Raw genomic sequence first — 72,089 nt, 5'->3', positions numbered from 1 at the left:
TTAGACTCAACTCGATGTGATATGACACGACATGACTCAATGTACATGACTCGTGTGTGATGTGCGACTCGAAAATGCAAAAAAGAAAAAAAAATTCGTCATTTTTGTGGAGGGTACCGACTTTCTCCTGAAAAAGAATGACGCGAAAAAGAATAGAAGTGTTTGATCGTGCATGTTGAATGAGCTTAGGCAAATATATGCGTTCGATACTGTCCCTCAAGGTGCAAGGAGTAATTCATCCTAAACTATCTCAATTGTTGACTCGATTATGAAAGTATTTGGGTAACTTAGGCACGGAGGCTATGCACTTCATACTTTATGACGCAATGATGATTTGATGAGTGATTTTGACAAGGTATGCATGCTTCAACGTTGTGTTAAGATCTGATGACAAAGGGTTCCTAAGGGAAGTACTATTTGCTCATGTATCTGTGATGTGTGTGAAAGAGACACTAAAGCTAGGCTGTAAAGGCTAAGTGTATGGAAAATACATTGAAAAGAGTCAAGAGATGGTGACTCTTAGGCTAGGTAGGCTAATAATGTAGGGATCAAGCCCTCAAGTCTAGCTCTAAGTAGATAGGGATGAGCATCGATCGGAGATCCCTTGATATGAATGCATTTTTATTATGGCCGCACCTTATTGTGAGGTTGCCTACGTATCCGTTAGGAATCAGGCCAAACGTAGCTCTATCCGAACCTCGCACAAGTGTGTGTATACCTCAAAAAGGTCTTTTTAAGGGTTGTAACGTGGTTAGGCTAAAGGTTAAAGAAGAAGGGGATAAAGGCTCAAGACCCTAGATAAGCCCCTAAGGTGTGCAACCTTGCTTTTGAATCTTTGTATTTTTATGCTTAAGGTTTCTCACTTTTGACCTCTCTTTTGTTACATATTTTTGTTCTCTAATTTTTTGCTTTTTCATTTTAACTTTGAAATTTTTTTTTTTCTGGGCAATCTCGATCATGAAGTCTATCACTCACTTGGCATTCATGTTTCTCAGGCAAGATACCGAGCACTCGATAAGAGACGCAATCTGAGACGTGTTCTTATCAAAGATATTTTCATATCATAGACATTGGAACACTTTCCCTTTTGTACACTTTTATTATTGCTTTTTTTATTTTATTCTTTTGAATCGCTCAAGCTTTTGTATTTTGAAAATTGCATAAGTTGTACACAATCCCATCCTAAGGTTAGATAGATGTGGGTTGAAGAAAGAAAGGTGTAGGCGTCGTTTGAAGAGCGCCTACGTAAAAGCATGTTGTGAATATGCTTGGCACTCATAGGAAGTGGGAATTGACATAACGATTAGGGACACGATTAGGGACAAGGAAAGTAGGGAGCCGCCAACAAGTTTTTAAGGAACTTGTAAACCGTTCACAGATCATTTAAGGCAACCACGATTAAGGGACAACGATAGGCAACAACGATTGACCCGTGAAGGTTACACCCCATTCATAATCCATGAGATTACTAACTCCATATGGTTCGGAACCACGAAAGGAGGATCGGGGATGATGGTACGAAGTGAGTCATGGAGTCACATTCGCCCGTATTGGCCTCTACTCGATCCTTATATTGAAATGTATTCCTGTGATCTCAAAGGCATACAAACAAATATTCATTTTGCTCCAAACTATTATTATGCTAAATTGGTTGAATATTAATGCAACACACAATTCTAAAATATTCGTGATCACTTGATTTAATAACAAGATTAAAGAAACCTAAACCGGTTGTCCAAATTATCTTATTAGTCGTGATTTTCAATTACATATTCCCTTTAAACATGCAATATGGTGATCATAAATAATAGAATAAATAAACATTAGTATTGGAAGCAATTCGACAATAATAGCGTTAGTCAAATCAAATAATAATAATAATCATGATATTAGCAATATAAAATAATAATAAGTAATTAAATTAATTAATTACTCACATTACGCGCGCTCTTTAAAATTTCTACATCATGAATAAATTGTTAGTAACTTCAATAAAAATAAATCAAATTGAAATAATTAAATTAAATAAAAGTAGAGTTGATTTGGTCCAAACCCTCAGTTAATTATACCTTTCACGCCTTGGTTTCAGTATAGAACTTCGGGTATTATATGGACTCCTTAGAGTGCTTAGGGGAATTATTATGGAAGAATAAGAAAGCTAAAAATTAGGTTAAAGAGGGAGAAGAGAATGATTTTAGGTGTAAGGTGAGAGAGAATGATATTTGGTGCCCCAAACTGCAGAAAGGAGGGGGGTATTTATAGGGAAAATGAGCAGAGGGAACACACGGAACCCTAAAAAGATAAAAACCCTAAAAAAGGCTACCGCGACACGGCAGATTCTACCGTGTCACGGGGGAAATTAGCGTGACGCGGGGAAAAAAAAAGTGACGCGGGAACTATTTGACCTACGGGAGTAAAAACGCGTGAAGGGATTACGCGGAAAAGACACGGAGTTGTCCCGTGTCACAGCACTGGCACCGTGACACGGGAGTTCCTACCGTGACACGGCAGTAATCCCCATGTCGCGGCACAGTTTCCCGTGACGCGGGGAAGTTTAAAGCACCGTGACACGTCAGCAACCCACCGTGACACGGCAGAAAACGCCGTGGCGCGGCAAAGTCCACCGTGTCACGGCATATGGCGCCATGTCACGGTACTTATGCCAAGTCACGGGGCACTAAAAAACATGAAAATCCCCTCCAAATTACCGTGTCATGGGAATTTCTCCCGTGCCACGTAAGATCTTGCCGCGTCGCGGCATTTTAGTTGCTGCGCGGTAATTCCAGTTTTTTACGCGTTTTTAAAATCATCATAACTTTTGATCCGTAACTCGGAATAAAGCATAAAATATATCATTGGAAAGCTTATCAAGTCTACTTTCTAAGCAAATTAAAATCAGGTCAAAATAATTTGTATAATTGAAGATATGACCGTTTTAGTAGAAGTTTGTCGGTTTTGGGCCGAGTTTAGTGTTTTGCTCATATCTTTTTCGTTATAGCTCGGAATTGGGCTTATGATATATGGTTGGAAAGATTATTGAAATACCTATCCAACCAAATAATAATTGGATCAAAATTATATAGCCATAAAATCAGTTCAGCTTGGTTTTGTAATGTGGATATGAAAAGTGTAAAGTAAGTTATGGTTTAGGGAAATGAGCTAGGAAATGGATTGGTTTATGAAATGTATTGGATAGAAACATGGATTTAAGAACTCCAAAGATTAAATACTCATCCCGACCAATAACGGCGGTGAAAGGTGTTCATCATCGAGTTTGGTTTTGGGGAGACATTTTTAGGCGTCTACAGAAGCCTGAACTTTGACTGAGTTTGTAGAAACGTCAGTTTCGAAAACGATAGTCAAAGTAGTCGATTGGGACGGAGAATGATTTAAGACGTTTTGCGATCCTAAATCACTCTGTATACGCCGATACCTGCTGAAGAATGTTAATTCCACAGATAAAAGAGTAAATGGATAGAATGCATATCTGACACCGGTGTATCGGTGACGAATGAGTTTGGTAGCTTCCTATGCTTGAAGGAATCCACCGGATGATACTTTCCATGCTTGAGGAACGTCGACAGACGATGTTGGCAGTTTTCTATGCTTGAAGAAACCCACCGGTTGAGATACTTTCCATGCTTGAGGAAAGTCGAGAGATGACAATTTTCCATGCTTGAGGAAAAACTTGTCTGATGATGAAATTGCAAGTCTCTGAGTAACGAGAACCTTGCGCCGTGAATCGCCTTCGCTTGGGAGATGATCACTAAAATGATGATGGTTCGATTGTCCCCGAACGTGGGTTGTAGTTGGTTCGCTTGTCCCCGAACGTGGGGCTGTAATTGGTTCGCTTGTCCCCGAACGTGGGCTGTAGATGATCCGCTTGTCCCCGGACGTGGGCTGTAAATGGTCCGCTTGTCCCCGGACGTGGGCTGTAAATGGTCCGCTTGTCCCCGGGCGTGGGCTGTAAATGGTCCGCTTGTCCCTGGACGTGGGCTGTTAATGGTTCGCTTGTCCCCGGACGTGGGCTGTAAATGGTCCGTTTGTCCCCGGACGTGGGCTTTAGATGAGTCCTGCAAAATAAAATTTGCCAAGGGACTCGTCTAAAAGGGACTCGTATAAGCTATGATTGACTTGACCAATGACTTGACCAAGCATGACATGACATGTGTATGACTTGTGATTTGTGTATATGTGTATTGAGTGAGCGTGTGCACAGACACAAGCAACCGAAAATGCAAAAGAAAAAAAATTTCCGGCATGAGATGAGTGGAGGGTACCGACTTTCTCACGAAAAAGAAAGACGTGAAAAAAAGTTTATTTTCGAACTTCCCGCAAAAAAGAAATTTGAAAAAGTTGTTTTTTTTAACTTCCCCAAAAGAAAAGATATGAAAAATGGAAGAAGTTTTGAACTTCTCGTTCAGCAAGACGAAATGAATCGCATGCATGGATGGAATTGCTTTTCTTGAAGATAATGTATGCATGATACATGTTCTTAGGCCAGGAGGCTAAGGACAATTACATCATGTGATACGATAGATGAATTAACTTAGGTCATGGAGCTAAGCATCATATATGGTGTAAAGAAATGATCTCGAACGTCGCTTAGGTCTGGAAGCTAAGCACGTATATAGATGAAGTGATTATTGCATAATGAACGTTGCTTAGGTCAAGGACCTAACCACGATATGCTTTGTATGATTAAAAATCATTGACATATAAATGTTGCTCAACGCATTATGCGATGTGTGAAACATTGAACATTGCTCAGGTCAGGAAGCTAGGCAAGCAAACAATGTTTCTTCTACAGAATGTTGTCTTGAAAGATGATGACATGCACAGTGTTGAAACAAGATTTCATGATAAAGGGTTCTTAAAGGGAAAGATGATATGGCTATGTATGTGTGAGTGAAGTGTGTGAAAGTGATACTAAGGTTGGTTGCAAAGGTTGTGGTGATGGAAATAGATGTGAGAAGAGTCAAAGATGATGACTCTTGTTGGGCTAGGTAAGCTAAGTGATGTGGGTTCAAGCCCCCAAGTCTAGCTCTAAATGGTAAGGGATAAGCATTGGATATTCTTTGACTCAATCACGTATATATATGAATATGAATGTGGCCGCACCTCAATGTGAGGTTGCCTACGTATCCATTAGGAATCAGGCCGAACGTAGCTCTAACCGAACTTTGCACAAGTGTATGTAAACCTCAAAGAGGTCTTTCAAGGGGTGTAATGTGGTTAAGCTGATGGTTTAAGGAAGAAAGGGATAAAAGGCTCAAGACCCGAGAGAAACCCCCCGAGATGTGCAATTGTGTATTTGAAAACTTTGAATTCGCAAGTTTTATTTTTCAATTTTTTATTTTTATTTTTATTTTTTTTTTTTTTTTTTTTGCTTTGAACTTTTTTTTTCTTTTTTAAATCAATGTAGGCAATCTCAGATCATGCGGTCCATCACTCACTTAGCATTCATGTTTCTCAGGCACGGTACTAAGCACTCGATGAGAGACGCAATTCGAGACGTGTTCATATCAAGGACATTGGAGCACTTGCCTTTAGACAATGCTTTTTATCTACATGTTGTTTTTTTTTTTGCTTTTTTTTTATTTTAACTTGCTTTTTGGATGTTACACAAATTGCACACCTTCCCATCCCAGGGTTAGGTGAATGTGGGTTGAATAAATAAGGTCAATCGTTAGATGAGGCTCAAAGTGGTTGATGAAGAAATGGATGTGATTGAAAATGGTTTAAAGGGAATGATAGGGTTGCAAAGGTGCCTCAAATCATTCATGTACCTTGTGTTTAGTTCGACAATTGATATTTTTTGCAAATGACATGATCGAATGCAAAGGAAAGAAATGCTTATTGATGGAACATGGCATATAGACATAAGGATAAGGAGAACCTATGCTAGACTTATTAGGGAAAAAGGGTTGGAACGAAAGAAGAAAAAAAAACATGAAATCTTGTATGGAAACTCGTCTTATGCTTCGTTTTCATGGATTCTTATGAATTACTTGTTACTGCCAAGAGGGATAACAATTTTGTTATTGTTGATGCTTTGACTGGAAGAAAAGAAGGAAGGAATGACGTTCCCCTTATTCTTCCAACTCTTGCATAGTGATTTTTGAACTCGTGTACTATGGAACAAAATGAGCTCACTTAATGCATTGACTCAATACTCGGATTGGAAAGGAAGAGTGTATCAAAGAATTTTCAAAACCAATGTGAAATACTCCACTCATTCCTATTATATGACGGAAAACGACGCATGCATGGTCCTTGTATACGATCATAAATAATATAGTGCATTACTCGAAGACAAAGTGTGTGCAACGACTCAACATGTGTGATTAGGTGAGTTTATTATGACTCGTGGTAGGAACGCATGGCTAGACATGACAACGTTGTGAAAAACAAAGGACCAAAAGACCAAATAGCACGGAAGACTAAAAGACAAACTAACTTGATTAATTTTTTCCAATTTTAATGTTTATGCTATTTATTAGGTGAAAACGGTCCATTGGCAACCGTTAGTCATAAATAAGATCAACCACAATCAAAGACAAAGAACACATGTTAAGGTTAGCACAAAAAAAACACAAGAAACTAGGAAGAGGACTAGAATTCTAGAAGAGTTAAGACTCATGGGTATAAATAAATAAATAAAAATCTATAATACCATGTTATACGAGTTGACACAGATAAAAGGACTTGGCTAAGACTAGCTTGACACGAAAAAAAAAATTAAAAAGAAAGAAAGTTGACGCTAAAAAGACACCTAAAACTGGACAGACTGTAGTATATCGGTTATAACTTTTGTTTTGTGACTCTGATTGTGGCGAAACCAACTCCAAATAAAAGATAAAACTCGGGGCTACAGATCCATAGGTGGAAAAACACGTAACTCTTTCTAGAACTCCGGCTATGACCAAAACAAGTTGACTCTTATGCATGATACGGGAATAAAAATCCGGGTTGACTCAAAATAAATAAAAAATTCTATGACTCGACTCTAATAAAAAGAAAAAGAAGGTTTGATAAGAGGAAAAAAAAAGAAGAAAAAATAAAATAAAAATATGCACACATAAGCACATTGTCACGAATGATGCAATGAAGTTCGGAACCTAAAGTCAAGATCTATGTTCCACTATAGTCAAGCTTATTTGGGTGTCAACGGGTACCATGTTTAAGAGTTTGGACGCGTTAGCAAGGCAGCCTCCCTTGAGGGTGTATGCCAACGGGTGGCTCCGTGAGTTCGTGATGAAATCGAACTCGACTCCATGGTTTGGGTGGATTTAAAAACTCGGATGAACCCTTATTGCCATGAGCGTTTTTGGGTTGATAGAGCTTAAATCCCCGGGCTAGCCACGTACGTAGAACACATACTATTGTGGAAAAATAGGTAACCTAAGACGCATATGCATATGTGACAATGCCAATTAAATCGCAGGAATACAATTCAAGAATCTTTCAAGTCTCATCCACTCATCTCAATTAAATACCGATCACTCAAATCGATAAATAACCAAGAATCCTCCCCAGTGGAGTCGCCAAATTATAGGCGTCGTTTGAAGAGCGCCTACGTAAAAGCATGTTGTGAATATGCTTGGCACTCATAGGAAGTGGGAATTGACATAACGATTAGGGACACGATTAGGGACAAGGAAAGTAGGGAGCCGCCAACAAGTTTTTAAGGAACTTGTAAACCGTTCACGGATCATTTAAGGCAACCACGATTAAGGGAAAACGATAGGTAACAACGATTGACCCGTGAAGGTTACACCCCATTCATAATCCATGAGATTACTAACTCCATATGGTTCGGAACCACGAAAGGAGGATCGGGGATGATGGTACGAAGTGAGTCATGGAGTCACATTCGCCCGTATTGGCCTCTACTCGATCCTTATATTGAAATGTATTCCTGTGATCTCAAAGGCATACAAACAAATATTCATTTTGCTCCAAACTATTATTATGCTAAATTGGTTGAATATTAATGCAACACACAATTCTAAAATATTCGTGATCACTTGATTTAATAACAAGATTAAAGGAACCTAAACCGGTTGTCCAAATTATCTTATTGGTCGTGATTTTCAATTACATATTCCCTTTAAACATGCAATATAATGATCATAAATAATAGATTAAATAAACATTAATATTGGAAGCAATTCGACAATAATAGCGTTAGTCAAATCAAATAATAATAATAATCATGATATTAGCAATATAAAATAATAATAAGTAATTAAATTAATTAATTACTCACATTACGCGCGCTCTTTAAAATTTCTACATCATGAATAAATTGTTAGTAACTTCAATAAAAATAAATCAAATTGAAATAATTAAATTAAATAAAAGTAGAGTTGATTTGGTCCAAACCCTCAGTTAATTATACCTTTCACGCCTTGGTTTCAATATAGAACTTCGGGTATTATATGGACTCCTTGGAGTGCTTAGGGGAATTATTATGGAAGAATAAGAAGGCTAGAAATTAGGTTAAAGAGGGAGAAGAGAATGATTTTAGGTGTAAGGTGAGAGAGAATGATTTTAGGTGTAAGGTGAGAGAGAATGATATTTGGTGCCCCGAACTGCAGAAAGGAGGAGGGTATTTATAGGGAAAATGAGCAGAGGGAACACACGGAACCCTAAAAAGATAAAAACCCTAAAAAAGGCTACCGCGACACGGCAGATTCTACCGTGTCACGGGGGAAATTAGCGTGACGCGGGGAAAAAAAGAGTGACGCGGGAAATATTTGACCTACGGGAGTAAAAACGCGTGAAGGGATTACGCGGAAAAGACACGGAGTTGTCCCGTGTCACAGCACTAGCACCGTGACACAGGAGTTCCTACCGTGACACGGCAGTAATCCCTGTGTCACGGCACAGTTCCCCGTGATGCGGGGAAGTTTTAAGCACCGTGACACGTCAGCAACCCACCGTGACACGGCAGAAAACGCCGTGACGCGGCAAAGTCCACCGTGTCACGGCATATGGCGCCGTGTCACGGTACTTATGCCAAGTCACGGGGCACTAAAAAACATGAAAATCCCCTCCAAATTATTGTGTCTTGGGAATTTTCCCCGTGCCACGTCAGATCTTGCCGCGTCGCGGCATTTTAGCTGTTTCGCGGTAATTCCAGTTTTTTACGCGTTTTTAAAATCTTCATAACTTTTTATCTGTAACTCGAAATAAAGAATATAATATATCATTGGAAATCTTATCAAGTCTACTTTCTAATCCAATTAAAATCAGGTCAAAATAATTTGTAGAATTTAAGATATGACCGTTTTAGTAGAAGGGTGTCGGTTTTGGGCCGAGTTTAGTGTTTTGCTCATATCTTTTTCGTTATAGCTCGGAATTGGGCTTATGATATATGGTTAGAAATCTCATTGAAATACCTATCCAACCAAATAATAATTGGATCAAAATTATATAGCCATAAAATCAGTTCAGCTCGGTTTTGTAATGTGGATATGGAAAGTGTAAAGTAAGTTATGGTTTAGGGAAATGAGCTAGGAAATGGATTGGTTTATGAAATGGATTGGTTTATGAAATGTATTGGATAGAAACATGGATTTAAGCACTCCAAATATTAAATACTCAACCCGACCAATAACGGCGGTGAAAGGTGTTCATCATCGAGTTTGGTTTTGGGGAGACATTTTTAGGTGTCTACAAAATGTCTATCGTTAGACGAGGCTCAAAGTGTTTTATCAAAAAAGGATTGTATATTTGAAATGTAAAAGGTGAAAGTGATATGATATGGCTACAAGAGGTGCCTCAAATCATTGGTATACCTCGTGCTTAGTTCGGCGTTTTTTTTTCTTTTTTTTTGGCAATGCAATGATCATGTACAAGAAATAAAATGCTCAATTTATTAGAAGGGCAAAATGTAAAAACCTACAAAACAAATATAAGGGAAAATGAAAGGTGCCTATTACTAGACTTATTGGGGAAAGGAATAAAAAAGAAATAGAAAAAGAGCTCACGTAATCTTGTCGTTGAAGCTCGCCTCTTGTCTTGTGCCTTATCATCACTCGGTCCTCTTGCTGACTGGAGGTATAGGAAGCTTGTTATTGTCAATCAGATATTGGATGACCTCTTTCAGCTTCCAACAGTTCTCAGTAGTATGACCCCTACCTTGGTGATACTTGCAATATGCGTTGGGATTATATTCCAGCTAGCCGTCCTCCTTTCGACAGGTGGATCCCCAAACGGTCCAATGGGAGTTATAAGACCTTTTGCATGTAAACGGTCAAATGCGGTGTCATAACTTATACCAATAGGTGTGAATTTTCTCATTTGCCCTCGTTTGTTCATTGCAAGGATCTCATCCAAGTCAAATGTGCTAACGTTGTTTGAGTGGGTAGTTTTGGAAGAAGAAGGATTGTCGTTCTTCTTTCCTTTCCAGCCAACGTTATTATTATTACTATTCTTGGCCTTCCTGTTGCTAAGAGGAATATGAAGGTGATTTGAATCAATGAGGTTTTCCATGGTCCATTTTGCCTGTGGCTTAGGAGCATTGAATTCTTCATTGAATCCTTGGTGAGAATTTTGTTCGATAACCATTATCCGACTTGCTAGTCCTTTTACCACATTCAAGAGCATGGCAATGACATCTTGTAGTTTTCGAACGTCTTCTTTTAGACTTGACAAATTTTCCCCGGTGTTATCTAAGAAAACCCCTTCATCTTCCTCAATCATGGCCACTTCATCAATAGAAGTTATATAAGCTATATCGATCATGGGCTCACCTACAGGTGTGATAAAGAGTGAAGGATCAAAGGATGGTTGATCTTCTGTGATGGCTAGAATCTCGGAAGTTTTATTGTCATCGATCAGGTCTTGAATAGCTTCTTTGAGTTTCCAACACTCCTCGGTGTCGTGACCATTTCCTTGATGATATTTGCAGTGTTTACTAGGATCCCACTTAGGTGGCGTGGCTTCTGGAATTGGGTCTTTGATAGGTCCTATGCGCATGACTAGTCCTTTGTGGTGTAGCTTTTCGAAAGCTGTTTCATAACTCATACCAAGTGGAGTGAACACTCTTTTTGACCTTTGGATTCTCTGCTTAGAGGTGTTCGTAGCATGTACTTCGTTAATGGGAGAGGAAGAAGAAGGACGGTCGTTCTTCTTTCCTCTCGCACTATTATCTTTCAGAAGGTCGTCTTCAATGTCAATGCCTTTATTGTACACAGCTGGAAAGTATTCAAGTTGTGTTAGTATTTTAAGTGCTTTGCATATTTTTCTTGAAGGTTCTTGATGAACATCCTTACAGACTCTTTTTTGGTAGGAATCTTAACCATATCAGCAGAAGTTTCCCTCCATTTGTTGAAGAAAGAAGTGAACCCTTCGTTTTCTTTTTGTTTTAACATCTCAAGTTGTCTGTGGTCTGTTTCGTCTTGAATGTTTCTTTTATATCTATCTACAAAAGCGTTTGTTATTGAATCCCAGGAAGAGATTTTCTCTTTTCCAAGAGAAAAGAACCATTGTTGACAAACGGTTTCTAAAGATAGTGAGAACAAAGAATGAAAACTCTTCCTATCAATCCTCTTAATGTTCATTATAGTTTCAAAGGCCCTTAAGTGAAAATAAGGATTGTCCGTTGGCTTGAACTTAGGGATGTCATTGGCATTGAACTTAAGCGGAAGAAGTACCTTGTCCACTGAGACCCCTTGTGAGTTAATGCCCTGGAATCTATAATCATTAGAGAGTTTGTCTAAGCTTTCTTGCATGAGCTCCATTTGTTGCTGTTTCACGGGGTCATTGACTTGAAGAGTCAATTTTTTCAACATTTCAGCCATGTTAGCCACTTGTCCCTTGAGCTCCTTGACTTCTTCCTGATTTGCCATTATCTTCTTAGCTTTCCTTTTTCGACTGACTGGTTTATCAAAAAGTAAGACTTGAACAAAGGTGTTGTCCTTGATTAATCGCCCCTCTCTCCTGGACCAAGTACTGTGGAAAGGGAAATTAGGGATAAGTTTATATTAATTATTTTGACTCAAGCTCTTTTCAACATGCAATAGGTAGGAAGAAAACATGAAAGGAAATAGGAATGGGATGGACACTAGTGGAAAAATAGCTATCCGTAATGGGAAAAAACAGCCTATCCGTAACGGGCAGCGGGCGTTACGCATACTGCCGTTACGGATAGGATATGTTATTGGTAACGGACAGTTTGACTGCCCGTTACGAATAAGCCGTTATTTATAACGGACAGTTTGACCGCCCGTTACAAATAACCCGTTATTTGTAACGGACAGTTTGACCGCCCGTTACGAATAGCCCGTTATTAGTAACGGACAGTTTGACTGCCCGTTACGAATAAAATTGAACCCAAATTAAAAAAAATGCAGCAGGTTATACCTTCTTGTCTGCTATGATGCCAAAGTTTAATTACTATTATAAATTTTCAATAATAATAAATGTAAAATTTAATTAATACAACTTTCACAAATGTCCAAATTGACTTTACAATAACTCCCTAACATGAGTCAAAAGCTACTACATAAATAATACTCCGTAATACAACGTGAAAATTTAAACAAGTTTTCTATTACATAGTAGACTAAGAACTTGAAAGATCTTATAGATCCTCATACAGCTCTATGGTGTAACCAGTATTGAGTGTGCTGGCTCTTACCCACTAATGCTACCAAGCCAAAGTCACCGATTTTCACCTGCATAAACGAGTAGCAACAACCTGGTCAGTGGAAACACAAACTAACAGGAAGTACATTTAAGATTCATTACATCAAAGGTTACAAAAATTCAAATCAAAGAGACTAAAAAAAAAATCACACAAATTGTTACTGAGGAGGTTAGAACAGTATGAAGAAATTTTTCCAACTCTTCTTCTGTGCAACATGGAATGTTGATTTGCTTAGCATAGGTGAACTTAGAGTGATAGATATAAAGCAATAAGCTTGTAATTTTACAGTTTTACTTCAATTTCATTGTACTATTCCATTCTTCTTCCTTAGTAAGTTATTTGACAAAATGAATAATCCAAACTGACTAAAACCGAGCAATAGTTTCTGCAGTTTTTCAATTTTCTACAGTTTTTCAATTTTCTACTATACATATTCATTAATCAAATTTAATTTGTGATGCATGTATATATATTCAATATAGTTTTTTGTCTTAAACCAATTTTAACATCAATGCCCAAGTTAGAAATCATATAGCAAATTGAGAAAAGGAAAAAAAAAATAGGAAAAGCAATGCAATTAAAGGAGAGTAAGACTAGACCTCAGAAACAAGAATCTGGTTAACATCAAGGGTTTCAATTAATCGGGACCTGAAATGGCAATCAAATCACTTCCCACAAACTTGAAACTTACAAAAGCTCAATTCAATACAATGACACAAAAACACAAGCTAGTTAACTGAATCACCCCAATTTTTCAATCTCAAAAGCAAAAAAAAAAAAAGCAAATACTATCAAAAATCAGTATAATAAAGCAGAAACCTAACAGAGCTAACAAATCATGAACTAAAACAGATTCAATCTACAAAAACACAATCAATTCCAACAAAAACCTAGAATTGAACTTCCACCGAAAAATGCAAACAAAATCTCTACACAAAATCAAAAAACAACAAATCGATCTACATCTCAAAAGAGAATAATAAGACGAGAAAATCAAGAATAAAATAATATTAAGAAGCAAAAAAACGCAAAAAGAATTTACAATTACAAAATAATAGTAGAAAAATTCAAACTAAAATTAATAAAAACAGTACAAAATCCCACAAAATCACACCTAGATTTCATGACGAAATTCATACCCACGAAGCTAGAAACCCACAAATCCCACGAAATCCCCCACAAACCCTCACAAATACCACCCTCACAAACCCAGAAAGTCAGAAACACCACCCTCACAAACCCAGAAAGTCAGAAACACCACCCTCACAAACCCTCACAAATACCACCCTCACAAACCCAGAAAGTCAGAAACACCACCCTCACAAACCCACAAATCCCACGAAATCCCCCACAAAATTTAACTAATTTGAGAGTAAATCAACGAAAATTGAGGAATTTAAATTGAAAAATGAGAAAAGATTACCATGGTGTTATATGTGGAAGGAGTAACAATGACGACGGCGGCGGTTTGACGTTGAGATGATAGAAGGTATTATTATTATTATTTTTTTTTTGGAAAGAACGAGAGAGTGAGGAAAAGAGTGAGAAAGATGAGTGGAAATGAATGAGGAGAGAGGATAAAGAGGAGGAGGACAAGCTTTGACGGCTAAGAGTGAAACCCTAATATAATAACTAATGGGCTATGGGCTTCTCTCATGATCAGTTGGACTAATTTATTTGTAACGGACGCAATATGCCTGTTACGAATAATATAATATTTGTAACGGGCAGTATTTTGCACGTTACGAATATTATATATTTGTAACGGGCAGTATTTTGCCCGTTACGAATATTATATATTTGTAACGGACTCCTATTTTGACCGTTACGGATATATTTAATGTAACGGGCATAGCTTTGCCCGTTACGAATAGCTTGTTACGAATGACAATTTTTCCACTAGTGGGACCCTCAACTCAAATGACGAAAAAACGACTCATGCATGAATCTAAGACGTGATTATGGTGACATTTACAAAGTGTGTGCTAAGACTAGTGAGTTTAAGTGACATGTTTGACTCGTGTCATGACCATGTGGCTAGACTCAAGCAAAGGCTAAATTAAGACCTCATCACGTATATGCATTAAACTGGACCGGCTGTAGTATTTTAGTCATAACTTTTGATTAGTGACTCTGATTGGGACGAAACCAACGCCAAATTAAAGATAACACTCGGGGATACAGATCCATAGGTTGTACGACTCGTAGTTCTTCCTAGAACCCTGGCTATGACCAAAACAAGTTGACGCATGTGCAGTATACGGGAATAAAAATCTGTGTTGACTAAAAGGAATTTGACTCGATTTAAGGCATATTCATTAGTTCAAATTAATTAATTAATTAATTAAACAAATTCGTTTAGTCATTGGTTAGTTTATTAAGACTTATTTACAAACACAAGTTAAACCAAACGGTTAGTTTAGTCACATATAAGCTATGCACAAGTAAGAGATGCACAAGTAGTCAAGTAGTCACAATATGATGCAATGAGTTTGCAACCTAACCATGGCTCTAGTTCCCTAAAGTTCAAGGATATGGGTTAGTCAAAGAGGGTCCATGATTATGAGTTCGGATGCATTGCGCGGAAGCCTTACCTTTGAAAGGGTTGGCGCGTATGGATGGGACCCCGCAAGTTAAAAAACTTGCTTCCACGGTTTCGTGGATTCACAAACTCGGATGTACTCGTCGTTGTCAGGAGCGTTCGATTGGGTAGATGGAGCGTGAACCCCCAAAGGGTTATGTCCATATGTAGAACACATATGAGTTTCAGAAAAGAGAGAAAAACTCAATCAGGAAGTAGAATCGAGCCAACAGGGCTAGAAATGGTCAAAACAAGAAGGCAGAGTTCTGGCTCGGTATTGGAAGAACTTGGCGCCAGACTACAGGGACAGTCGCCGCAAAAGAACCCCTATCGCCGAGCGACAAAACTGACACCAGGCGACAGAAGCACTTAACAGGCGACAAGCCCTGTTTTCTAGACGCTAATTCCTACATGCCTTGGCAGGTATCTGTGTTCTTAGAATTTTCCAGATTTTGCAGTATTATTTCAATTCTAGTTGTGAAAGATATTTCTCAAATTTCGTACGTGTAAAAATCCTATGTTTTTGACTCATTTCGGATGGTCTATCCAATGAGGACCTTTTTAATGCATATGACAATAATGTTAATCAAAATTACGCACATGAAAACTTAGAACTTTTCGAGTCTCATCCGCTCATTCTAAATCATCGCCAAAATAAATTTTAGGTATTAAAATAGAAATCCTCCCCAGTGGAGTCGCCAAAAAACTGTAGGGAATATTTCAAGCATCATAACTCCAAGCTTGAACCCCACTGTGATCATACACTTAAGTATGGTGGCGTCCAATGTAACACCCCGACCCCAAACAAATTAGGGAGGGGCCTATTGTCACGAAATGCGCATCAAGGGTCAACAACTATCCCCACAGACCAACACAAGTCCTTCCGGCGCATTTTGTCCTCACTCATGCGCACTCCGGGAAAACTTCCCAGGAGGTCACCCATCCCAAGACTACTCCCAGCCAAGCACGCTTAACTATGGAGTATTCTTAGCATATGAGCTCCCTAAAAGGAAGATGCATCTTGTTGATATGAGTAGTATCAAACTTCTTTAAAGCAATCATGAGGGGTATTACATACACCCCCACTTGAAAACGGCAACGCCCCTGTTGCGCCTGGAAGCCTGAGGACTCCATTATTACGCCTAACGGCAACTGGGTAGCCAAAGTGTTACATCCAGTCTGGCTACGGCCATATGGCCCCAGAATTCTCCCCCGCTAAGCGACTGACATAGGATTAATTATCCACGATCAGCACGCGGTCGCAGGGTTGCTCTGATACCATTTGTAACACCCCGACCCCAAACAAATTAGGGAGGGGCCTATTGTCACGAAATGCGCATCGAGGGCCAACAACTATCCCCACAGACCAACATAAGTCCTTCCGGCGCATTTTGTCCTTACTCATGCGCACCCCGAGAAAACTTCCCAGGAGGTCACCCATCCCAAAACTACTCCCAGCCAAGCACGCTTAATTATGGAGTATTCTTAGCATATGAGCTCCCTAAAGGAAGACGCATCTTGTTGATATGAGTAGTATCAAACTCCTTTAAAGCAATCATGAGGGGTATTACATCCAATGGGAAAGAAAAGAGAGCAAAAGAGTCGCCAATAAGTTTTAGGAACTTGTAAACCGTTCACGAGGTGAAGGTTAAACCCCTCAACGATCCATGAGATCGTCAACTACAAAAGGTCTTGAACCACATAGGGTTCGGGGATGAGGGTACGAATCCAATCTACAAAAGAAAGGACCCGCCCTATAAAATAGGCCTCTACTTAATTCTACTCGTATTCATGTGCGCTTTCTGACTAACATGCAAACATTATATTAATCCTAAACCTGTTTATTTATGTTCGTTGAATATTAATGCACAAATAAATCTATTATTGGCGATCACTTGAATTAAAATCATATTAGCCTAAACCAACTTATTAATTATCTTATTAAGCGTGATTTCAAGTACAAATTCCCTTTAAACATGCATAAAAGGCATGATCAAGCAATAACAATAATAATAAATATCAATCAATCAAAATAATAATAATAATAATAATAATAATAATAATAACAATAATCATAATAACAATAATCATAATCATGTTAATAATAAAGCTTAAATATAATAGCAAGATCCTAGGCATGATACTAACAAGATTAATAATAAATCCTAGCATGTCACTAAGCATCAAAGATCAAAGCTTTAAACCTAACATGATACTAACATGCTATTAGAAAGAATAAGAGGCAACCTAAACATGATTCTAGAAAGCATTAAATAACATCCTAACATGATACTAGGAATTAATCAAATTTAAACATGCTTTCTATTGAAATTAAATAGGGAGTCAGCCCATTTACTTACTTTGAAGCCTCGTACCTCTTTCTAATAACAAAATACACGTGTTAATAAACTTCAATGAAAGTAATAAATTAAAGAATTAAATTAAATAATTAAAAGAAAGAGTTATAAAGTTTAGACTAGATTTGGGACCAAACCCTCAGAAAAGTATAAACCTTTCACGTTTAGGGCAAAGGCAACTTCGAACTTGGCTAGGTGTTTCTAGATCTTGTGAGTGCGGTATTGTGTTTAGTAAAAGAGTTGGTTTAGAAAGAGAGAGAAAATCAAGGAATCCTTGATGAGAGTTGATTGTATTTTCATAAAAACGGAGGTCCAGGACCCTATTTATAGGAAAATTAGTCCGGAAATAGGTAGAATTTGATAAGGAATAAAACTCCAAGCTGTCGCCAACTGTCGCCACGCGACAAGCCTTGTCGCGTGGCAACAGAAACAATTTTTGTGGATTTTGTTTTTATCATATCTTTTGATCCAGGAGTCCAAATAAGGCATATAATATGTCGTTGGAAAGAATCTTAAAGTCTACTTTCCAAACTAATTAGAATAAGATTAAAATATTTTGTAGATAAAAAGATATGGCCGAAATAGTGGAAGCGTGTCAGTTTTAGATAGAGTTTCGTATTACTTTCATATCTTTTTCGTTATAGCTCGGATTTAATATTATAATATATAATTGGAAAGATAATTTCAAGATCTATCCAACCATATAAAATTTGGATAAAATATATGAGGCAAAAAAATAAAACCAGATTGTCTTTGAACATATTTAAATCCGAATAGAATTAGGACTTTAAAAAAGGAAAGTTTTATTCAAATTCAAACTCTATGATCTTATCTTTTCAAAAAAGGATAATTACGATCTTTTAGAAACTTGTAGAAGATTCTAATAAATCCTAATTCGTTTAGAAATAGGATTAAACCTTTAGACCCTCCTCATGATCATTAGGTTATAGGTAAAATCCAGTTTGGGCCCAGTTTAGTATTTTGGCCATAACTTCCTCATTATTCATCAGAATTGGGCTTATAATATATCGTTGGAAAGGTCTTTTCAAGCCCCATCCAACTACAATATTATTGGACCCTTATTATTGTCCAAACTAAACTAGATTGGACGTTTTCATAAAACAGGGTAGGTTTTCGAAAACAGAAAGAAGGATTTTTAATAAAAAACTAACTGCAACACTAGTCTTTTCACACTTTCACTTCATTCGATTATGGTTCGACGCGAAAGGTATTCATCAATGGGTTTGGTTTTGGGGAGACACAAATGGGTGTCTACAGAAGCCCCCACATTGACTGAGTTTGGAGAAACTTATGTTTCGAAAACAAAAGTCAAAGTAGCGATAGGGACGGCGAATGATTCAGAACGTTCTGTGATCCCAAATCATTCTTGTAATGCCGATACATGCAAACTAGCGTTAGTTAAACAGATAAAGAGAGTTAAGAAACGCGTATCTTGCACCGTCGAGCACACGTCTCTGAAGTAACCGTTTTTTGTTGCTGCATTTTGTTTTAACGACCTTCCACAAGCTAGAGAACGCCATCTTGCAGTTGTTGATGTTCACTCGTCTCTAAACAATGGAGCTTATTTTTTTAGGAATGTTCACTCGTCTTTGAACAATGGAGCTTGATAATATGTCCACGCGTCTCTGAACAAAAGAGCTTTGATAGGATGCCCACGCGTCTCTGAGTAAAAGAGCTTGATGATATGTCCACTCATCTCTAAATAATGGAGCTTCTTTTTTTAGGAATGTTCACTCGTCTTTGAACAATGGAGCTTCTTTTTTGAGGAATGTTCACTCGTCTCTGAACAAAGAGCTTGATAATGAGATGTCCACGCGTCTCTGAACAAAAGAGCTTGATAATATGTCCACGCGTCTCTGAACAATGGAGCTTGATATATGTCCACGCGTCTCTGAACAATGGAGCTTGATAATATGCCCACTCTTCTCTGAGCAAAAGAGCTTGATGATATGTCCACGCGTCTCTAAACAAAAGAGCTTTGATAGGATGCCCACGCGTCTCTGAGGAAAAGGGCTTGGTGATATGTCAACGCGTCTCTAAACAATAGAGCTTGATACTTGAATGTTTGTTGCGATCGTTCGGTTGGCTGCGAACAGGAGCTTTGCTGAATGGTTGTATCCTGTAAAAATCAAAAGATTGCCAAAAGACTTTGCTGGTGTTTTTCTTAGGGTTGACCTAAGGCTTGATGTTTTTTTTAGGGTTGACCTAAGGCTTATTGACTGACTTGAGGTTGACTTAATGTGACTGATTGACTTGAGGTTGACCCAAGGTGTCCGGGTCAACCAAGCTCCAATGTGTATACTGCGACTCGATACCAAGTTCAAGGAAATATGTAACAACAGCTCGACCATCAGCTTCTTCAAGTCTCAACCGATCCCTAAAGTTGTAAATATGTCTACGATTGGGATGATCATCAGGAAACTGATTCCGCAAAGCCGCTAAGATATTTTGTGGCTTCACTTTTGCATCAGTCGGGTCACGAACAAGTTGCTTCGCATCGTAAGCTTGCTCATTTGTCGATTGCGTTCTTCATAGACAATTAGCTCATGGTTGTGTTTGCCATATGCATCGGGACCCAAGACAATCTGCATCCTTCATCATCAGGAACTTTATAACCCTTGATAAAAAAACTCGCAACCGCAATGTTGATGAGTTTTTGTGTTCGATCGTTGCACAACACTAAGATCTCTATTTTTCCCTCTATCTCTTGCACCACGATTGCATCGCAAATACAACCATCTGTTATGGTTGTAAGAAATCACAAGTTGAAACTTGAGTGTTAATGCAATGTCTTTCACCCATCGTGACAATTCTTGGTACGTTGGAAACAATTGATCGGTCTGAAAATTTGGGTAATAATTTACCCCATCACCGCCAAAATCTTCAATAGGATCCTATTAGAAAGAAAAATACAAAGTTAATTTAAATAAAATTTAACTACAAAATTCCATTGAAAACAAAAATAAAATTAATTTTTTTTTTGGCATTCCCGTAAACTAACTAAATTTTTTTAAAGCCATAAATTTGCTAGTATAATTAAGTGTATTTTGTTATTTTTATTAATGATTAAAAATTAATTAACACAAATTAAACGGTTTGCTTAAAAAAAAAACGGTACCCTGTCGCATGTTATATGCGACTATACCACGGTATAGTCGCATGCTATACGCGACTACACCGTGGTATAGTCGCATGCTATACGCGACTACACCATGAGTCGCATGTAACATGCAACTATATCGTGGTATAGTCGCATGTTATACGCGACTACACCATGAGTCTACCGTGGTCTAGTAGCATATAACATGCGACCGGGTACAACGGAAATTGAAAAAAAAAGTCCGACATATACCTGACTTGACAGCATCGACGGTTCTTCGTCCCCACCAAGTGCTTCTGATATGAACACCGACCGCCGTCGACTCATTTTATTGGACAAAAAGTACAATGTTGGTGGTCTATCGTTGTGGAATCGGTCAAGTTTGTTGTTAAGGTGGAGTCATGGTGGTATACGGGTGGTGTAGCTAATGGTCAAGGTAGAGCTAAGGTGGAGCTAAGGGTTGAGTATGGTCATGGTGGTATACGGGTGGTGTAGCTAATGGTCAAGGTAGAGCTAAGGTGGAGCTAAGGGTTGAGTATGGTCAAGGTGGGACAAAGTTAGTAGTTAGTAATGGTTGGATTGTTATGTAATTTTTAAAATTATAATGGGCATGAAAGTCTTTTAATACTATAACTTGAGTAATTTCATTGTGACAAATAACAATTCACTTTTTTAACGGCCAAAAAGGTTAATGATGAACTTATCAAAGTAATGTAGAAAATATGCTGAACTAAACGGTACAAACCTCTTCCAGTCGTCCTTAAAAAAAAAAAAAAAAAAAAAGGAAGTACAAAATTGTTACTACTGGTATTAAAAATTCAACTGTCAGAGCAAGTGGGACCCCATGAAAGTACTCAAACAGCTAATCACTACTCTCCACGTGGTCGGTGAGATTGAATTTAGGTACCAATCTTAAAGACAAAAAAATACACTAATTGAAAAAAAACCCAAGTTTTTGTAAAAAAATAAAATAAAATTGAAAATCTCTTACAGCAGCAAACTCATTCATACACTGTTCAGTTGGATGAGAGAGAAAGAGAAAGAGAAAGAGTGAGTGAGTGAGTGAGTGAGTGAATGAGTGAGAGAGACACAAGGTTTTCTTGTTACCGTCAGCAGAATCAAAGTATCTCTTCATTTCAAGGAGAAGTCACAAAATCTTCAATCATCACTTTCACATTTGTTTTAAGCATCTCATTGCATTATTAAGGTACTTCCCTTTTTATTTATTTCATTTTATTTTAAATATTTTTTTGAACTTTAAAAGTTTTTTTTGAAGACTTATATTCAGATGTCTAAATCTAGAAAATGTATTATTGGAATTTTATTGGTGTTTTTTTTGTGGAAAAATGAGTTAATTTTTGGTGGGTTTGTTGGGGTATTGAATTAATTTTTAGTAGTGTTAGGTTGCTAAATAAATTGGGGTTTGTTGTTTTCAAAGGTATGATCTATGAATTTGTGTACATAACTTGAAATGCTGATGTTTTGACTAATGGGTTTGCTTTTAAGTTCATTATAAATCTTGGGTTTATTTCCTTTTTCTTAAATTTTTTGTTCAATATTTGAGTAATGGATAAATGGTGTATCTCATAGTTTTGTGCATTCGAAAATTTGAGATTGAAGCTATAAAGTTCTTTCATTGGCGGGGATACTTTCTCTTTCGTGTAGGCGGTATGTTCTGTTGCATAGGGTAGTGCTGAATGTGAGTTGACCTCCCTGGACTATTTGCTAGGCAGGAGCTGACTTATTGCTTAATGCGTGCTTAATAGTATGTCCATGGAGGCTATTTTGATCCAGATTTTGTGTTGTTTTTTCATAAAACTGTGACTTGGAGCCATCAGTAGAGTAAGATCGTATATTCGTGCTGCTTCTGTGGGGTTTGTCGATTGGTCATATCGTTCCTGCCTAAAAGTAGAAGACTAATTTGGGGGCAGCTTTAGGCTTTGCACATTAAGGAACTTAAGGGGTGAAGGTTTTACAATTGTCTTGGTAAATGGTTTCTATATAAGTCCCTTCGGGTGAAGGGGATGTAAATTTGTTGGACTTGCAAAGCTCGAAGAGAGCAGCATTAGTTAGGCAGTTGGAAGTATAGTTGGATATGAGTATGCTGATAGGGACATGCTTGAGCCAAGGCAAGCTGATATACCTGCCCTGTTTCTGGTCCTGGTTGTGCTGCCAGTGGTTTTGTACATCTTACTTGGGAAATGGAGTGAGGCTTCAAATGAGAAAGAGAGGGTAAACTTAATTGTTGAAGAGGCAAACGTTGAGTCTTTTAGGTCGGAATCAATGGCAACTGCTAGTGTCATTCCTCCTGTTGCATCTCCTCCAACTACTGCTTTTTGGGAGTGTGCTAGATGCCATTGTGCCATTTGCTAGGAATTAGCTCAGGTCAGAAAGATTAGGGAGAGTTTAAGAACATGATTAAGCAGAATATAAGCTAAGTAACGGATATTTGTATTGAAGATCAATGTAATCTAACAATACAATTACTCTTCATTCGAGAGGAAGAGTAGCTCTCCAAAACTAAGCCAAGCTTAACAATATTTTCCGCATGATTATTAACCCTCCTAATGAGTCCTATTTATAGAAAACTCTCATAACAAACTCTAACTCCTCAAGACACTACTAATAGGCTATGACTAATGTGCCCCTCCCTCCAATACTGATTCCTTGCACATAGCCCGACTACAACACGCTGCTCTAGATGCAAGTCTGTCAGATACTGGTATGTACATATTGCCAGTTGCAAGATAATTCCATTTTTGCTATTCCTAACTAGCTGTTGGAAGACATAATGTGTTTATATTTTCTTGAATAGAGTTTTGTTGTATTGAAGGGATTGTATTTCAATAAGCTGCTGGTATATTTCTCGTCAATAAAGGCCTATTTTGGTTGTTTGGGTGTTCATGATATGAGCAATAAGCATATGAGAACTAGTCTCGCTAATAGCAGATCACAATATAAAAGGAAGCCACATAGGGAATAGATTTGACTAAGGGAGAAGAAAACAAAACACAGAATAAAAGTTACGAGGAGACATGCTCTCCTAGCAACTAAACTCAAACTTAAATGATGAGGGTATCTATAGATAAGCTAGGTATGTATGAAATTCTTGCCTCTACATCGTGATTTTAGCTATAGATTAGTTGCACTTATTTGTAGTATTAAAATATAATAAAATCAGATGAACTTTTCTTGAATTTCCTTATTTGTGCTATAGATTGCTATGCATGTTCGTGTACTGTTGTGTTCTATTGTTGAAAAAAGAGAGAACACTATGCACAGTGATGCTCACCTAAATGGTCTTCTGTGCTTTCAAATGCTTTTTCCTTTTCTCTACTCGTTCAATTTTAGCATGTGGCTACTCTATACAAGCTCAGTCCATGGGTAATTTTACCTTATGTATTGAGTTTAGGGTGATTGTTACCATCAAAGTCAATCCTTGCACTTCATCCAGTTTCAATCAAAATTCAATACGTAAAGTTTTTTCAGAGAAGTATTTGGAGTTCTGTACATGCATTGCAAGCCATGAAATGAGCCTACAGAAAATTGAGGGCAGCAAAATATCACTAGTTAACAACCTTTAGAGCTATTTGGAAGTATTTTTCACTGCTTTTAACCACACCTTGAGAGAGATGCTCCTACGTTACTAAGGAATCATGTTCATGAAAATGCTTCCTTTGGTGGTGTGAAAGTTTCCTTCTTTTGGCTTTGTACCTGGACTTTTGAAATCATCCTTTTGAATGGTATCGCAATAATGAAAAGGTTTTTAGAGCCATTAATATTTGATCGCTTGCCTTGAGGAATCGTGTTAATGTATTTGTACATAAAAAGATTTGTATCTACTGTTGTAACAATGTGCATTTTTTTATATTTATACCTTTCAAGTAGTTTCTCATGATTGAGAACTAATAACTCCATAACAGTTATATAAGCTAATGGTTTCCATGTGAGAATTTTTTTTCTGAATTGTAACAACTTGATGGAGTGGTAGGGTCTCAGGTCTCTAGGCGTTATATAAACTACCTGAAATCTAATTTGCATTCATTTCTAATTTTCTAAGTGGTAGAGAGTGTTGTCAATCTAGCTGTAGGCGTACAAACATGTGCGCATGAATCTGCACTAAAAAGGTTTAAGTGCATATCCAGTTTTTTTTGGAAAAACAAATTTCAAAAATGTCTAAAACTCTAAGCATTAATATCTATATACTTGACATACTACAGTGAGATTTAATGAAATGAAGTCTGTGTTTCTGAGATCCACAAAGGATTGTAGTCATATCCTTAAAAAAACAGTTCTTTTTATTTTCCCGGACTTTTGATGTGCTCTTGAGACATATAGTAATGATAAGTATGTTATTTAGCCTTTTTGACTCAGGAACAAAGGACTTCTGCTTCTTAGTGACAATTTCTTCACTTGGCCATTCCTGAGACCTTGAATTTACATTGTTAATCTGAGTGCAGTTCTGGAAGGTGTCAAATAATTCATTGGAGGCAAGGTCATAAAGAGCAATGCCAGCCACCAGATGATGTCTACGCTTCTTTTAAGCCTTCTTCAATAGAAGAAGACATTGGGAGGGATTCTTGTTACAAAGGTGCATATCATCAGCTCAATGGCTGTCAATCACAGCTCACTGATACCAATTCTTCTAGTGCTTCCCCTGCTGATACTTCAGCCTCTGTGGATGCTTGTCAGATATCAAGACAAGAGAGGACATCCTTAGAAAAGCGAGGTTCACGCAGATCCTCTAAGAAAATGCCGGATAGCAAAGGTAGAGCAGCATCCATCTCCAATGATACGTACTTAAGGAATGATTTAGATCCTTCAAAGGAGGCTTCAACTAGACATAAGGTTGGGTCTTGACATGTTTTTATTCAATTCTCCATGTTTCTTTCTTTAATCACCTAGTTGCAACTTATTTCTGGAAAATCAAACATGTAAACCGCATTTGGTGCAGTTAAAAGCTAGGGAGCCTACGAACTTCGAGGATGGTCTCAAAAGTCAGACACGGAACTTGTCATCTTCTACCGAAAGAGGCATTAATGTGAATAAAGTAACTTCAGGGTACAGTTTACCAATAAGAGAAGCAATGAACTGTACTGAAGAAATTTCAAAGAGGAACACTTTCTCTCAAACGTTCTCAAACAGCGAGAACATCGAGTCAAAAAGTGCAGCAGATTCTAAATATGTCAAATTTGATTCTGGAAAGTCAATGCCTAAAGTAGCAAGAGAACAAGCACACTTGGAAAAAGTGAGGAAGGGACATGGATCTAGTGAATCAGGTATTAACAAACTAGATTTAGTGTCCTCTGATACATAATTATTGTAGTTTATAGATGTTGAATGAAAATTGCTTCATTATTATTTTTTATATTTTATATGTTTCCATATACTAAGACAGTAGTTTAGATCTTTTTATGTTTGCTTCATGCCACTTGTGCATTTGTTTCTGGAGCAATTTCAGACAAGGTTATTTAATAATTTTATATTTTAAACCACCAAAAGTATACTCTCTCTGTTAGCATACTTTTGTGTCTTTAATGTGGGCTTACAGAAAGGTGGATTAGGTAAGAGATATATTGTAAAAGGTGGATGGGTGTAAGAAATACATCGCTAAAGTAAGCTATAGTGAGTGGAAGGTGGAAATATAGTGAGATAAAGGGATAAGATAGTAAATTGTGTTAGCTAAATGTCATAACAAAAAAGAGGGGTCACAAAAACGCCTATTTGATACATCCTCTATCCCCTAAATATTGCAACATTTGCGTTTTTTTTTTATATTATTCACACACTTCTCTTCAACTATATTCTGATTTATATGTAAGGGAAAATATATTCGTTATATCTAACAAAACCACTTATTTGATACTTCCTCCTTTCCCTAAATATTGTACATTTGCATTTTTATACAGTTCACGCACTCCTCTACAACCACATATTATGATTTATTTGTAAGGGAAAATATAGTCATGAGGTCTTGTTAGATTCATCTTGATATATACTATCATAGGCTCATAGTATCAACTTTGTATACTTTTAAATCTTATATAATCAAAGATATTTAAGGTTGAATATGTGCTTTGGAATGCAAAAATCCCTCTAGGATGCAAATTATAGGGAACAAAGGAAGTATTTTGATTAAATAAAAACGTCTTCTCAAGTATCAACTCTTTTACAATAGTGTAGACATCTTATTCACTATGATGGACCAATTAGTTTTAAAAACCATGCATATGGCATTTGTTTTGTTTATTAAGTTAGGGATGATGACCTTGGCTTAATTTTTAAGAATTGATCCATAGTTTTCCTGTATTTGGAGATTTTTTTTTGAATTTCTTAAATGGAACCTCTTGTGCCAAAATAACATTGGTGTAAACATTAAGCTTAGAGTGTTTTCAGACAATTAAATCCTCTTTTCTTAGTTATTTTCCTTTATCCTCTGCTCCTCAATCTCTCCTCCCAAAGCCCCTCCTTAATTCAAACATATCTCCTTTTATTTATATTTAATTTTATTAGTTTCCTATCCCCTTTTATTTGCCTCTTCTATCAAAATGACATAATTCATCTCAATAACAACATATATGTAAAGAGGAGTATGAGGCTAAACGTATAAAATATGGCAGCCGTACTACCTTTACCTTTCTTTCTCTTCAATTTAGGTACCACCCCCAGAGTTTAACCCTCTTAGGAGTTTAGGATTTTCTCCCAACTGCGCATTCTCATTCTTTTTCAGGATGATCTAGTTGTGGCCAATTCCACTATAGATGGAAACCTGGTTGTTATTCTCTTAGGCCTTATCTTGTTTACCTTTAACTTCATAAGGAAAAATAATTTTTGATAAGGATTAATAAAAACAGACAAGATTAGTTGGAAAAATAAGTTCAAATTAGTTTTGATAAGAGTTATTAAGGGCTACCAAGTTCTATTTACAACTAAAATAAGTCTAATAAGTTAAGATAAATTCCATATTCATATAAGTGAAAATTAGGTGAATAGTATGCACTCTTGATTTAGTGGGGCTTTTCTCTATTTTTCTCACTTACATTGGTGATTTATTTATTTATTTATTTATTTTATTTTTTATTTTATTTTTTATTTATTTATTTATTTTTTTTTTTGGGTGGACAATGATTATTATTTTTTTTGTAAAATTAAGTCATTTTCATTTAGTTTTGGTTTACGTTTGGACATAATTAGCTTTTTTAGCAATTTGCCTCAAAGAATGGAGCCAATGATCCTTTACACTACAAAGATTGCTGCCAAAGAATTGGTAGTGGCCAAAATTAGAGGTTCACACTGTAGTAGTGTGGTATATGATGGAGGTAGATGCTAGGGTGCAAGTAGAATGGTGGTGGAAGTAGTAGACTGGTGAGGCTTTCTTGATCTGTAATATGGTTTTATATATTTTAATTTTTTCTGAGGCAAGAGGTTGGGAATAAATGAAGAGCCCTTTGTAGTGATTGTTAATCCTATGTTGCAAAATGTTAATAATCAAAATTCTATAAACCAATGTACCAAACACATAAGAAAAGGAATCTAGTGCCATGCTGTGCTTGCTTTTGTTTAATTGAGTAGTGAAAAGACATAGGAGAGGAGGATGGAGAAGCGAGAGAAAGGGGATGGAATACTTATCATAAGAAAGCTTAATTTTAACTTGATTAGTTAATAATTAACTCTTTCTATAGGTTTCTTTTGAACAATATTATTATTATAAGGTCATTGAAGTTTCAAATAAGTACACATTATGTGAAAGCAAGATTCTCCTCAATATTTTAAGGCCCTTTATAATTTCTATTGAGCAATTACTCCTCCATCCTACTAAGTTTTTATGACTTTCCTTTTTGTGATGTTCTAATATTATGTGCTCTGACTAAAAGTAGTTTAAAAGTGGCTACTATTATTTTACTCTTGCATTTACCTTAGAAAATATGATGTTGGCTCATGTCATGTGATGTGACAAAGTTTTACACTGGCTGATGTATTTAATGTAGGAAACCCACTGCCGGATTAGTTTTTATAACTTAAATGTATTTAATGTAGGCTTGGGACTGGCAGTAGGAAACCCACTGCCGGATTAGTTTTTATAACTTTCCTTTTGGTTCATGTGGCTAACCCCACTTATTGGGATTAAGGCTTTGATTTATTGATAGATTTACCTTAGAAAGTGATTGATCTGACATGATTTAAATAGGATAGAATTTCATATAATGATGGGAATATGGCATGACACATATAAAACGATGAGCAAAACTAATCTTTTATTGAAAATGCAGAAGTTCAAGTGGAATTTTTTTTAGGACAAAGGTAGCATGTTATTTTGCTCTTCTTGTTGCAACAAAAGAATCTTGCAGATTTTAAAATGAGACATGAGGACTGTAGTGAGGAGTGAGGACCACATTGTTTATATAGAGAAAGGTAAATTTGTGAAAACATAAGGTATCTTTATCAGTCCTATTTTAGCGATAGCTGTTGAGGATATACACAATATAACATATCATTGAACATCTCTTTGTAACTTCTTATTTCTATTTTAAGATTAACTGGTTACTATTATAGTTTTTCTCTTATCCTACATACTTGTAATTGATTACCTAGGTTTGAAAGTACCGAAATATGTCCTAAAAAATGCCACTATATATATTGTGCCTAATGTGTATAATGATCTATATATTGGTGAAGTCAGTGTTTCTTCTTTACTGTACTCTGCTGATGTATTTAATGTTTTTTTGTCTGTTTGTTATTTTAATCTTGTCGAAAGCTCCTAAAATGGGCAATTTCACCTCCTCAGATGAAATCAATTGTATCACAAGCATCGGGTCAATAAAATCCGTTGGCCTCAAAAAGTTATCAAAGATGTCCAGAAAAGCTACCTCTGAAATGGAAGTTGGTAGTTGTAAGAGAGTGAAGGTCAGTTGAATTCAAAGTCACTGTGATAACTGTACAAAATGTCTCAGAACAACTTATTGCTATTGTCTCACAGTGTAGTTTTATCAAGCAGATTGTTGTTGATTACTCCGCTTATATATATGTCAGGTGCTGTTCCCTTTCGAAAAGTTCTCAAAGTTCTTTGAAGTTGAGGTGTTTGACTTGATGCCTAGAGGTCTTCTAAATTGCGGAAACAGGTATTTCTTATTAGAATAAAATCTATTTCTTTAATCATTTGGACTTCACACAATATTTTAATGGTGATAATAAGTGTAGTAAACTGTTATAACTATGCTAGCAAAGTAACAAGTAGTGTTGGGCAATTTTTGCAAAGTATTACTTTCTCTGTTTCAAAATTTTTACCCCATATGGTTTAGGCTCTCAGATTAAGGAGTGGGTATAAGGATATGAAGTGAGTAATTAAAATATCCCAAAATGGCAGGATAGAATTCTGAAACAAATGGAGTATATCAGATTTCTGTTTTTCAAATCATCTGTATAAGATGGTAGGCTTTTGAACTTTGATTCTTAAAATTAAACTGTATTTTTGCTTTCACAATTTTGTCGGGGCAATATCATCTTTTGTAAGGAACACTAACAAGTTTTGCATAGACCTTTTTCCCTACAATTCCCTCCCTCAGTCCTTGTCCACTGCAAAAGACCTGTACTCAGAGTTGCTTTTACACAGATTACTGATACAAATGATAAGAGAGACTGGAAATGTTATACTTCCTCCGTTCTTTTATTATTGCACCACTTGCTTTTTTAGGAAGTTTTACAAATATTGCACCATTTCCTCTTTAGGGAAAAAATTATTTGTGTTCACACTATAAATACCTAACATACCCTTGCTTTTTCACACTTACTTTTTAGTTTATCAATCTGTCACATGGGCAATTTTGTATTTTTACCTTTCTCTCTCTTACTTTTTCCCACTATCAAAATATTTGTACCCAACTCCTATGGTGCAATAATAAAAAAAACGGAGCAAGTACAAATTATAAACTGGATCACTACTGTCTCATGTTTCAGAGATAACTGCATGTATTTGTAACCTGTTGAGTTCTTCAAAGTTCTTTTTTGATAATATAAATCACATTTAGTGTTTTTAAAGTTATTGACCTAAATTCTTGTTTATTTTTAACATGCAGTTGCTATGCAAATGCTGTACTGCAGTGTTTAACCTGCACAAAACCTCTTGTTGTCTACCTTCTAAGCCGAGCACATTCAAGAACCTGTAAAAAAAGTCTATTTCTTCTTTAAAAGTGGATTTAACGATGAGAGCTAATTTTTTGGTCTCTAATTATCCAATCTGTTATATCATAATAGGCTCCCTCAATAATTGGTGCTTGATGTGTGAGCTTGAGCAACATGTGCATATGCTAAGAGACGCTGCAGGGCCTTTGTCTCCTAGCAATATTTTGTCGCACATACGGAGTATAAATTGCCAGATGGGTGATGGAAGTCAGGAAGATGCACATGAATTTTTAAGGTTTATTTAATCTGAAATAGTGAAATTGCATTTTCTTTGTCTCGCTAATTATCCTACTTCGTGAAGCAATTTTGTCATTTTGTTTGATGTAACCCTGTAAGAAAAAGAAGGAAGTTACTCCTACATTTAAAGTTTCTGATTTGTGTCCATGCCCTTTTCTTAGGCTTCTAGTTGCATCAATGCAATCAATATGTCTAGAGGAAGCTGGTGGTGAGAATCAGGTTCACCCTATTTTGCAGGAAACAACATTTGTTCAACAGACATTTGGTGGTCGCCTTAAATCAATGGTATAGAATATCTGTGAATTTTGTGGGAATTTTGTAGCAATGTTGGAGAGCATCGATGCTCCCAAACTTCCAGCAATCTGAGAATTTGAAGTTCTGGTTATTGTGTTTGATTTTATGTGATAGCAATACATGTTTTCCATTTTTAACGAACAGGTAGTATGTTTGAGATGTCGCCATGAATCAGAACGATATGAGAACATAATGGATCTGACATTAGAAATATTTGGATGGGTAGAATCACTGGAAGATGCACTGACTCAGTTCACTAACCCTGAAGATTTAGATGGAGAGAACATGTACAGATGTGCAAGGTTTGGCAAATTTTCTTTCAGTAATAGTTAGGATGCTTTAAATCATTTCAGTGGTTTGGATTTAATCAAGTAACACCCATACATTTGCATGAAAAGGTGTGCTTCTTATGTGCGGGCTAGAAAGCAGTTGAGCATTGATGAGGCTCCCAACATTCTTACGATTGTCTTAAAGAGATTTCAGGTGTTGCTCCGCCCTGCATTATTCTTTGTCTATGCTTGTCATATTTTTGATTTGTCCCTTTCGATGTTTCATGTAATAATTTATCATTAATATTTTCATTGAACCTTGAACACACCCAATATGATCCTGCCTAAATGTACTGATTTATTAAAGAAAACTTGTCTCGTCTCATAGCATAGCTCTAATCACATAAAAGACTCAGAGAAGAGTACTACATAGATTGAATAGTTGATTTCACCTAATAGGCTAATAATATCAGCACCTAGGCAATGCTTAATTTTTGGTCGTCTTTTGAGCACCCTATGTTTTATTACTGCTTTGCAATAAGTATTATAGTCAGCATGAAAAGAGGTTGTGCTATGTTATTGTAAGAAGTAATGTGTGTGCTGAACTTCTTAAAAAAAGAGTACTTTACACCTGACCAAAAGGCTTTAAAGATGTTTGCATTATTGATACATACATGCTGGCTATCAGCATCATCACTTATGAAGAAGATTATATAAGGGATAGCAGTTCAGACTAGGCATCTCAAGCTTCTACCTGTGTAATTTTTACCATGCGTGATTTATTTGTCCTTTTTTATGTGGTTTTCACCTAGGTTATTGTTAAATTATTAGACTGTAATGACTTGCTATGCTCTGGGAATTACATAAAAGAAAAATTATGGCTTTTCTTGTGCAGGAAGGAAATTATGGCAAGATAAACAAATGCATTACTTTTCCAGAGATGCTGGACATGGTCCCATTTATGACAGGCTCAAATGACTGCCCTCCGCTTTACATGCTTTATGGCGTGGTTGTGCATGTGGATACGTTAAATGCATCATTTTCTGGACACTATGTATCTTATGTGAAGGATCTGCAGCAAAATTGGTACAGGATAGATGATACAGTGGTAATCCCTTAATGCCAATTCCCTTTTTTGTTTTTCTCTTTTAAATGCCTTTTATTGCTTGTTAATATTCATTCCATGAACAATTGCATGACACTACAATGACAGCCTCTTTGCCAGGGCATCTTTAGATGCAAGTTTATGTCTATTTGGAATCATTAAGGTCAATCCACAGCTCATCGTTGCACTTTTCCTTCTAAGGATTCAAAACAGAGCTAGCAATTAATTTCTCATGAGTAAACACGTTCATTTATCACATTATTTCATACGTGATATTTGGCACTTTGGTCTAAAATGTAGTTTCCATTCCATAGACCACTTTATATCCCTTAACCTTTTTTCCTACCATCCATCCCCAAAATTAGAGAAGAGGAAAGCAGATATTCTAATGTCTTCGATGTACTTAACAAAATGAGACATGCTAGAATAGCAAAGCAGTTTGTTGTTAGGCAAAAAAATGACGTGGCTTACTAAAATAACAAGTTATTAATTTCAAGAGGCCATTGTCAACATTTCTATGTTGTGAATGACTACTACCTTAGTTGTGGATTTAGTGTACCAAGGTGTACGTAGTTTTATCTTTAAACCAGTGAAAGCAATTGTAAACTGATGCTACCAAATTAGATCCTTTTATTATACTATTTTTGTTCTAGTACTCATGGTGATTGTCATCAGGTTCATCCAGTGCCCATGAGCCAGGTGATGTCAGAAGGAGCATATATCTTGTTCTACATGAGGTAACTCGAATTTATTAGCATTTCCTGTTTTTTTTTTTTTTTTGGTTGATTTGTATACAGGGTCTTTTGCAATTTGAATGAACACTTTGATGAAATCTAATAAGTGGTAGAACTACTAGAGAATGGTTTTTTCTTTACCTGATCATGAAAGTCCTTGTTCTTGTGCATTAGGCAACACTTTGTAACTTCAAACTTGCCCCCCTCCCATGGTCAAAAAGAGGGAAGGAATTTGTGCTGTCATTTGTCGAAACACATTTAGGCTTCTTTATAAATGAAAGTTACTCGCTTCACCTCTTTTAGTAATTGCTTTCGAGATGTATCAAAAGTCAACTTCTCTCTTGGTGTTTACTGTTCAATTAAGGCTAATGAGAGGAAACGTTTGAGCATATTTAGATGGCTAGTTCTAAAACCACTAGTTTTCAGACATGGCTTGTTGACACTGCAATATTAAGGTGAATTGAAGCTACTATTGTTTGCAATCTCATTGTAGTATCATTGACAATGTTGCATATGCTTCTGTGGAAAGGTCCAGCAACAACTTAGCATCACTGTTAAAGTCTGTCATCTTTGAGATTTTGAACCGTATGTTGTTTCGATAGGTCTTTTCCTCGACCACCAAGAGCCTATATAAAGAATGCTAGAAAGCAGCAAGTTGTCAAGTCTTCAAAGTCCTGTATCACCAAAACTCATAATTCTTCCAAAGTAGGACTAGATGTTCCCCGGTCCAACAATAGATATAATCAAGCTGTCGAAATGCATGCGGATCATCCCGAATTATTTTCTGATGCTACAACCAGTGATTGGTCCCTTTTCACTAGTTCAGATGAAGCATCTTTCACCAGTGAAAGTACACGAGATTCATTCAGCACCGCTGATTATTCTGATAATGGCAATGTTGATTCATTTTCCTCAATGTTCGGCATCCACTCTTCTCGTGTGCGTCCCACTCAAAGAATGGTTTCTTGTAGCATGTTTTCAGGGAGCAAGCCAGTGACAAGATATGTTTCCGAGCAGACTGGGTATATTTTGGATTCAGACCATGCAATGTATCCTCTTGAAAATATGCAGGGAGGAAACATGAGACAGGTTAGCGGTCCTTTTAGTGAAGCTTTTCTGTCTGACAATGAGTACCAAAATTTTGTAAATTATGAGAGTACGGCCAGTGATAGTTTAATTCAGACTTTTACGAATGTTCAACTCTGACAACGTGATTTTTAATGTAGCAGTTGATAGGGTTTAGCCTCGTAGGAACTATGCTCCGATTTTTGTCCATTTTCAATTTACTTGTTGAATGGGGGCAACTGTTAATATTGTAGTATCGAAGATACTTGGGCTCATTATCGCGATTAATGACAAAAAAATGTCAATTTTTAGCTAATCGCATGCATTGGCATATTCTACAGGTTGATGGTGCTTGATTGCTTGTTCTGTTACTGCTATGTATTGGTTTTATTTACTCTCCAATTTCCATTACCATATTACTTGATATATGAATTCATAACTGCCCAAAATTTATATTCATGACAAGATCGAAAACATGTTTACTGTTACAAAAGCGGCTTATATAAGATCATAAAGGCATAAAAAGGTAATTCTCATATAGTATTTGATTGTTACAAATGCTCAATTTTATTCAAGTACAATGATTATTCTCATTCACTCAGCAGCAACATCGTCCATCTCAAAACTCAACCATATCTCATTCACCCTATTGAAGATTTCGAATGGAGAATTATACTGAGCAACGGTATAACTCGACTTAGGATTATCTGTTTGAGTTTTCTCGATGGCAGCTGCCCATTTTGACCCTGCAAGACTGCTCTGCAATGCTGCGGCTTCCTCACCAACTTCATAGTCAGAGACAAACCCCCCAAACTGTCGGACTGCCACATAAGTCGAGTCCCATCTCTGGATGTGTAGCCCTTCAGCAGGTGGCGGGTCTGCCTGGTTCACCTTCGGAACGTAGAAACTCACCACAAATGAAGATTCACATAAGGGACCATCACTTGGGGAGACTTGGGTGATAACTGGAGCTGTCATCTCTATTGTTACCTTGTATTCGTTTTTCCCTTGAATATAATTGAACAGCCTACCCAAAACAAAACCATAATTGATAAACATAAAACTAAATTTACACTATTCATTCATAATGGTCTTTTATTATTTATACATAGGAAAAAGTATATCATGTTGAATATTTTAAATTCGTCTCAATATATAATTTCTTAACATCGACTTTTTATAATTTTTATAAAAAAAATCTTAATCAGTCAAGCAAGTTAAATAAGGTTTAAACAGGCCCTTACATTGGCCATAGCCGTTGGATAATTGGATTGATTGGTCTTAAGCCTTTCACTTTATTGTTCAAGCTAGATGGGTTAAGTTTTGATGGAGTATGAGCAATTAAGGGTATTAAATGTGCATCGACAAACATGAAATTTCCAACGTTGCAACTAGACTATGTTTTGATCAGGACACGGGTTTTCAATTCTGATGTGTTAGACTAAGCCAAAAACTCACCACTATTATGTTATCTACGTTAATACAACTTGACAAGTAGTGACTAGCAAATATGCATGTAAAAAAAGCTCCAAAACAAGAAAAGAACATATCGACCTTTTTTGGGTAGCAAGTTTTCTTATTTCTTATTCTACAAAGGTTAGGTCACGGTCTTGTGAGAAGACGTTCTTAATCTTAACCTGTATCTTATCTTCAATTACAAAATATAATAAAAAAATGAAAAATAGGGAGTACTGTAAAACTTACTGGAAGAAGGCAGTACGAGTGGCCTGAACAAGAGAGATGTCAACAATTTTGTTGGTGGACACCCAAACAGATGAATTATAGCGACGAATTTCATAGCCATTTCCTTGTTCTATCGTATCGAAACTCGGGCATTCGATTCGATTACAGGTTGGTGGAAATGATGCAGGCTTTCCATTACCAGTAAACAATCCACCCAATTGATTTGGGTTTGAAAACAGGTTGAGTAACAGAGCTAATTCCAGCAGTTTTATTGCAGCCATTTTTTAATGTTCTTGTTTTCAGTTTACTGCAGTTACAAGTCTTACAACCCCAAATGGCATATTACTAAATAAAGGGTGGTGAGCTCTCTTGGTTGATGATAAGGTGTTAAAGTATTTTTGGGGTTTTTTTCTCCTTGGTTGTGGTCAGGAATTTGCCAACAGAAATGACTTTTATGGAAACAAACTAATGTGAATGTTTCCTGAAATATTTGTTTCAAAATATATAAAACTAGTTTAGATTTTGTGCCTATGCACGGTTATTTTAATGTTATTTGTAATCATATGAATATAATATCATATAACTAATATATAAAGCTAAACTTTTAGCCAGGTCACGAGACAACGACATTTAGCGCTTTAGCTTTTCGCTAAGTGTCGTGCCACATAGGCGACATATAAAATTTAGTATGACACCTCTAAAGCTAGATAAGAGAATTTAAGAAAGATTTTTAAGATAAAAAAGTTATTTAGAGTTTTAATTCTGATAAAAAAAAAAAAGTTATTTAGAGTTTTATTTTTGATAGTACTTCTAATTTTCCGTATGAATAAGTAGATTGTAACTTTAAAAATATATCTTATAAATATGTTAAATTAAATTTATATCATAAAATTTAAAAAGTTGTACAAAACAGGGCTTATTTATGATATACTTTAATCAACTAAAACGAAACTTGGCATTTTGGTTTTTCGCCGAGTGTCACGTCATGTAAACAACAAATAAGAATTAATGTGACACACATAAGATAAATAATTATAACTTTTAAATACTTTTAACACAACTTTAACCTGTCTTTATAAGTAGCGAATTAATATAAGGATTTTTAAAACATAAAGATATATATTGCTGAGGGAACCCGGGGTACGTACTAGTATAATATATAAAGCTAAACTTTTAGCAAGCCACGAGGCAGCGATACTTGACATTATAACTTTTCGCCAAGTGTCGCGCCACGTTGGATAGCTTTAGATAGACTTCATAGGATAAAAAAGTTAGTTTGAAAATCTATTTTCAATTAAATTTGGATAGAATTTTAGGATAAATTGTTAGTTTAGAGTTTTAATTTTGATAAAATTCCAATATTTTATATGTACAAATTGAATTATAATTTATTTCAAAAATATTATTAGATTATATATCTCAATAATCATCGTAAAATTTACTTTTTATATCACAATATTTTTGGAGCGAATGAAATAGTTTAAGATGTACAATATCTATTTATAATATATTCTAATCAATTAAAATTGGGTTGGATCACGTCATTTTCAATCGGGTCACTTTAGGTTACGAGTCCAGAAATGTTCAACCTTAGCCCAAAGTTTTGGATTTGGGTCAATCTAACAAGCTTAGAATTTTTTTTATTAATTTATTTTTTTTGCTTATTTTTAGAAATTTAAAATATTTCATGCTTACTTTGCTATTTTTTAATGTATTTAATCGAGCATATTCACCAATAATATTATTAGTCATTACATGCCTACTACATAGTTTAAATTAATTAAATCATAACAAAAGCTCATCAATTCTTAACTAATTTGCAATATATTTTAAAATTTGACATATAAATTAAAAATTTATCTTAAAATTCAATAAAGAACACGGGCAATGCACGGGGCACAAATTAGAATTTTATTTTCAATCAAATTTAAATAGAATTTTAGGATAGAATTGTTAGTTTATGGTTTTATTTTCGATAAAATACCAATATTTTAGATGTACGAATTGAATAATCATTTTATTAAAAAAAATTAGATTATAATTCTCAAAAGATATCATAATTTTTTGGAGGGAAAGAAGTACTTCAAATGCAAAACATTCATTTACAATATATATACTAAACGGTTAAAAATATACTTCACAATTTATTTTATTTTTATTACTAAATAGACCTATCAATCAGGGTCGGGTCATGAGTCATCCGGATCGGGTCACTTCAGGTTACGGGCCAAGAAATGTTCAACCGTGGGTCAACCCAATTTATTATTTTGCTAATTTTTAATTTATTTTTTTTTATGTATTTAATCGAACATTTCACCAATATAATTATTAGTCATTATATGCCTACTAGATAGCAAATCGTCACAAAAGCACATCAATTGCTAACTAATTTTATATCAATGATATATTTTAAAATTTGACATATAGATTAAAAATTTATCTTAAAATTAATAAAAACCCAGGCATCGCACCGGACACAAAACTAGTTAGTTTGAATAAATTTAAACAGCACATACTTCTTGCCGATGCACGAGCATCAACATCTTTTACATTAACAAAAACAAAACAAAACAAAACAAAACAAAACAAAAAATTCATGATAATATACAATGACTAATCCAATAAGACTTACATATTCCCTCTGTGTTTTAATAAGTGTTATACTTACCCAATGCGACCGTATCTAATATGTGTTACACTTACTATTTTTTGGCAAAAATCTACATTTTAATATTACTTCTTTCTCATTTATGGTTTTGTCCAAACCCACTACTACTATTTATATTATATTTTTTCTGTCATATTCATTACTTTTCAATAAACTATTAACTCTACTAATCTTTCTTTTACAATATATTCTCCAACTTACCTACTTACCTTTTGTTTTTATTTAAGTCAATCAAATTGTCTAAAATTATGTGCCGATCAAAGTGTAACACTTATTAAAACACAATAGGAGTTATAAAATCATATTTATATGTTATTATTTTTTTGGAGGGAAGTTTCAACTTATCTACCCCTCATTTTAATGATACTTAGTCTAAGTTTAGTATCATATGATATTGCAAAGTCAAAGTAACACACTTAGGCCCTGTCCATTTCACCTTAAAAAAAACATATCCAGTAACAATAATTTTAGTTTGGGTAAAATAAGTTTAGTTCGGTGAAAATAAGTTTAGTTCAGTAGAATTAATTTTAGTTTAGTAAAATTAATTTCAATTCAGCAAAAATGATTTCATTTCATTCAAAATCATTAGCTTCAAAGAATAAATATAAAAGTAAATCAGTAAAAATAATTTCATTTCAGCAAAAATGATTTCAGTTCAGTAAAATAATTTAAGTTTAGCAACAATAATTTTAGTTCAATAAAATTAATTTCACTTCAGCAAAAATAAGGTGAAATGAACGGGTCATACAAAAAAATAAAAATAAAATGTTTTTCTAAGCTATTCCCTCGTGGTTGTTGATTTTCTAAGGTGTGTACATGCTTTTTCAAAATTACAAGACGTGTCCTCCAACTTAACGTGTTTATTCAATCGTACCCTCTAACGTTAACCTAACATTAGTAGTTGTGTTACATGTTCATTACCCCACTTTGGAAATTTCATGCCCAAGTTAGGTTAGAATTATATAAGAGGATTTATATTAAGCATTTTTTCTACATTTTCTCATCTACTTTTTCTTCATTCTTCTAAAAGCAACCATTGATATGTTAAGTTCTCGGAGATTTTTTTTTTTTTTTTTTGTTTTTCCTCATCAGCTTCTTATTACTTCCAATTTTTTAATGTCGAGTTAACGTCAAAGGGTATGGTTGATTAAAAATATCTTAAATTGGAGGGCACAACTTGTAATCTTGAAAAAGTATGGGCACACCTTACAAACTCAACAACCACAAGAGCATACCTTAGAAAAACCCTAAAAAAGGAATGTTATATTATATTACTCCCTTAGACTCTTCATTATTCTGAGTGCTCCAAAATGTTTGGATTTTGCACTATACATACAACACTTGGATCAATGCTTGTATGTGATATATACATTTATACATAAAATTAAGAGAAGGTATTGGGTCCGCATCAAAGAATTCGTGCGACAAGTATATATGACAGGTAGTATTTGGTGGAAAATATGTATTATTTGATAGAGGATACGTACAACTTATTGGAGGATATGTACTGTGTTATTGATAGAGGATATATCAGTTTGTTGGAGGATATATATATATATATATATATATATATATATATATATATATATATATATATATATATATATATTATTTGTTGGAGGATATGTACAATTTATGAGTATACGTACATTTTGTTAGAGGATATGATGTAATATTTGGTAGAGGATATGTAGTATTTGATAAAGGATATGTACAATTTATGTGGATACATAGAGTTTGTTAGAGAATATGATTTAGTATATGGTGGGGGATTTGTACAATTTGTTAGAGAATATGTAGCATTTGATAGATGATATGTGCTCCCTTCGTTTTCAAATACTTGTTCCATTTCTCCATGCGCGGAGTTTAGGAGAAATTGGAGAAAGTAATAAATTATAGAGATAGTGGGGTTAGTGGAAGGTAAATGGGAGGAAAGATAATCTAAAAGTAATAAAATTAGGTCCCACTAGTTAAGAAAAATGAATTGAATATTATAAAAGATTCCCAAATAAGGAAATGGGGCAAGTAAAGACGGCAACAAAAGAAAAGTGGAGCAAGTATTTAAAAACAGAGGGAGTATAATTTATCTTTAATATATAGAGGATACGTATAGTTTGTTAGAGGATATGATGTAGTATTTGGTGGAGGATATGTGTTATTTGATAGTGGATATTTATAGTTTGTTAGAGGATATGTACAGTTGGCTAATATGTTAATTTTGTTGGCTTCTAAATTACGAAGAGACGACTTCGTAATTGGGAACCTAGAATAAGCTAAAAAGAAGAAAGAAATCTATCCTAACACGTTGCATATAGTCATGTAATCACATAAGCATGCCACAAGTTATAATCCACATATTGCCATTCTAAGGTCGAAAAGGCTTGGGTGTCCAAGGTACCATATCTTAAGAAACGACACACAAATCAATCACTCAACGAGTTGACTCATGACATCGCTCTCCCAACATTTTGTTGGTGATATGAGTGGGATGATTGTTATTGATTTCGGGATAGAAGCCTGGTGTTGGCAACCCCTAGTCAATGAGCCAATCCCCATGGTTTAAGTGTGCTATACTTATGCATGATGCAATGTTGCTTGTTTGACTTTTACTTTTGTGCAAAAGGAAGATATTATGCGTTCAAGTCTCGCTCTCTAACTAGAGATTATCCAAGTTAGCTCTCGTTACAACCCGTAGGTAACCCGATGTTGGATACCTTGGACCATAACTACAAATTAATCATGTAACCTCTAAGTCCCCAGTGGAGTCGTCACTGTAAGAAGGGTGTTCCCGTCGTAGGAGATCCTTCTACTTAGATGCCCATGGCCCTTTAAAGCCTAAGACTTTACACTTGTTAGGGTGTATTAGGATTTGAATTCCTGACTGTTTGGGAGACCTTTGAATTAGAGATGATTCTATCATATACGCTTTTTTGTAAGAAACAAGTAGGAGTCGCCAATGAGTTTTAGGAAAAACCCATAAACCTCGTTCATGCCTTTCTCCCAAGTAGAATTCAAGGGATATTTAGCATGAATCATAAGTTTACCCATGCCCAAATTGGTCTAGAAAACCAGAAATGAGTTCGGGAGCGAGAATACTAAGATAACGTTCCCTTTAGAGGGGAATCGCGATCCTAGCCCTAGTGCGGCCTCTACTAGCTCTTCCTTTGCACAATTTCATTGTCAAACAATATATGCAACGTGATACCTAAAAACTATATTAATTGATTTTATTTACACACATTAATTCACGTAGGAATTACATCGTATAGTCGCTATTCTTATTTAATCAAATTTTCTGAAAAGAATAATAAAATAAACAATATTCGCCTTGACTTAGGTGATCAACCAACAATTGTTTCATTCAATTCTAATCTTGATTAACAAAAGAATACTATGTGAAATGAATTAATTTATTATTTTAAGGTGATCAAACAACACTAATTAATTAATTAAAGTTCTTTTAAACAATAAAAATAATGGTGATTTAACTAAGTGCTCGGGAATTTACCACTTCTCTTTTCTAGATCTCCGTTCAGAACACTTATGGACTCCTTCTTGTTGGGGAACCTCCACCGTAGTAACAAAATATCAAAAAGGGTGAGTGTTTAGGATAAGAGGGTTTAGATGCACAAGTTCACAAGTATTCTGCCAGAGTTTAGGTTAATTTTCTGTGTGTTTAAGCCTTAGATTAGGGTCTTATTTATAGGGAATGATTAGGTTTAGGGTTTAGAGCATTCTGCCGCAGCAAGTGTCGCGCACAATCGAGTAGGTTGCGCGCGGCCGTCGCACGCAAGTGAATAGGTCGCTCGCGGTATACGCGCGTAACTATTTGTCTTGCGCGTATCTCTATGGTAAGATTCGATTTTCCAATATTTTAATATTCTGAATCTTACGCGAGTGCATCTCTGAAAGTTGCGCGTCCTGCCGCGCGCAACTTAGTAGGTTGCGCGCGACTTGGTGAGATGCACGCGATATTTTCCGTGGCAGCTTTTATTTTAAACTAGACGCTCCTAAATCCGTCATTATTGGGTTTTAAGCACGGGCTTAAGCCTAATTATGATCGGGTTTAGTTAATTTGGACCTTGTGTTGGCCTGTTCTTTTATCTGGGCTAGTCTTTTGTGTTTTGTGACTTAACCAGTTATCCATAAGCATTCTTTACTTTGATCCAACACGAAGATGGTTTAATTTATCGTCATTGCACTTCCTGTCGGGACAGGAGGCTAAAAGTAGACGTCTACACCACGTCATTTAATTTTCTGCCGTTACGCTGTAACAATCATCGTGGCATGAGGAACGGAGCCGTGTAACGGCTTCTTTTTTGGCTTTAAATTTGAGCTGCTGCATTACTTTTTCTTTGCCATTTTCATTTCCTCAATCATCTTCTGTTCTTTATTTTCTTTTTGTTTTTTTTATTTTCACCAAATACCACGCCACAGCGTTTCCTCACCGGCGCACGAGCACTCCACCGTTTCGCGGCAGCTGTAATCGCGCCACGACATTTTATAGCGCTGTTTTATTTCAATTTCGCCTCTACTGCTCGTCGCTACTGTCAGGGTGTCGCCGTGACACGGACAGCAATACCGTGTCACGGCCTGTACTACCGTACCGGGATGGTTCAGCTGTTGTGTTCTGTGCTTTTTTGAGCTTTCCGAGCTCAATTCTTCACCAAATTCACTCAAATTTCTTGATATATCTTCCTCATTTTTGAATCTCTACAAGGATCTATGTAAGTTCCTTGTCTTTTGTCTTGAAATGTGCTTCAAATGAGTAGTTTTATGTAAAAACCATTGAAAAATCAATTTGGGGATTTTTTTTTTATTTTGACCCTTTATGTTGAAATTCTTTTCATGAATTAGCTTGTATATGAATGTATGTTTGTTTGTGAGCGATTTGAGGCTAAAATTGCATGATTTGGTGAAGAAATGAGCAAATCACCATTTTTTGGTACTACTTGTGTGAAATGGTGTTCTTGTTGTTTGTGTTATTTCTTTGCACTTAAAATGGTGATATATTGGTTGTAGATCTTGTAAAATGCCATGATATGTCGATCTATTATTTTTGTGCAATTTCAAAACATGCTCTGTTTTGTGTATGTACTATATTGTCATGGAGAATATAGTATCATGCGGCTAGGGGAACTGTAGTATTAATTTGTCATGGAGAAACTAAATACTAGTAATAATTCTATTAGTTTGCTAATTTTTAGTCTTGAGGTAAAAATTTAGCGTATAACAGAAAATGCAACTTGAGGTAGCCGTTACGCTGCTTTTGAATAAATAACTTAGGAAGTGATGCTAAGTATTCAGATTTTTGTTTTTTTTTTGTTTGAACGTAATAGCATGCCTAGACAACGAGATTGAGACATTTCTACTCGTGGCCGGCATTTAGCCTTTCGAGAGGACACTCCCACGGTTCTCGAGGGTATGGATGACGATGTTTTGGAGACTGAGCCTCGCCCTTCAACGAGTAGAGGTAGGTGGACTCCACCTCCGTGGACACCAGACCAATTGGTTTTCTGTCATGAGAACCATATTTCTCACCGTCCACTTAATGGCGTAGTCGATGGGAGATCCTGTCACCAACGCCTTGTGGGATTCTACGGGTTTAGTAAATTTCTATTCAGCGGTTGTGGGATTTCGCAGCTCTCGAGGTTGTGGTTTGACAGTTGTTCGATCGCTGTTGGAGTATTTTTGGGATTACCAATACTTTCCACTTTTCTTGGGGGGAGATGACGGTGACCCCTCTAGATTTCAGCATGATTAGCGGCTTGCACTTCACCACTCGGCCCGTTGAGTAGATGCCTGATCTTACTTGGGATTCGAGTCAGGTGTCAGAGTTGTTGGGTCCTATTGTTCATCATATTAGGACTCAGCCAGTACCCCGGGGTGGATTTCGGAGCAGGCGATCAGAGCTGGCCTTCGTCCTTGCTCGTGCCTTCGACATTGCTAATACGACTCCCGAGAAACGAGTGTAGGTCTTCGTATTGATTCTCATTTCCGGGACTCTTTCTCATGATAGGAGTTCTCGCACGCTCTCTACTACTTTCCATCTTTGGCCAGGATTGGTGAGATTGGGTCCTTTAGTTGGGCCAGTTTGGGGTACGCTGATCTACTTTCGTCGCTGTAGCATGGTAGTCAACAGTTAACCAATCAGTACCCTATTTTTGACTTCGGTCTTTGGAGAGTTGTAGAGGTGATGATTTTCTTCCTTCGTGTTTCTCTCCTATCCCTTTCGCTCATGTACTTATAGATTACTCTTATTGCAGCTTTGGTTCTATGAGTACTTTCCTGGATTGGCCCCTCGACGGCGCCGAGGAGTGGTCCATGACTTTCCCATCGGTGCCAGCTGGCTTGACTGTGGCGAGTCTCGGGTGGAGTCAATACCGAGTCGACGTGGATCACTGCGTCGGGGAACCACTACTGTTGGCGTAAGGATCATCCTTACGGAATATTTTTCTGATTATGACGTTACTTCTTAGTATTCACTGTAACTTTGTTATGGCTTTTAGGTCCTTGTTGAGATCCAGTATCGACCTTGGGCTGGTTTAACTAACCTTCCCGAGGCTATGGAGCTCTCGACATATCGTACTGTCTTCTTTGGTACATTACGGCCTGTTTGGTACCTTGGAGAGCGCGTAGCCCGTCAGCATAACAATGACCATTTTGTAGTACCAGTGCTTCCGCCGGAGTCGATGTTGCATTTGGCTCTGATGGTGTCTCTTGTGGGCAGAGGAGAGCGATATCAGTTTCCTTGGCGAGAGCTCGTGCGCATGGATGCTGATTATTCTGTGGACCTGCTTCCTTACTTAGCCCCTCCACCATGTCTTCCTAAGGTTTGATTTTCTTTGAGAATTTTGTTGCTAGTCTCTATTTAAACCATCGAATAACCTGATTATTCGATCATGTTTTCAGACGATTGCTCGTCGTAGGGGGAAGGTTCAGCTCCTGCCCTAGTCTGTCCGTTACCCGGGGCCGATTGGTACTATTGAGGAGCATATTGCTAATGCACCGGAGGCCTTCAGACAGGCGCATGAGTCTCTGCCCGATGAGTTCGAGTCGGTAAGCTTTTTTTGACATATCTTTCATCCTTTTTAATACTGCCTGTTACTGATCTTTTCTTGTTTTCAGGTCACGCATTCAGACATGATGGGCTTTATAAGGTTGATTGATGCTCTGAAACATTGTGTCATCAAGCTCCGATGTGGTGCGAGTTGCTGGAGTGGTTCTGGTGATGTCCTCGAGGTATATTCACCTGTTTTCCCTTATTTACTATTTGTTTTATCTTGCACTATTGATACTTTGTGTCTTTCAAGAGCAACGGAGGTCTCGCTTGCGCTCGAGGCATAGATGCTCGGACGAGGGGGAGCCTAGTCATCGCAGACGATCTCTTGAGGTTCGTCGGCATTCTCAGACTCAGTGGCAGCCTCAGCCTTCTTGGCCGTTTCAGGAGACTCGACAGCCTCAATCTTCTCAGCCATTCCAGCAATTCCAGGCTCAGGGGCAGCATCCTTCATTTTCCCAGGCATTCCAGCCTTCACAGCCCGAGTTTAGGCTAGTCATTACTCCCGTGGATCAGGGCTTATTTTCAGTTCCATTGTCAGGGACATTGCCTCCTCTGGCGCAGGGCTTGTTTTTAGTTCCATTGTCTGGGACACTGCCTCCTCCAACGCTTCCTACATCTTGGGGTCAGCCTACGTAGTTCACTAGCTGGAGGGGTCCTGCTTTGAGCTTATCTTATACTGGAGCTGTGGGGACCAGCAGGGACACTACTCCTCGTACTCGGATGATGGAGGGACTCTTTGGTTCGCCGTTTCCAAATTCGCAGACTCGCGATGACATTGATCCTAGTTCTGGATCTGAGCAGTTTTGACCGAGGGTTTTTATTGTACTTGGTTGATGACACTTGACACTATCTATGTATTGTGACTTACTTTGTATATTTTATTCACACTTTATGTATTTGACTTTATTTATTCAATTAGCGTGCATGTTAGTGTGTGCTTGAGACTGATTATGTGTGATTGTGTATTTATTAATAACGTGACAAAAATAAAAAAACTACCGTTATTTTTTTGTAAGTGGAGGTTACCGACTTTCTCCCAAAAGAAAAAAGACAAAAAAAGTTTAAAAAGATAAAAATGGGACAAGTTTTACAACTTCCCCAAAAATAAAAATAAAAATAAAAATAAAATAGGACAAGTTTTACAACTCTCCCAAAAATAAAAATAAAATGGGACAAGTTTTACAACTACCCCAAAAATAAAAATAAAATGGGACAAGATTTACAACTTCCCCAAAAATAAAAATAAAATAAAGTAAACTAAAACAAGGAAAATAAAAAACGAGATTGAAGGATAAACGGTGAAGGAAAATGTAACGCCCCGTCCTTATACAAATATTGGCGTTAGCGGAAATACGCCGTGACGGAGGTCACTTTGTCACTATCGGAAGTTAACTTAAGTCTATGTGATCTAATTGGAGCATAGACATTGCATTTTAGTTTATTTAAACCAAAACGGGCTAAAAGTGGCAGTTGAGGCTCTAGAAAGAAGAACTCGACTAAGCGAACAAAAGATAGATAAACTTGAAATTACAAGAAGCCAAGGGCAGAACAACCCTTATCGGCAAATCCCAAACCGTATTCAAGCCAAACTCAGTTAAGAGAATCCACACAAACAATTCAAACAAGCTAAACCAAACCAAAGCATTCAAAAGTCCAACTTAAGGTGGCCTAAAGCCTACTCAAACCCGGCCCAACGGCACATAACCCAACATCACTCTGCATCTGAAACAACCACAAAAATTCCACAATCAGTGGGGAGCAACTAGTAGTTCTCCCTCAAATCAGTAATAATAAAGTTTAGAAATTAAATTACAAGTCAGAAATCACTTACACTCAACCATACAAATCACGAAAATTAACTTTGAAAACAAAATCAAATAAACCAAACTGAAGCAATATTTCATATAACTTCAAAAATATTTATGTATACTTCATATAATTTCATAATCTATTCAAAAATCATTCAAACAGCAGAATTGGCATGGAGGGAACGCTAGTGGACTCGCAATCCACTTCCTAAGGTTTGTCAGGTTGAACCCCCGGTCACCTCGCAGAGACCATGTCTAAGATTGGCCAACTCTCGGTCATGAGTAGATGCCTATAAGGTCTTACACACCCCCGGACGACAACAATTAACCCAGTATGAGCTACCTAAGACTCGCAGTCAAGGTAGTTAACATGTCCATTAACCATCGGGAAGCAACTCGGCCTCACACCCGATTATGGCCCCACACACAATTTAAAATCAATTAAAATAGATAATATAATATATTTCACTCAGAAATCTGTAGAGAAGCCGAAAATGGTCTTACACTCAATTCAAATTGCATAAGAAAATCATCTTTCTTAAATTCAATTGAAACTCCATTCCATTTCAAAACACACTTCAACTTAATAAAACACAAAAGGTATCGTCTGAGTTTGGGAATATAATTAATTATCGAAATCCAATAATTAAGTGCATTCACAACTCTTGGCGAAGTGATGCTAAAGACAGTGTTATCCTTCTCTAAAGCATTACAACGTCGACAATACAATTATTACTCACACATATCCAAACACACATCAAAATATTACTTTAGGAGTTTATAATACCCAAATATTCACTTATCACTTATTCAAAATATAATTTCAGCTCATACATAATAGTTATAATAAGAATTTCATAAATTCATTTCATAAAACCAAAAATCCAAACCACAATTCATAAAACAACCAAAACAGGACAGCAATATATAAGTTCAAAAAAATCATCATAAAGACCCAACCAAACATGCTTCAAATGTGAAATAAAAATTAAGGCACATACATACACTCAATATGCATCATATAAAATCATTTAGTAGTTGAAATTCAAGAGAGAACATGCCCAACTAAAATCATATTTACAGCAGCCCTTACACTAATACACAGCGGTACCAATCCTACCAAATCACCCAAAAAACCACCTTAAACATGAAACTAAGCTTAGCCCATTATAGTACAAACTCTTAAAATATAATAGAACCGAATAAGCTTGAGTTTAAGCATGAAAATTGAGCAAGACATGTACATAACCACCTCTATTAACGTCATACATGAACTGATGAGGCAGCATTGCGTATGTGTAATTATATTACTTTAAAACAAACCAAAGCTCATAATTTAACTTAGCCCATCAATATATAATACCATAAAACATACTAGGACATAATAGGCACAAGTTTGAACATAAAAATTGAGCAATTCACTCCCTAATTTTCCATTTTCGTACAGCTCCTAACCCTGAACATACAACATACCTTAACCTCAATCTAGGGCATGAAATCAAACCAAAACTTGCCCCTAAACATGACTCTATAAATTAGGGATGTTCCAAACATGATACTAACAATAGTAGGGCAGAAATCATGGTAAAACCTTCCATAAACATGTTGTAAACAACTCAAACATGGCAGCACTTATAATTTGACTTTAATGCCTTAAAAATCATATAAAAACCTAATAAAAGCATCATGGTAATATCATACAACAATTAGGCCTTTATATCAAACAAATCCAAACATGAAAAGCAAGATATAAACCCATAAAACTCAATAAAATTCACACATAATTCTACCATAAACCCATGACGAAAATCAGAAAAATAACCCAACCCTAATCATGAATTCAATCATGTAATCAACTCTAAACATTATAATTCCTAATATAAGGGATTACACTAGTTACCTTTGAAGCGTGACTTGATTAAAGACTTAGAAAAAGGAGTAGAAGACCCACGAAAATCCCCTTTGAAACCCACGAAAACCACACACCCAAACAAGCCTTGTTTCTCCTTGATTTCCTTGCTTCAATGGAGATATTCCACCACAATTTTGTTGATAAATTACACAGCAAAAAGACCCTTCATTTACCCTTGATAAAACCTTTGAGGACCACGAAAATTTTGAGGAAGAGAGATGATTTTTGTGCAGCGTGTGAAAGGAATGAAGATCAATGTTTTGTGAAGCCTTTTTGTACGTGAGAAAGGGAAGAGGAAGAGAAAGTGTTAAGGCATCATTAAGGGGGGTGTAATGAGGAGTAAATGGGAGGTTACTTAGTTTAGATAATCAGTCTTTTAATCCCCTTATCATCTGCGTGAGAAGAGAGGAAAATGGGCTCCCTTAAGCCCCTTAAATCAAGTCTCAATAACTAATGTAACATGATCCCTCTTTGGGCTCACTTAGGTGTAGGTTATTAGCTTAGGAAGAAAACTTATTAGGCCCCTAATTATAGCAACCCACTCGCCTATCATAAGGCCCAAGCACACCTATAACCTTCCAGTTTAAACAATAACAATTCGGTTAAAAATGAGGCAAGCGAAAGATTTTGATTGTTTAAGAAATTGAATTCAAATTAGATTAACAATAAAAAAATTTAAATACTGAAATATAAATTATATATAACAAACTTAAGATAATGAAATGATTTATAACAAAATATAGATTAAAGGTAAATAGGAAAGAAAATTTCTGGCACAAAATTTCAGGGCATTGCAGAAAAAAATACAAAAATCAGGAAAAAAAATAGGTCAAGATAAAATTTAGAAAGTGTGTGACCACTGTGACGCGTCAGCTTGTACCGCGTCATGGTATTAACTGCCATGTCACGGCAATAAGTCTCGTGACACGGTGGAAAAACATGTGGCGCGGTAGACAATTAACGCATACAACTGGATAGCTTTTTCGCGTTTCTAAACCCTTTTGGCTACAAATTATGACCAGTTTATCTGTGATATGCATAAATACGAAACATAAAATAATTAGAATTTCATATTTCAATAATAATGTCTCAGACTTTTGATAACATATTGCGCGACTGGTCATATTCTTTGACTAATGCGGACAAAAGAAAGCTAGAATTATTTCATGTGAAAGGTTTATTAGCATTAAGGCACGTAGCAATTGAACATGATTTTCTGAGAGCAGCCTTAGACTATTGGAGTCCAAAAACCCATTGTTTCAAATTTGACTATGATGAACTTTGTCCTCTGTCGGAGGAATTTGGTGCTATCTTTGGCTTTCCTGCTAGGAATCTCATTGCGATGCCTACTCTATGCGAATATTATTACCAAGATTTTGAACGTCATGTGAATCTGACAGATCCAGATTTAAATAGAATTGTGTGAAGTAGATCTAGAAAAGCTTGCAAACTTATATTTTAATCGTCCCATCTTTGAGTCATATCATGTATACCGTAGAAGGGCTTATGTCTTTTGTATGTTTAGCAAGCTTTTATTTGCAAACGGTAGAATAGGACATGCTTGTTTAGCGTCCGTGCTTGAACATGTCGAATATGCAAGATCCCCTATGCCTACTTGCCTTGGAGTAACTTTGCGTGGCCTCGACAAGGCAAAATCTGACCGGAAAGCCATCAGGAAGGGCTCTCTAGTGCTGTTGCAGGTAAAAACATGCTCTGATCAACCCCCGTGACACATAGCAGGCACCATGTCACGGTACTATTTCCCGTGACACGGTGCACTCTACCGTGTCACGGTGCACTCTACCGTGTCACGGTGCAAATATTTTTCTTTTTTTTTACACGGAACTGACCTCTTTTTTTTAAGATTTGGTTGATGGAGCATTTAGAACACTTTGAAGCCCCCGACGATATTGAAAAATATGGTCCCAATGATCTAGTTCGAAGGAAGAAAAATTACTCTGTAAACATGTCGTATGATGATTGGAAGGTGTTCTTCGTAAAGAGAGAATTTTCCATTCGATGGGTGGTGCCTTGGTGGAGGCTTACTAGGATGGTTGGGACGAATGATACACCATATTGACGTGCTCCTAGTATATCAAAATTTACTTTTTATTGCCCTTCCCGACTGATGTGACAATACGGACTTGAACAAGTAGTTCCACGCTATAATGATAGTCCTCGTGAAGTATCATTGCATGAAAGTAATGTTCACAAGTATGAGACTTATTAGATTGGAAGGCCTAGTGGACCCTTTCTGCAAGTAATCAAGCTCCTCCCCCTTATCTAGTGCATACAAGGCATGGTTCAATCCTCGGAGCAGGAAAGAGCGATTTGGATCACGTAAGTTTGATGTGAAGGAACGACTTGGTAGTAAGAAGGAGCCTCCTAAAGATCATCTTGGTACGAGAACACAAGGGATTGAATTTAAGACTCCTATAATGCCTAAGAAGAAGAATTATGTGAAAGGAAAGGATAAAGAAAAGATGATTTATTGGGAGAAACAACCTAAGAACTACAAAAGGGGTGAAAGTTCAACTAGAGGTGTGACGGTTCGGGCTACAAAAGACACACTAATGGTGAAGGCCGACCTAGTGGAAAGAAAGGATGAAGCTTCGAAAAAGAAGAAGGATTACACCAATATTGCTTCACATTTACGATTTAAGTTTTAATTTTTAAATAAGGCGTATGATGCCAATAATTGCAGTCATATTTATTTCAATAATAGCATATTCATTTTTGCCTTAATTAAAACTTACAATGACTTTATTTATTTATTTTATGTTATTTTATTATCCGGGTCAACAAGTCGGACGCAATGGAAGAATAATAATAATTATCGAATAAAATATTCAAAAACAATAAAAATAACACAATTTGCAAAATCCTGTAATGCCGTGCCACGGAGAGCACTGCCGCATCACGCTGTTAAATGTCGTGACGCGGGGATTGCCAGCTGCATTTTGTAGCTGGAAATTTCACCGTGTCACGGTGTAATCTGGCGTGTTGCGGTGAAGTCTGGTGTTGCGCGCCAGAGACTGGTGTTGCGCAGCAGTATTTTTGCCGCAATAATCTGTCATGCCACGGTAGTAGCTTGCGTGTCATGGTGGGGTAATGTCGTGGCGCAGTAACTGCTGATGTGGCACGGTAGCTTTTGCTGTGGAATTTTCTTGGTTTTGCTACCTTGCGTGCTATACTTGATCGACAAAGGAGAGATTTTTATTTTTTAATGTGGCCGGGCCCCCTTGAGGGGTTGTCTACGTATCCTTAAAAAGGAATCAGACCAAACGTAGCTCTATCAAGTCATGAACCTGCAACTTAGGCATAAAATTTCTTGAGTTGATCCAAATTAGTTAAATTGTGGAAACCATTGCCATCCATGTCTATTAATTGTGCCGCTCCACCAGACAAAATGGATTTAACAATCTATGGACCTAACCAGTTTGGTCTAAATTTTCCCCTTAGATCCAACACATTTTTGCAAAGTGCCTTAAGCACGAAGTCACCTTCCTTGATATTCCTAGACTTGACTTTTTTATTGAAATGTCGTGCCATGCACTATTGGTAGGTTTGGACATGATGCAAAGCTGCCAAGCGTTTTTCGTCAAGTATGACTAGTTCATCATATCTTGCTCTAATCCAGCCGACTTCATCTAGTTGGCTTGTTAACGCAATCCGCAGAGAAGGGATTTCGAGCTCTATAGGCTGTATAGCTTCAACTCCATAGACCAAAGAGAAAGGGGTAGCTCCCGTTGATGTACGAACAGAAGTTCGATAGCCCCAAAGGGCGAAATGTAGCTTACTTGGCCAATCCTTGTAATTTTCCGTCATCTTTTCGATGATAGTTTTCACATTTTTGTTGGCTGATTCAACCGCACCATTTGTTGTGGTCTATAGGGTGTTGTGGTCTATAGGGTGATGATCTGTGATGCTTGATATGATATTTCTTTAATAGTTCTGCGCACTCGGCTTGGAAATGCGTTCCAATATCACTAATCATTTCATGAGGTACCCCATAGCGGCATATGATACACATCTCAATGAATTGAGCTACATGTTTTGCCGTGAGCTTAGCATATGAGGCAGCTTCGACCCATTTTATGAAGTAGTTGATTGCTACAAGGATGAACTCATGTCCCCCTTGTCCTGGTGGTGTTATCTTTCCAATGATGTCAACACCCCAAGTAGAGAAAGGCCATGGGGAAGTGTACGTGTAGAGAAGCGAAGGTGGAACGTGCTGTAAATTTGCGTAGAATTGACGCTTCATACATTTCTTGACGTATTCATGACAGTCTCTCTCCATAGTAGTCTAATAATAACCTTATCGTTAAATTTTTTGAACTAACATCTTAGCGTTCATATGCGTTCCATATATTCCGGCATGAAGGTTTTCCATGGTATTATGTGCTTCTTTCTTAGCTATACATAAAAGATTCCTCTCTAGTGCAGTCCTCTTATGGAGTTCTCCCCTGATGAGCACATACTGTGAGGCCAGGAGCCTCAAAGCACGATGTGCACTTTTATCAGTATGAGGAGGGTATTCTCCCTTGGTCACGTAGTTAAGGATATCTGTATACCATGGCTCTCCATCTTCTTCTTGTGATTCTTGTTCGTCATCAAGTGCATGAACATAAGCCGGCTCATATCTTCTCTCTATAGTTAATGGCATCCTGATTGTGTCTGTTGGAATTTGCACCATTGATGCTAACTTAGCCAGTGCGTCGGCAAACTGATTTTCTTCCCTAGGCAAGTACGTATATTCTACTTCATCTAGTTGCTCCGTGAGAGTTTCTTGATGAGCTTGATACATAGCGAGACTTTCACTTCTCACCTTCCATTTCGTGGAAATCTGGTTGATGATTAGTGACGAGTCGCCATAGATTCTGAGCTTCTTAATTCCTAAGGCCACAGCTGTTTCTAACCTCAGGATGCATGCTTCATACTCTGCGGCATTGTTGGTGACATCAAAATCGAGCTTCATAGAAATTGGAATATGCTCTTCATTGGGTGATACGAGCAAGACTCCTACACCACAACCCTTTTGATTCGAGGTTCCATCGAAATAGAGCGTCCAGCTATCATCTTCAGTCATGAGTAGATCTTCATCAGGGAAACCATACTCTTCTTCTTCTTTCTCAACTTCTTCCAGTGGGAAATCTGCTACGAAGTTAGAAACTGCCGAACCTTTGATGGCTTTTGTGGTATGAATTTCAAGTCAAACTGAGCAAGGTTGACTATCCACCTTGATAATCTACCATTGAGTGTTGCTTTTTTGAAGAAGTACTTTAGAGGATACATCTTGGACACAACATGCACTGTATGAATGAGCATGTAATGTCTTAATTTCTGTGCAGCCCACACGAGTGCGAGACACAACTTCTCGAGTGGTGTGTATCGTGTCTCAATCTCTTTGCATTCTCCTTGCTTTCAATCTCTTGTGCTAATATTGCCCCCATCGTTTCTCTTGTGACCGTAACGTAGAGTCGAAGAGGAAAGTCAGGCATTGTTGGCGCTAACACGGGTGGGTTTGCCTGGTACTCTTTGATCTTGTCAAAAGCTTTTTGGAAATCGTCATCCCATGTAACTGGAACGTTCTTCTTGAGCTTCTTGAATATAGGTTCACATATCGCACTGAGTTTGGATATGAACCTACTTATACCGATAAAACCTCGAATCTCCTTCTGAGTCTTGGGTGGTGGCATGGCCATGATTGCCTTGACTTTTGTGGGATCTATTTCAATCCCTCGAGAACTGATCACATAGCCAAGCACTTTGCCTGATGTAACTCCGAATACACAATTTGCTGGATTTAATCTCATGTTGTACTTGCGAAGTCTTTCCAAGAACTTACGAAGTGCAATGATGTGGCCTGGGCAATCCTTTAACTTGGCGATCATGTCATCAACATAGACCTCCACCTCTTTGTGCATCATATCATGCAACAATGCTGTGGCTTCTCTTTGGTAGGTGGCACCCGCATTTTTCAACCTGAATGGCATTACCGTATAGCAATATGTACCCCATTGTGTGATGAATGTGGTTTTTTCCATGTCTTCCTCGGCCATACGTACTTGATTATATCCAGCGTAGCCGTCCATGAAGGATAGGAGTGCATGGTTTGCTATATTGTCGACCGGAATGTCAATGTGAGATAGAGGGAACCCATCTTTTGGGCTTGCTTTGTTGAGATCCCTATAATCAACACACATTATGACCCTTCCATCTTTCTTTGGGACTGGAACCACACTTGCTATCCACTATGGATACTTGGACACTTTAATGAAACCTATAGCCAGTTGCTTTTTGATTTCTTCTTTGATCTTGAGAGCCATATCCAGCTTCATACGACGCAACTTTTGTTTCACGGGCTTCATACTTGGAATGAGTGGTATCGCATGCTGAGCTATATCCCTGTCAATACCTGGCATATCTTGGTATTACCAAGCAAATACATCAATAAATTCACTAAGCAAGTTAATTCTCTTTGCGTTCATCTTGATTTAGTGTTAATCCAATTTTAACTTCTTTGATAGTCGCATCATTGGAAACGTTAATTGTTTGATAATTGCAGTTTTATTATCATGTTCTTCCATTGCTTTTATTATTTCTTTGTCATTTTTATCATTAGCAAAGCAATATTGATCAGGGTTAGGGAAATGACATACATCGTAAGCAAAGGTACTCATTTCATTGAATTCATTGGTCATCACATCAAGAGGGCAAGGTCAGCTGCGACCTTGCCGGAATTATTTGGGATAGAGGGGTAGACTCAACAAGAGGCTCAACACTAGGAGGAACCATCTTTTCCTTGTTCATGGCCATTTCCTTGTTCTCTTTTCGAGCTGCGTTTCGAGCAACCATCTTGATCACAGCTTGTTTCATATCTTCTTTTGTTGGCTTGAATCCCAGACCAAAGGTTTCCTTCTTTAATGAACCTGGATGGCCCCAAAGTTTAGCCATCTTTTCCTTGATGCCAAGGGTCATCCTAGGGAAATGCCCTTGCTTCTTCATAATTGCATTAACGTTGTCTTTTGAATAAGGATCAAACTCGAGATGACACTTCTCATCTTCTTCAATCATAAGAAGATCTTCTAGAGAAAACCCCTAGAGATCCTCATCTTCAATTCCTCATCATGTTCAACATGGACAATGGGAGTATCAATTACTTAAATACGCATGGGGGAGGAATCAATAGTGATTGGAACCCCTCCAACTATGGCTTTGACATTCTGGTACAGGGATGAGGGGATTGCCTTTAGCTCATGAAGCCAAGGGCGACCTAAGAACAGATTGAAAGAAGCCTTGATATCTACCACCTGAAACTTGATGCGACGTTCAATGGCTCCAGTAGTGATGTTTAACATGATAGTACCCACGGCTTGATAGTGAGTATTATCATAAGCTCGAATCCCTTGAGTAGAGGGAATCGATTCTTCATTTTTTATGCCCAACTTCTTCGTAGTGCGCAAGGGGCATACATTGATTGCTGAGCCATTATCAACTAGGCTCATGGGAACATTCATCTGCCTACACACCAGTAAGGTGTAAGGCCTTGTTATGTTGATCCCCTTCAAGGGGTAAATCTTTATCAGAAAAAGAAATCAAATTGCTGGGACTCGGTAATTCAATAGTGAGAAAACTGACTAGCCCTTGAGGAGTCCTATCACTATCGACTCTTATCTTCACAAGAGCATTCATCATTTCTACCTTGGTCTTTTGCAGTTGCTTGATCACATCGTTGCTCACAGGGTTGATGGGATCAACTGTTTGATGTGCTTACGGTAGAGGTGGACTAGGTTGATGTAACCTTCCATTCCTAGTGAGAACCTTGACCTCAAGGTTCTCCCAAACATCTTCGCTATCTTTAAGGTTGACAGCGACAAGGGACGAACAAACCATGTCTTTGAGATTGACGTCTTCATCATTACTATCCCAAATTCCATTAACTTCTTCACAACTTGAAATAAAAACAACTTCTGGTAGAGGTTTATCCACAGGTTGGATGAGTAATGACGGATAAAAGGAGATTTCATCTCCCATGATAGCCAAAGAATCAGAAAGAGGACCTGTTTGAATATTAGGCTTCTTGCCCCCTAGAGGAATAGGAAGTTGATTAACATCAATTAGGTCTTGAATTGCATCCTTCAGTTTTCAGCATTTCTCAGTAGTATGACCTTTACCTTGGTGAAACTTGCAATGAGCATCGGGGTCATAGCTAGCAGTTCTGTTTTCTTGTCTAGGTTCTAAAAACGGTCCAATAGGCATGATCAATCCTTGACTGTGCAAGCGATCAAAAGCAGCATCATAGCTCATTCCCAATGGCGTATAAACCCTTCTTGGCCTTTGGAATCTCTGAGTGGGAGCATTGAGAGCCAACACATCATTGAGGTTGATGTTGTTGGTAGCATTATTGAGCTTGGAAGACGAAGAAGAAAGACTGTCGTTCTTCTTATTTTTCCAAGTGTTGTTGTTATTGTTGTTGTTGCTACTAGCAGTCTTCATCAACTCATCCTCAATATTGATCCCAATATCGTACACAGCTTTAAAGGTGTTCAAAGGCAGAAATTTCAAATGTTGCTTGTACTTATGAGTCAGATTTGCAATAAAGAAGCGAACCATCTCCTTCTCCTTGGGAGGATCCACCAAGAGTGTAGCGGTTTCACGTTCAGAAGTCTTGGCTTAGATGTTACACTTGTAACAATTCATGAAGCTTTCAATAACATCCTCCCAAGTCGCAACATGCTTGGATTCCAGATAGTAGAACCATTGTTGACAGGCATGCTCCAGGGAAAGAGGGAACACAGTAGGGAAGGGTGCCACATCTAATCCCTTAAGAGCCATGGTTGCAGAAAAAGCCTTCGAGTGAAACATGGGGTTATCAGTAGGCTTGAACTTGGGAATATCAACAGTGGAAAACTTCTCAGGAAGCTTGTCCCTCATGGAAAAAGTTGTGGTAGGTTGCTCCACATAGGTGAACTCTTCAGAAATCTTACTCATTTGCTCTTTGATTTTGTCCATTGCAGCCACGGTGCCATTGTTTTGCTCAATGTTGGAGATCTTAGTATTGAGCTCTTGCATCATGGTAGACAGTGACTCAATGGACTTGTTAATGTTCTCAATATCCTCCTTGGTGGCCATTGGTTGAAAGTAAACTGGAGATGGACTTTGTGGAGATGATTGTGGTAGTTTTCTTGAACACCTCTTAGGTATAAGAGGTTGTTGAGGTAACGACTCGAACCGTAACAATCTACCCCTGCTTCTTGACCAAGTGCTGCGATATTGAAACAAATGCACCTTTAATGACTAGACTCAACCTTAACCCATCCGGAAAAGAAGAAGGGAAGAAAAAGTTTTGAAAAGAAAGAAGCATACATGGGAGGATACTATCCGACTTACTCCTAAAAAAACGGAAAAAACGCAAGACTTTCCTAATGTACAGTCACAAACAAAATAGTGCATGACTCAAAGAAAAGTGTGTGAACTCGACATGACTTGTGAGTGATTAAGTGAGGTTATGGACGCGTGTTATGACCGTACAGCTAGACATGACACCAAACTGGACATATAAACCACATAAGTACGCACAAAAGCCAAAAAAGATTGACAGGCACTTTTCCTGGGCACCGTATCACGGTGTTGACTGTCGTGACACGATGCAGTCTACTGTCAGACGGTAGAAAGCGCCATGTCACGGCACTGCACACCGTGGCGCGACAGTCTTGCCGTGACAAGGTGCATAGTTTCAGGCCCGTTTTGTGACTTTTTTCCAGATTTTAATTGATTTTAGGTCCGTACTAATTGCTATGTGGAAATAAAAACCCTCGGTCATAAGTTAGTCCAAAAAACAAAATGAACAAACACATGTGGGTTAGCACCAAATAAACCACGTAGCATTTAGTCACGACGATGCAAAAAGTTCTTAACCTAAGGTCAAGTTCTATGTTCGACTATGGTCAAGCTTTTTGGTGTCAAAGGGTACAATTGTTAAGAGTTTGGACGCGTTAGCAAGGCAGCCTCCCTTGAGGGTGTATGCCAACGGGTGGCTCCGTGAGTTCGTGATGAAATCGAACTTGACTCCATGGTTTGGGTGGATTTAATAACTCGGCTGAACCCTTATTGCCATGAGCATTTTTGGGTTGATAGAGCTTAAATCCCCCAGGGCTAAGACGTATGTAGAACACAAACGTTTTTTCAGAAAAATTGAAGGAAGCCGACTGTGAAAAAATAAAATAAAGCCACTAGAAAGATTTCAAGACTACATTGACACGGCAGAATTTTGCGTGTCATGGTGAAGTACACTGTGTGATGGTACACTACGCCATGACACGGCAACTTCTGCCGTGGCGCGGCAGTCAGAAAATCTGACTGGTGCCTCTAATTTCTTCGTTCACGACCAGGTATCTAATTTTTCCTACGGGACAGACCTAATAGCGACGTCAAAACGTCTTATGCAAATAATGCCAAATTAATCACAAGAATATGATTCAAGAATCTTTTAAGTCTCATCCACTCATCTTACCGATCACTCAAATTGATAAATAACCAAGAATCGTCCCCAGTGGAGTCGCCAAATTGTAGGCGTCGTTCGAAGCGCACCTACATTAAGCATGTTTGAATATGCTTGGCACTCATTGGAAGTGGGAATTGACATTACGATTAGGGACAAGGAAAATAGGGAGCCGCCAACAAGTTTTTAAGGAACTTGTAAACCGTTCACAGATCATAAAAGGCCACCACGAATAAGGGACAACGAAAGGGAACAACGATTGACCCGTGAAGGTTACACCCCATTCATAATCCATGAGATTATTAACTCCATATAGTTCGGAACCACGAAAGGAGGATCGGGATGATGGTACGAAGTGAGTCATGGAGTCACATTCGCCCGTATTGGCCTCTACTCGATACTTATTGTGAAAAGTGATTCCTGCGATCTCAAAGGCATGCAAACAAAGATTCAATTTGCTTCAAACTATTATTATGCTAAATTGGTTGACTATTAATGCAACATATAATTCTAATTATTAGTGATCACTTGATCAAATAACAAGATTAAAGGAACCTAAACCGGTTGTCCAAATTATTTTATTAGGCGTTATATTCAATTACATATTCTCTTTAAACATGCAATATGGTGATCATAAATAATAATAGAATATACATTAATATTGGAAATAATTCAACATTAATATCAATCGTGAGGGAGCTTTACTTCTACTCAAACCTTGGTTTTTTTTGGAGCGTCTTTGAGGTCTGTCAAATTTACAGAGACAGCTCTTTGGGTAAGGTTTGAAGGGCTACCCTTTGTGTTTGTGAGACCGGCAGTGGTAATGCGTATCACCTTCAGGCTAGGACATCCTCTGCTCGTGGAGATGCCGGATGAAGACGACAGAGCACTACTACAAAAAAGGCCAAAGAAAACCCGTTGTAAATGGCATAAGAGACCTGTTTAGAGGAGGTCTCTAGGTCACAGGTCTTTTTGATAAAGAGACTTGTTCAATAGAACAGGTTTCCTTGAAATAAACAAGAGACCTGACTTAACAGGTCTCTTTGCATGTAATTACGGTATATATTTAAGAAGGGGAAAAGACTTGTTATTTTACACAACAGGTCTCTTTGATATTAATAAAGAGACCTGTTATGTCAGATAACAGGTCTCTTTGATTTTTTTTTTTTAAAAAAATATATAAAATTCGATGATATTAATTTATTATTTTGTAATTACTCGAAAAAAATTGGAATTAAATTGTTAATTACAAAACAATTAAATAAATTTACATAAACTTATATTATTATTGAACTTACTAATAATAACTTACAACAAGTAAGATCTACAAGTATGTAAAAACAATAATATACAATTAGTGAATTATATTAGACATTATGAAATAATTTAAAAGTATATAAGAACTTATGAAAATACTTCTAAGTTATCAAAACTAAAAACATTCACATCCTTGGTAATTTATTTAGCCCTCTATTATCAGCTGAGTGAGTTTCTTGAATTCTTCATCCTTCTGTACACCATTAAGAGTATCAATTAAAATGTTACATACAAATGCACCAAGGCTTGTAATTAAAGTTAAAAACTAGATATTAACAACATCAAATTTCTTCTCCCAGGAAGTCCCATCATCAATAGCAAAATTAAGGGGATAAAAACACTTTAAACATACATTATATTATTTGTAATTTTGTAGCCTTCACCAAAATCAACTCTTAAACACCTAAATCAATCTTATTATCCAAAAAAAAACCCAGAAAAATCATCAATTCTCAAGCAATAAATTGACAATTTTCAAGCAATCAATTGACCCATAACCACCAACATTAGATCTCAACCTTACTTAACACCACCGTCAAAAAATCCTAACCCCCGTACAAAAACCTAAAACCATCCCAACCCGTATAAACCACCCACACCCCATTAAAACCAACCCACCCCCGTATAAACCACCCCCAAACCCGTGGTAAACCACCCTAACCTTGGTAAAACCCTAGCCACCCACGAGAAAACCAGCCAAATACTACCCAATCTAACAAGAAACCAAGCCATTAAAACACCTTGTTACAAACCCAAAAACTTTTCAAAAAATTCAAATTAAAACTGATATGAAAACATACCTTTTAAAATTGTGGCATTCTTTGGGAAATTTTGACCATAAGACTCTAGATCTAGAGTTTTTCATGGTCAAAATTGACATTTAAAGCGTCAAACTTGAGTTAAGGGGAGGAGGCAACGTTGATGTAGGGAGAAAAAAGGACGAGGATGCTGCAACGCCGTAGATTAGGATCGGAGGAGTTATCAGCGCAATCAATTGCTTAAGGATAAAAAAAAAGGAAAAAATAAGTATCATTCTATGGTAATTATCAAAGGAAAAAAAAAACTTGGGAGGAAACCATGGAATTTCAAGGGTTTTGATTATTGGAAGAGGAAGACGAAACTACACACTACTGAAGTGCTACAGTACTAGAAACTCCTATTAACCTCTAAGTTAGTAGTACACGTTTCCTCAAAATAAAAATAAAAAATTAAAAAAAACTTAGTAGTACAGCTGTACACATGATACAAAATAATAGTCTTTAATTTTTATTATTAAAAAAAAATTACTCAATATTTCTAGAATACTCCTTAGTTACACGAAATACTAGTAAGATTGGAAAAAAAAATAATAATAAAACAAAGAGACCTGTTAACACTAACAACAAGTCTCTTTGTTTTTTTCCCGCCAACAAACCGCTCATTAGAGACCTGTTATCAGTGACAACAGGTCTCTTTGGTCAAAGAAACATGTTAAGTCTTATAACAGGTCTCTTTTGATAGATCTCTTTGCCTATTTTTATAGTAGTGGAGCACGACCTCATCTCAAAGCAAAGATAAGAATTAATGTGGAGAAACCTCTGGCACCTTGATGCTATTTCGAGTATGAAAAAGGTAATCTTGTGTGGATCTATTTTAGATATGAAAAGGTGTCCAGATTCTGTCAAAAGTGTGGTCGGATTGGGCACAAAACAAGGTCGTGCAAACAAACCCTAGAGAAGGCAGAAGCGGCGATTATGGCAGTGATGAGAAAGTTGTGCGACGGCGATGATAATATTATAGATGATGATGAAGAATCTCCGATGCATACAAACAAAGTTAAAGGGCTCCCTCCTACTTTGGATAATACAACTTCGATCCTAAAGTTTGGGGAGTCGCTCGCCCTTGAAAGGGAATCTAGCGAGGATTTTTTAGAGAATTATGATGATGAAGATGAGAACCGAGTATTTGAATGATTCAAGCTCATCGGATGATCCAGATACTTCTGGTAGCTCAAATGGTAACTTGGAAGGAGATTCATCGGACTCTGATGCTTCGGGGCCGTCGGATGTCAGTAGCACCACCGCTAAACGGCAGATATATGGCAAAATCACCTTCAGAATGACTGCACCTTGCATAGATTGCAAAAAAGACGAGGGGCAAGATTGTATTTTACTAAAGTCAAACTTTTAAAAGATGGTTAAAAAGACTTGCAGCTGCTCGAAGGGAGTTCGTGTGGTCTAGAACAGAGGTGTTCGTCAATGCCCCACGTGCAACAAGTGGTCCCAATGTCGGGAATAATTGTCTCTCCTTCTGTGGAAAAACCCCAATCATTTAAATGATTTAGAAAGTCCACTTTAGAAACAAACACTTTCTTTACTGAACATCCTTTTAGTTTGACTGCATCCCAAATTGAAAATATGGGCCCCCTTGGTGAATTTTTTAATTTTGAGCTTGAGCATATCTACTATATGAATAATACCCAATTTTCTGGGATCCATGGACCAAGCCCACCAGATTTAAACATGCTAGATTTAAACATGAACTGATGGGTCAGCCTGATATTCCTTATGGACCCAATTCGGATTTTCCTATTCTAGCTGATGATGATCCAATTTGGATAGACCCAATAGAATTAGATTCCCACTCTCTTAATCTCTTACCCACAGACCGAATCACCCCTGGCTCAGCGTTGCTCCCACAGTAAAACCCCAACCACCACCACCAATCCGACCCCACCTCTAGCATCGAGAGCTTTCGAACTCCAAACTCCTATCTCCTTATTTATTCGATCTCATCTTTCGGGTCAAACTCCTCCTCTAACTCAGACAGCTTCCATAGCACAAACACATCACCAAATTCTCCCCTACAACACCGAAAGAGGAAAAATTACCCAAGAACCTTAGCTCCGCACCCATCTGAAGTTGATTCGAGTTCTGAGGATCGGACTTGAGCGGAAAAATCCGTATCACAAATAAGGTTCTCCGGGAACGCCGCTCACAATCTCCCTCGTCAAAATCGGTCATGGCTGCCTCCTCTAGTTCTGCAGATCAAAACAAAAAAATATCAGAGAAAAAAGATATGGGCTTCTAAAGGATTTCTTGCGGGTATGCTTCACAAAACAGGGTTGGCTTGGGAAATATTGAATGGGAGTGGAAAAAAGAAAGAGAAAGGAAAGTGAAAATCCTCGGTCAAGCTAGAAAAAAAAGAGAACATAGAGCTTTGCTTGCTTCTTGGGTGGAAAAAAGAGAAGAACAGAATAGAAAAAAGAGGCACTTCCTGATTTGAATTTTGAACCAGTTAATTCTGAGTTCGTGTTTACCGAGCTTACTCTAGGCAGAGCTACTTAAGAAGATGGGGTGGGCCCCAAAAGACCTCCCCAAGGAGCCCATAAGGATCTTGGCGTGGAATTGTAGAGGCCTTAAAGCTGCGGACACCTCTACAATTCCCTTTCTACAATGGCTAGTCCGCAAGTTTAAGCCACAAATTTTGTTTTTAATGGAGACTAAATGTAGTCTTAGTGGCCTAAACAGGTTGTTAAACGGCTATGGCTTTAGTAATATTTTAGGCGTTGACGCCATATGACTGAGTGGCGGTTTAGCCATACTTAGCTCCCCTTTAGTTTCCCTTCAGTCATTTCCACTTCTTGCAATTTCGTTTCTTGTAATTGGTATATGTATGGAATAAAGAATGGTCTCTTGTGTGCTTGCATGATGCTCCGGCAATGTTGGATAGGCTAGATGTATGGAACAATTTCACTTCGGCTCTTGCATCATTGCACTCTCGAACTGTGATCATCGGTGATTTTGATCAGGTAGACAAATACGAAGATAAATTGGGGGGCAGTGACAATATTGGTGGATGGACAGATTTTATAGTGTGGAAAATTGGGAACAATCTTGTAGATATTCAGTCCTTAGGAGTGCCATTTACCTGGTGCAATAATCAAAAGGGGGATGATATAATCTATGAAAGAATAGACAAAGCTATGTGTATAGGAGAATGGATGGACCTCTTTCCAAACGCTATCCTCTTGAACCTGCCTATCCTAACTTCAAACCACTCCCCGATTATTTTGGAGGTGGATTCGCCTCAATCAAAGCGGAAATGCCCCTACAAGTTCGAAGCTTGGTGTTTATCCCATGAGAGTCTATGTGCGGAGATCAAAAGCGATTGGGTTAAACAGTCGAAAGGATCACCTATGTTCTCGGTTTCCAGGAAACTCGGAAGAGCGAAGTCAGTGGCTTTTTATTGGTGTCGTGTTTTTTAAAAAAAAGTTAACTGGGAAGAAATATGCAATGAGACAAAGCAAATCAAAAGACTCTTCGGGATCTAGATATTATCGAGAGATATTGGAAGGAAATTGGTGGGAACGAGATTCACAAGAGAATGGAGATTCAAGAGGTTATCAATTTGAAACTCTTGTACTGGAAGCAATGATCGCGCCTAAACTGGAACTTGTGGGGAGACTCCAATGCTTCTCTTTTCTTCCGAGCTACAAAACAAAGAACGCGACACAATGAAATATTCATGATTAGAGATGATACTGGGAAGTGGCTGTCGAACAAGCCGGAGTTGGAGCAAGAATTTGTTAGATATTTTGAAGCGTCTTTCATATCGAAAGAGATCAGTTCCCCGGAGGACACGCTCAACCACAACAAGGACTTGGACGACATCAAATTTCAGTGGGATGGGATGTTGCTGAAACCGAGTCATGTGGACAGACTTCAAAAATCGTTTACGGACTCTGATATAAAGCAAGCTGTGTTCTCTATTGCTGGTTCCAAATCGCCGAGTCCAGATGGCATCCCTAGTGAGGTATTCCACAAATTCTGGGGGGGAGATGAGCCATGATGTTATTGAAAGCATTTAGAGTTTCTTATCCAAAGGAAAGCTACTTCGAGAATGGTATCACACCTTCATTGCTCTGATTCCGAAGGTTTCCCGCCCCACCCATGTAGGAGAATTCCGACCAATTAGTCTCTGTAATATTGTTTATAAGATCATCTCAAAATGCCTTACATTGAGGTTAAGATCGGTGCTAAAGGATGTCTGATGGGGGATGCTAGCTTAGTTGCTTATGAGATTCTGACTCACATCAAGCGCAAGAAGTAGGGCAAGCAACCTCTAGCAACGATCAAAATCGACATGAACAAGGCCTATGACAGAGTTAGATGGGACTTCTTGGAGCGTGCATTGGAAGGGATGGGTTTCTCGAGAGTATGGATTGACTGGGTCCTTGAGTGTGTCTTGACTGTGTCCTACAGGGTGTTGGTGAATGGTGAAGCCTCTTAGAGTATCATTCCAAGATGCGGGCTTCGTCAGGGCGACCCCTTATCCCCTTACCTCTTTATCATCTGTATGGAGGTCTTGTCCCATATGATTCGTGATCTGGAAAGAGAAGGAAAAATCAAAGGGATTAAAATTGCAAGGAGAGCACAGCCAATCTCTCACCTCTTCTTTGCAGATGATGCTTTGTTTTTCATCCAAGCGGACATTCTGGATTGTCATTAGTATCAGCAGACCTTGGATCTGTTCTGTAGAGCCTCAAGGGAAATCATCAACCTTAAAAAATCCTCAATCATTAATAGCCCAAATAGCTCGATCGAAGACAGGAACCACATCAAAAGGGTCCTTGCAATTTCTGAGAAAAAGGATGCGGAAGTTTACCCTGGCAGCCCAGTAACCTTCACATCGGCGAAGACAAAGGAATTCTAGTTCATGATTGATAAGGTGAATGCTAAGCTCTCTTCTTGGATGTCAAAATCTCTATCCTAGGCAGGCAGACTGGTCCCAATCAGCAGCATCCTAGCGTCCTTGTTCACCCATGTCTTCTTCATATTCTTGGTGCCAAAGAAGATTACCGACACCCTTTTCTGGGCTTTAAAAGGCAAGGATAAAGTTATTCATTGGAGAAATAAAGATATTTTGGAGCTTCCAAAAGGGAAAGGGGGCTTAGGTATCTGGAACATGGGGTTTTTCAACAAGGCCCTTTTGTACAAGTATGCTTGAAGATGCCAGAATAATACATCCTGCCTTCTCAGCATGATCTATAGGGAAAAATACAAACACCTCCCCCTGGAAATAGCGGAAAAAGAAGAGAAGGCCATTGGTCCTGGGGCTATAAAGGGAAATTACGTGTGGCAACCCTGATGAAGAAACACTCCGTTTGGAGGCTGAGTAATGGTCAACGGATTAACTGCTTTTCCGATGCTTTGGTCAAGGGTCGAACCCGACTCTTAGGCATGATGTCATGAGCATGACCAAGGAAGGGATCTAGAAGGTACACCAGCTTCTTAACCCGACCTCGAGAAATTGGAACGCATCGCTCACATGGAGGCTCTTTGAATTTAATGATGCTCGAGCAATACTAAGTATGCATGTTCCTCCTAGTGAGGAAGATGACACTCGCATGTGGGGCCATACCTCCCCAGGATCTTACATTGTCAAATCTGGATACAGCATTCTGATGACTTCCAGTTAAGCCACTGCAAGTGGATGAGCACTACAGACTTCTGGAAGAAGTTTTGGGCTATACCGTCGATCCCGAAGGTGAAACTCTTTGTGTGAAAACTGTGCAATAATGAAATTGTGGATAATTAGAATTTGGCAAAAAGAGGGGTTCCAATTGACCCCGTATGTGTGTTGTGTAAAGCGGAGCATGAGTTCCGGGAACATCTTTTTAGGGACTGTGAGTGGGCTTCCCGAATGTGGGCAGCTTTAGTTTTGGGCATCAACACCCTTGCAAGCCGAGGATTCCCCATTGACCAATGGGTGCAATCTTTGATCCATGTCTTGATGAAGAAGGATAAACCAAAGTTCGAGAGAACCAATTCCTTACTTGCAGGCTTATGGGACATTTGGACATACAGGAACAAGACCATTTTTCGAGAGGTAACACTGGATCCAACAAGTCTTATGGAAACTTGAGTTGGTGGGTGAAAACTTGTGTGGCTGCAATCAACCACAGAGCAGAGTATGGCACCACTACAAAGCCCCAACAATATGCCCCCCCACTCCATTGACTTGGGGCAAGAGGACACAGGAAGAGTACGGGTGTAGCCACCCATTTGTGTCTCCCCAAAACCAAACCCAGTGATGAATAACTTTCGCGTCGAATCATAATTGAATGAGGTGAAAGTGTGAAAAGTCGAGTGTTGCGGTTAGTTTTAATAAAAATATCTTTCCTTCTGTTTTCAAAAACCAACTCTATTTTATGAAAATAGCCAATCCAGTTTATTTTGGTCCACGAAAAGGGTCCAATAATAGTGTTGTTGGATGGGGCTTGCAAAGAGCTTTCCAACGATATATTATAAGCCCAATTCCGATGAATAATGAGGAAGTTATGGCCAAAATACTAACTGGGCCCGGTTTGATCCTTACATGCGGCCCAATGATCTAGAGGAGGGCCCAATGTTAGTTATTAGGATTAATTATAGTCTTCTAGAATTCTCTAGAAGATTCTCTTAAATCCTAATAGAATTAGAATTAATAATTATATTTTGATAAGTTTTACTTGGAATAAAATATTATTTTATGAAAATACGATTTCAGTTTACATACGGACTTTACAAGTCAATTTTGATTCATAAGTGGACTCCGTGGTTAAAAGCGCGTGGAATTCTAGGCTGTCGCCAAACGACAGGCCTGTCACTACGCGACAAGCCTTGTCGCCACGCGACAGAGCTTGTCGCCAAGCGACAAGTTGGTTTTGCGGCGACAGCGTGGAGTTTTATTCCTTATCAAATTCTACCTATTTTCGGACTATTTTTCTTTTAAATAGGGTCATGAACCTCCATTTTTAATCATCAACGATCAATTTATTCTCTCAAATATCTCTAAGCTCTCATCTCTCTCTAGTTTTTCACAAACACAATTCCGCATACACAAGATCTAGAAACACTTAGCCAAGTTCGAAGTTGCCTTCGCCCTAGACGTGAAAGGTTTATACTTTTCTGAGGGTTTGGTCCCAAATCCAGTCTAAACTTTTTAACTCTTTCTTTCAATTATTTAATTAAATTCTTTGATTTATTATTTTCATTGAAGTTTACTAACGCGTGTATTTTGTTATAAGAAAGAGGTACGAGGCTTCAAAGTAAGTTATTAGCTTACTCCCTATTTAATTTCAATGTAGAAAGCATGCTTAAATTTATTTAATTCCTAGTATCATGTTAGGATGTTTTTATTGCTTTCTAGAATCATGTTTAGGATGCCTTTTATTATTTCTAATTTCATGTTATCATATTAGTACCATGTTAAGATTAATGCTTTGATCTTTATTGTTTAGTGACATGCTAGGATTTGTTATTAATCTTGTTAGTATCATGCCTAGGTGTAGACACCCATTTGTGTCTCCCTAAAACCAAACCCAGTAATGAATGCCTTTCACGTCGAACCATAATCGATGAGGTGAAAGTGTGGAAAAGTCAAGTGTTGCGGTTTAGTTTTATTTAAAATTCTCTTCTCTCTGTTTTCGAAAATAAATCTATTTATAGCCAAACCAGTTTAGTTCGGTCCATAATTAAGGTCCAATAATAGTGTAGTTGGATAGGGCTTGAAGAGACATTTCCAACGATATATTATAAGCCCAATTCCGATGAATATTGAGGAAGTTATGGCCAAAATACTAAACTGGGCCCGGTTAATTATTTACATACGGCCCAATGATCTAGAGGAGGGCCCAATGTTAATTATTTTTATTATTCCTAAAATTATTAGGATTAATTATAGCTTTCTAGAAGTTTCTAGAAGATTCCTTTTAATTCTAATATTATTAGATTTAATAATTATTTATTTTAAGGTGGACTTTTATTTGGAATAAAATATTATTATTATTATTGTTTTCAAATCATTATTATTATTATTATTATTATTATTATTATTATTATCTTTGAAAACACGTTTTTATCTTCTGTACGGATTCCGTAGATCAAGTTGATTAAAGATCGGATTCCGCGTGGAAAAGCGCGTCTAAGTCAGACTGTCGCCAAACGACAAGGCTTTCGCCTCGCGACAGAGTGAATTCCTGGCGACAGCGTGTAGTTTTATTCCTTATCAAATTCCATATTTTTCCGGATTATTTCCTTATAAATAGGGTCTCAAACCTCCGTTTTTATTCATCAATTCTCTCTATCAACTCTCATCAAGAATTACCTTAATTCTTATTCTCTCTCTCTTTCTAAACCAACCTTTTAAACAATATTCCGCATACACAAGATTTAGAATCACCTAGCCAAGTTCGAAGTTGCCTTCGCCCTAGACGTGCAAGGTTTGATATTTTCTGAGGGTTTGGTCCAAATCTAGTTTAAACTTTAATTCCTTTAATTCTTTAATAATTCTTTATTATTTTCATTGAAGTTTACTAACTTGTGTATTTTGTTATTAGAAAGAGGTACGAGGCTTCAAAGTAAGTAGATTAGCTTACTCTCTATTTCTTTCATGATGTAGAAAGCATGTTTATTATTGTTTAATTCCTAGTATCATGTTAGGATGCTTTTAATGCTTTCTAGTATCATGTTAGGATGTTATTTAATGTTTTCTAGTATCATGTTTAGGATGCTCTTTATCTACTTCTAATATTATAATATCATGTTAGTACCATGTTAGGTTTAAAGCTTTGATCTTTATTGCTTAGTGACATGCTAGGATTTGTTATTAATCTTGTTAGTATCATGCTTAGGATCTTGCTATTATATTTAAGCTTTATTAACATGATTGTTATCATTATGCTTAATTATGCTTTATCATGATTATTATTATGTTGCTTAATTTTATTTATTGTTATTGCTTGATCACACCTTTTATGCTTGTTTAAAGGGAATTTGTACTTGAAATCACGCTTAATAAGATAATTAATAATTTGGTTTAGGCTAATGTGATTTTAATTCAAGTGATCGCCAATAATAGTATTATTTGTGCATTAATATTCAACCAACATAGATAAACAGGTTAGGTTTAATATAATGTTTGTATGTTATTCGAAAAGCGCACATGAATACGAGCAGAACAAAGTAGAGGCCTATTTTATAGGGCGGGTCCTTTCTTTTGTAGATCGGATTCGTACCCTCATCCCCGAACCCAATTTGGTTCAAGACCTTATGGAGTTGATGGTCCTTTTGGATTGTCTTTTGGATTTACAAGTTCCTAAAACTTGTTGGCGACTCTTTTGCTCTAGCTTTCTTCCCTTTGGAACGCCACCATACTTAAGTGTATGATCACAGTGGGGTTCAAGTTTGGGATCATAATGCTTGAAATATTCCCTACACTAAGATCTAGCTATTATATTTAAGCTTTATTATTAACATGATTATGATTATTATTATTATGTTGCTTGATATTTTTATTGTTATTGTCTGATCACGCCTTTTATGCATGTTTAAAGGGAATTTGTACTTGAAATCACGCTTAATAAGATAATATATAATTTGATTTTAGGCTAATATGATTTTAATGCAAGTGATCGCCAATAATAGTTTTATTTGTGCATTAATATTCAACCAGCATAGATAAACAGGTTTAGGATAAATCTAATGTTTGCATGTTAGTCAGAAAGCGC

At 37.3% G+C, this 72,089-nt stretch overlaps 3 protein-coding genes and 1 long non-coding RNA gene across 4 annotated transcripts; 2 read left to right on the top strand and 2 right to left on the bottom strand.

Annotated features, from left to right (window-relative positions):
- Window positions 1–12,389: 12,389 nt before the first annotated feature.
- LOC145606334 (uncharacterized) lies at window positions 12,390–14,245 on the bottom strand. Its single transcript, XR_014105245.1, has 2 exons — window positions 14,085–14,245; window positions 12,390–12,689 (listed from the first exon to the last, which is right to left on the bottom strand). It is a non-coding gene; the product is annotated as an uncharacterized LOC145606334 (long non-coding RNA).
- Window positions 14,246–21,950: 7,705 nt separating this feature from the next.
- Window positions 21,951–34,943, top strand: LOC145605174 (ubiquitin carboxyl-terminal hydrolase 15-like). Its single transcript, XM_081661209.1, has 14 exons — window positions 21,951–23,076; window positions 23,394–23,442; window positions 25,181–25,568; window positions 25,675–25,999; window positions 29,476–29,624; window positions 29,751–29,839; window positions 30,794–30,879; window positions 30,972–31,134; window positions 31,298–31,421; window positions 31,575–31,732; window positions 31,829–31,913; window positions 32,595–32,807; window positions 33,480–33,541; window positions 34,141–34,943. Exons 1-14 carry the CDS (start codon window positions 22,836–22,838, stop codon window positions 34,742–34,744), a joined length of 2,736 nt encoding a protein of 911 aa, XP_081517335.1. The 5' UTR covers window positions 21,951–22,835; the 3' UTR covers window positions 34,745–34,943.
- Window positions 34,944–35,081: 138 nt separating this feature from the next.
- LOC145604740 (uncharacterized) lies at window positions 35,082–36,707 on the bottom strand. Its single transcript, XM_081660670.1, has 2 exons — window positions 36,308–36,707; window positions 35,082–35,630 (listed from the first exon to the last, which is right to left on the bottom strand). Exons 1-2 carry the CDS (start codon window positions 36,565–36,567, stop codon window positions 35,198–35,200), a joined length of 693 nt encoding a protein of 230 aa, XP_081516796.1. The 5' UTR covers window positions 36,568–36,707; the 3' UTR covers window positions 35,082–35,197.
- A 28,551-nt stretch (window positions 36,708–65,258) lies between these two features.
- On the top strand, window positions 65,259–65,804 carry LOC145604147 (uncharacterized). The gene has a single exon (XM_081660096.1). The coding sequence runs from the start codon at window positions 65,259–65,261 to the stop codon at window positions 65,802–65,804; it is 546 nt and encodes a 181-aa protein (XP_081516222.1).
- The last annotated feature ends 6,285 nt before the right edge of the window (window positions 65,805–72,089 follow it).

Source organism: Chenopodium album, chromosome 22 (genome assembly GCF_948465745.1).
Source record: "Chenopodium album chromosome 22, dcCheAlbu1.1, whole genome shotgun sequence".
Lineage (NCBI taxonomy): Eukaryota > Viridiplantae > Streptophyta > Magnoliopsida > Caryophyllales > Amaranthaceae > Chenopodium > Chenopodium album.
Note: the sequence above shows the minus strand (reverse complement) of the source record. Positions and strands in the feature narration are given on the sequence as shown.

What these genes read in the sequence shown, in the direction of transcription:
- LOC145605174 (XM_081661209.1), top strand. Translation starts at nt 22,836, where the DNA reads ATGCTTGAGCCAAGGCAAGCTGATATACCTGCCCTGTTTCTGGTCCTG. An exon ending in TTGGGAGTGTGCTAGATGCC is followed by an intron (nt 23,077 to 23,393) that starts ATTGTGCCATTT and finishes GATTCCTTGCAC; the next exon opens with ATAGCCCGACTACAACACGC. An exon ending in AACATGTACAGATGTGCAAG is followed by an intron (nt 31,733 to 31,828) that starts GTTTGGCAAATT and finishes TTGCATGAAAAG; the next exon opens with GTGTGCTTCTTATGTGCGGG.
- LOC145604740 (XM_081660670.1), bottom strand. Translation starts at nt 36,567, where the DNA reads ATGGCTGCAATAAAACTGCTGGAATTAGCTCTGTTACTCAACCTGTTT. An exon ending in ACTCGTACTGCCTTCTTCCA is followed by an intron (nt 35,631 to 36,307) that starts GTAAGTTTTACA and finishes TGTTTTGGGTAG; the next exon opens with GCTGTTCAATTATATTCAAG.
- LOC145604147 (XM_081660096.1), top strand. Translation starts at nt 65,259, where the DNA reads ATGTTGGATAGGCTAGATGTATGGAACAATTTCACTTCGGCTCTTGCA.